At 46.8% G+C, this 71,897-nt stretch overlaps 3 protein-coding genes and 1 long non-coding RNA gene across 6 annotated transcripts; 3 read left to right on the forward strand and 1 right to left on the reverse strand.

The window, feature by feature from the left end:
• Positions 1-24,374: 24,374 nt before the first annotated feature.
• Positions 24,375-26,582, reverse strand: LOC135905273 (uncharacterized). Its single transcript, XM_065436288.2, has one exon. It carries the CDS (start codon positions 26,549-26,551, stop codon positions 25,352-25,354), a length of 1,200 nt encoding a protein of 399 aa, XP_065292360.2. The 5' UTR covers positions 26,552-26,582; the 3' UTR covers positions 24,375-25,351.
• Positions 26,583-29,065: 2,483 nt separating this feature from the next.
• LOC139055441 (uncharacterized) lies at positions 29,066-33,095 on the forward strand. Its single transcript, XR_011511758.1, has 3 exons — positions 29,066-29,417; positions 30,176-30,289; positions 32,663-33,095. It is a non-coding gene; the product is annotated as an uncharacterized lncRNA (long non-coding RNA).
• Positions 33,096-43,585: 10,490 nt separating this feature from the next.
• Positions 43,586-44,446, forward strand: LOC139055717 (uncharacterized). Its single transcript, XM_070533251.1, has one exon. It carries the CDS (start codon positions 43,586-43,588, stop codon positions 44,444-44,446), a length of 861 nt encoding a protein of 286 aa, XP_070389352.1.
• Positions 44,447-45,321: 875 nt separating this feature from the next.
• LOC139055442 (uncharacterized) lies at positions 45,322-53,166 on the forward strand. 3 transcript variants are annotated; one of them, XR_011511759.1, is made up of 8 exons: positions 45,322-45,444; positions 45,578-45,656; positions 46,193-46,256; positions 46,325-46,384; positions 46,446-46,550; positions 46,606-46,719; positions 51,406-51,603; positions 51,672-53,166. XR_011511759.1 is itself a non-coding variant. In XM_070532930.1 (7 exons), the coding sequence occupies exons 1-7, from the start codon at positions 45,329-45,331 to the stop codon at positions 51,537-51,539; spliced, it is 672 nt and encodes a 223-aa protein (XP_070389031.1). In that variant the 5' UTR covers positions 45,322-45,328; the 3' UTR covers positions 51,540-53,166. The 3 variants fall into 3 exon arrangements, 2 of the variants coding, with proteins under 2 accessions (XP_070389031.1, XP_070389030.1); XM_070532930.1 differs by having other exon boundaries at positions 51,406-53,166; XM_070532929.1 differs by lacking the exons at positions 51,406-51,603; positions 51,672-53,166 and adding an exon at positions 47,545-48,248.
• The last annotated feature ends 18,731 nt before the right edge of the window (positions 53,167-71,897 follow it).

A 71,897-nucleotide genomic window follows, 5' to 3' on the forward strand; every position in this document is an offset into this window, starting at 1 on the left:
AAGACTAATTTGGTCTTGCCTTTTTAGTACTTCTCTATACAGGACGCAGTCATCTGCAAATAACCTAATCATGGAATCAATCTGGTTAATTATGTTATTTATGAACAAAAGAAACAGGATGGGCGCCAAAACGGAACCCCGGGGGAACCCAGAAAGTTAGTTAGTGCCAGGCCCATATGGTGTTACGAATAAAACACTAAGAAATCTAGATGACCTCTCGGTGCAACAACTCACCGAATACATCAACAACTGCTGGCGCCAGAGATCCATTCCCCGGACATGGAACACGGCCAAAGTAACTCTCATACCCAAACCCGGTAAGCCATATAGCCTCGCCAATCTCCGGCCCATATCGCTAACTTCATGTGTAGGCAAGGTGATGGAGCGCGCACTCCTAACCCGTGTAAACACTCACCTTGAAGACTCATGTGCTTACCCCCACTCGATAACTGGCTTTAGACAGCATCTTTCCACCCAAGACGCTATGCTCCAACTTCAGCATCAAATCCTAGATGGCGAATCCCGTCACACGAAGGCGATCTTGGGCCGCGACCTCGAGCGGGCCTTCGATAACATAAGGCACTCCACCATCCTCGAACGCATCTCCTTGCTCAACCTTGGAGAACGCACTTACAACTACGTAAGAGACTTTCTATCCAATCGGAAGGCCTTCCTGTCGGTCGGAGACATTCGATCGGAGGAACTCTCCCTCGGCAGCACGCGCACACCGCAAGGCTCTGTCATTTCCTCAATACTGTTTAATCTGGTTGTGCTCGGATTAGCACAAGAACTACAAAAACACGACGGCATTGAACACACCACATCCGCCGACGACATTACAATCTGGGCTGTAAAGGGAGTGACGGCCAAATCGAAACTGCCCTGCAAGACGCCATTGACGCCGTAGAAAATTATCTTGAAGGCACGGGACTCCGCTGTTCCCCTGAACATTCGGAGCTTCTCCTATACCGCCCCACACGCCGTGGACGCCCCCCGCGGGGCTCCACGGATAAACGCCAATACGAGGAAATAGAGCTCAACTTGAGGGATGGCAGACCTATAACCGTGGTCCCTAGCATCCGCGTTCTTGGTATGACCATAGAAGCCAACGGAGCTAACTCTACGGCCATCTCCAAGATCCTTCGACAGACCGCTAATACATCCAGACTGCTGAAACGAGTGACCAACCGGCGAGGGGGTATGAAGGAAGAAAGCCTCATCCGCCTTCTCCAATCTTTCATCGTCTGTCACATCACTTACGTTGCGCCCTTTCTCAACTGGTACAAAGCTGAAAAGCCTAAATTGGACATCATGATCAGATGAGCCTATAAGTAGGCCTTAGGACTACCCAACCACACCAGCACGAAACTTCTACTACAATTAGGTATCCACAACACGCTAGACGAATTAAGCGAAGCCCAACGTCGATCCCAACTAGAGCGGCTTATCCTAACGGAAACGGGCCGCAGAATTCTAAACAAGCCTAATATCACCTATCACCGTCAACATGGAGACAAACACCCAATACCACGCGACATTCAGCAGTGGATACACGCCGACCTTATTCCGAAAAACATGCACCCAGACTACAACAAAGAACGCAGGAAGGCACGAGCTACCTTCGTCATCAAAGCTTATGCCAACGCCGCGGGCGTCACCTTCGTCGACGCAGCTGAGTGCCAAGATGGACGGCACTTTGCGGCAGTTACCACGGCAGGCGGCTTGCTCCGACATGCTGGCAGTATCGTTACCAAAAATGCCGAGACGGCCGAGGAAGTGGCCATCGCCCTGGCCACTCTAGACCAAGCCTGTCACACCATACTGAGCGATTCTCGTGCAGCAATAAACAACTACATCAAAGGTCGTATTTCTCAGCAATCACTCCGTATCTTACGACAAGCCCCGCATTCGCCTGAAAATCAAATCACCCTCGTCTGGATCCCAGCACACGCCGGCGTTGTCCACCCGCACCTCACCAACCTCAACGAGGTTACACACTCCGTAGCACAAGGACTAGTCAACCGTGCTGGAGACGGTGCAGGTGCACCCGGAGGACGCGACCGCCTTACAACGTACAACGACCTCGTGAAGTCATTTTACCTCGCAAGAACGTTCTCCACCCCTCACCGCAAGTTAAACAGGGCACAGGCAACCACCCTTCGCCTGTTACAGACGAATACATACCCCTCCCTCACGCGCTATCACACAATATACCCCGACATCTACCCGAGCCAGACGTGCAAGGTCTGTAAAACTGAATCAGCAACACTCCCCCACATGCTATGGGAAAGCAAACGTCAATACCCACACCTTAATCCCGTGACCCTGTCGTCGAGATGGAACGCCGCCCTGCGCAGCTCCCATCTCGACGACCCAGCAGGCCTACGAAACGGCGAAGAGGCATGACCTCGACGTCCCATCGTGGGAGGCCTAGGCCCAGCCGACTGAACTGCTGGTGCTCCGTCAATTCCGCATAACGAACTGGGACGCTTTCCGGCAGGCCAGAACCCTCACCTCTTTCTCGGGTACCCAACCCCCTTTCGAAGATTGGGTCGCATCCTTGCTGCAAACGCGTGCGAAGCCACTGAATTGGTGCCTGAGGAAGTCAATCTGCAGGAGGCAGATAGCAAGTTACTGTGTATGTGGGAAGCCCTCGCCAGTCTGCTCCGCAGATGCAAACAGAACAAGCTTAACCGAACGCTCAGGAAACGTATTAGTACTCTCACCTTTCACATCGAAGACTATGCAAAACAACTTACTTGTCAAAATTGGCACAGCACGTGCGATAGCATGGAGCCGCAACCAAACCTGCCCAAAACGCGGAATATCCTCCGTTACCTCCTCGATCCGGCCAACAGCAAGAACACACAGCAGCACAACTTGAAAAAAATTATTCACACCCTCCCGGCACGGACGCACAAGTTCTTCAAGAGCTGATAGACCGATACATAGGCATTCGATGACGTCACGCATGAGGCCATACTGAACCATCTGGCACAACTCCAGGTTGGACATCGAACATATCACTTCGTGAAGAATTTTCTTACAGGTCGCACGGCCACCATTACCATCGGAGGGTTGCAGTAGCCAATTATTCACTTCGGCAGCAAAGGCACGCCGCAAGGATCGGTTCTATCCCGTTTTCTGTTTAACGTTGCCTTGCTCGGACTACCGCCTGCATTAGCTAGCATCCCCAACCTCAAGCATAGCCTCTACGCAGACGATATCACCCTGTGGGTCACCGGGGGCAGCGACGGGGACATTCAAGACACGCTGCAGCAAGCCATCAACGAGGTCGTTGCATACGTAGAACCGCGCGGCCTGGCGTGCTCCCCACAGAAATCGGAGCTCCTTCTGTACAAGCCTAATTGGGGAGGTCGACATCCAGACCCTCACCCGCCCGAGATATAACTCCACGTGCACCAGCAACGCATACCTACTGTACCTGTACATTCGTATCCTTGGCTTATGCATCCCACAAAACGGCAGAAACACGGAGATACTCAAGCAATTAGATAATCATGTACACCAAACCACTCGCCTCATTGCACGCATCGGAAATCGACATAACAGCATGAAAGAAAGCAACCTTATACGCCTGGTAACCGCCTACGCCCTGAGCCGGATCACCTATGTCGCCCCGTACCTTAGCCTCAATGCAACTGACAAGCTGAAACTCAACACCATGATCAAGAGGGCCTATAAAGAAGCCCTACATCTTCCCATCACCACCTCTAACGAGAACCTGCACGCCCTCGGCATTCATAACACCATAGACGAGCTTATTGAATCGCAGCGTATTAGCCAATACGAACAACTCGACCATTCCACCACGGGCAGGCACATTCTAGGCAACCTAGGCATAACCTACACCACCCAATTCGGACCAAGAGTACGCATCCCTCTAAACATTCGTGCTGAACTAGTTATCCCACCCATACCTCGCAATATGCATCCTGAACACAATCCGGAGTGACGTGCAGAACGAGCTAAAACTACAAAAGCGCTACGACCAAGCCGCTGACGTAACCTACGTGGACGCAGCAGAATACCTCAACCAAAACGCCATGGTGGTTGTCGCAGTCGCGGGTTCGCAGTACCGCCTCGCCGCGGCCGCATCAACATTCACCACGCAACCCGATGTAGGAGAAGAAACGGCCATCGCTTTGGCCTACGCGGCTACCAATGCACACTGCATCATCAGCGATTCAAAAACGGCCATTCGTAACTACACAAGAGGACTGATAGCACCCCAAGCGCAGATGATTCTCTCTGGCACTCCTCCCTCAAGGCAACGCTGCGTGTAGATCATCTGGGCCCCTGGTCACTCCGGTCTGGCTGGAAACGAAGCCACCCACGATGCCGCCCGAGCCCTCGCCCACCGGGCGCATCATCTTTCTCCTGCGTCTTCCGATCCCGACCAGCCCTCTGTTCTGCATCGCGATCACGCGCGGGACCGAATGATCAAGTTCAGAGAAATTCTCCTGCACTACCGCAGAGAGCGGTTACGCTACCCCCAGCACACAAAACACTGAATAAGTCTCAATCTACCACTTGGCGACTCCTTCAGACACGAACTTTTCCGAACCACGTGCTTTAGAACCGCATGTACCCCGATGCATACTCCCCATTCAGCAAAGCGTGCGAGGCCCGCGCTGACCACGATCATATTATCTGGCAATGCCCCAAAGCCTCACCCACCAACACCTCCCGCACTAACACACGCATCATAACTACGGTCGAGCAGTGGAACACATTGCTGCTCAGCTTGGACCCAGAGGAGCAGCTCTGGGCCGTCCGGATGGCCGAAGACGCCGCCAGAAAGCAAGGACTGGCCGCCGTCTGAGGAAGGGGGGGATTGGGGGTTAGTCTCCCGATCCCCGCCACCCCTGAACCCCATCAAGGACATAACGAAGTTCTATCTCTTTCTCTCATTAAAGTTCACTCTCTCTCTCTTGGCTTACCAAAAGATAAAGACGGTTGAAACATTCCTTCAGTTGCGGTTTTAGCAGACATCTTTGCACTAAAAACCACACTAAGGGTGCTACAACTGAGTTCAGATCACCCAGCAAGGAAGCTGGCTTGCTACTTCTTGGGGTTCAAGGTCGCCTGTTTTCTCAGGCCCAGGAAACTGGTCCTAAAGCACTAAACCCATCAGCGTTTTATTGGCACCTCATAGGTATATACAAGAGAATTTCCTCCCTACAATTATAAACACCCTTCTTCGAGGTGAGCCACATAGAATTAGCACAAGAACCCCTACTAACTTCTGTAAACGATACAAGGAAAAACGCTATTCCCCTGGGTCTTGTTAACCCCAAGCTGGTTACCGGGTGACATTCAGGATGTCGTCTGGCGCTTTGGGTGGTCCGTCTTACCCACAACGACCGCATGTACAAATGGCACTACACCAAAAGCGAACAATGTGTTAACTGTAAATCACATGAAGACAACACGCCTTGCTCTCCTGTCAGGTAGCAAATACGTTTTGGGCGTTGTTGGGTAAGGCGTATGCCTCTTTAAAGATCCGAAGGTTTGTTAACCGAGGACCGTGCCCACATAAACCCATGTGGCCCGGCGCTTCATTGCAGTAGGGTTCTTCGTCCTGTAGCAGAACACGGGCCTGGCTGTTAACCAGGGTAAGCCCCGAAAGAACCAGTGGATGCTGCTCTCAAAAATGTATAACGTAGTCATAAACCATTTGGAGGTAGGGTTCTTCTTCTTAGGGGAAGAATTCTTCAAGAAGTGGTCGTGCCCGTTCATTGAGCTCGCATATGCTGGAGTGAGATTTAAGTGCACCCCGATTGATGGGTTGCGTAGGGCATGATGTGTACTTTGTTCCCACAGGCACTGCTATAGTACCTGCCAGAATCTCGTATACACCTGTGATATACCATGTGAATTAGCTTGTTTCAACCTGTCTGGAACCTGTCGGTAAATCCGATTATTGTAACCTGACTGCAACCTGATTGATGTGCCTGAGTTACGAATAAAATTCCTTATTCGCATTTTATTAAAGATTACCGGGGGATGGGGGGGGGACACTCCATTGAGCCAATAGGCCAATTTTTGACATGCTTTGCCCGTTTGGGCAGGGCCTACTATTGAAATCAAAAGAAGGACTTATGTTGTTCATTGACGCAGATATCGATGAGCAAGCGTATCTGGCGTTACCGCAGTGGCCGACCGAGCGTAGTTACCACTCCTCTGCATCATTGCGCAAAAATAGTGTTCTTCTCAATAAAATGTTACGTGCTCCTGCGCGCGCCGTTGTCGGCGCACAGATCCGTAACAGCGTGGTGTGGAAGTGTAAGCGTTCAAAAGAGCATTAATAATTTCGGAGAAAAGTTTGTAAACAGAAGCAACGCGCACCCCAATACCTCAACTGCTCAGTAGATCACATCCTCTGTCATATTACTTAAGGTGCGCAAGCTGGTCCTTGCGGCGAGTTGATTGCAGACCATTCATGCATTATTGTTCCTATTGAAAAACGCTGCATTCGGTACAGAGTAAAATACTGAGTAAGATAGACTACGTCCCGCTGCGTGAAATATTAGAACGAACACATTTCATTACGGCATATGATAAACACGTTGATACCGCGTACATGATATTTCTAGATATACTTAAAAATGCCGTTGAACGGTACTCTGTGCCCACCCGTAAGAAATACAGCTACCCAAAGTGTCCTTGCATGAATACTGAAATATTAACTTCGTAAAAATATAAGGATAAACGGTAACAGTTCAGATCAAACGAATATTACATAAGTCAATTTAAACGCTATCTAAACCTATCTATGTTTCCTATGAGGAAAAGGAAAAAAAATAATGTGACTCATTACTCGTGAAGCAGGCGCACGGAAATAGAAACAAATATTGGGACACGGTAAGTTGAGTAATCGGCTCAGGATCCGACATGTCTACTTTCCCTGAAACTGTTGACGAAGGTACAGCTGAATAATTTAGCACCGATTGTGCCTCCGTAGGGCCTAAGGTAGCTGCACAAGTACATGCTGATGTTCCTTCAGTGGAAATGTTAGAGCGGGACAACACTTTTGCATTGCCTCACATAGATATTGAAGAATAAGTTACAACAGTAAACAACCTTTCAGTCGCTAAGGCGGCAGAACCAGATGCATTACCTGTTAGGCGAATAAAAATCAACCTTGATATACTGGGAATCCATCTACTACATAGCTTAAACCATACGTTGGAAAATGGAGTGCATCCTGACGAACTGCCGGTGAAGAAGTTCATCCCTATCTTTAAAAGCGGTGAGAAATCCGACATAGAAAAGTACAGGCAGATATCGCTGCTAAATGCAATCAATACAGTTTTTGTAAAGGCACTTTGTAAGCGTATACAGAATTTTTTAAACAAATATGAGATCATCTGTCTTAATCAGCATGGCTTCAGCGACTAAAGATCAACGTCTTCCGCAGTTCTTGTTCTTAGACAACTCATAAATACTGCACTGCATAATAACAAACTAGCCCTAGTACTTTACTTAGATGTATCCAAAGCTTTCGATGCGGTAGATCAGACAATACTGCAACAGAAATTGGAAACTTAGGGTCTGAAAGGAAAGACTTATAATCTAATTAAAAGTTATTTTTAATATAGGAAACAATATGCTGCTGTAAACAATGTAACCTCTCTACCGCAAAGGACCATTTTCTCTGTTCTGCAAGGTTCCTTGCTGGGCCTCTGTTTCCTTTTATAATAACGATCTTCCGTCAGGCATTAAGGATTCTGAAGCTATCATGCATGCCGATGACACAGCATTACTTTCCACAGGCGATAAGTTAGAGGAACTGAAATGTAAATTTAGTGAAGAACTTAGCGAAGTATCACAATGGTACATAAGTAATCAGCTGACTCTTTATAACCAGAAAATAAAGTACACCGTGTTTCACTCGCGAATAATATAAATTATCACCCCGTTGCATCAATTATTAACAACAAGAATGTGCTCAGCGTGTCGCAATGCAAGTAATATCTTCGTGCTGTGTTTGAGTCTGATATGCACTGGAACCAACAAATGATTATTGTCTGCCCCAAATTAAGTCATGGCTGTGATGTATTACTAAAAGCTAGAGAGTGCTTTTTCGATTTCACGCGTTCTGTATTTCTCATTTGCGCTCAGCGATTTATGCTATTGCCTGCAAACGAGGGGCAAGACATACAAAACATATTTAGACCATGTTTGTCGCCTTCAAGAACGTGCTATTCGTATAATAAATTATTCAATAAGTACTCAGCCCAGTATGCCACTTTTTGAGCAGCTATGCAGATTACCCGTATCAAATGGATATAAATTGAAGTTAGCTGTAGTAGTAAATACAATAAATAAGGTCCAATAACGAGCTGCCCCTTACTATATTCAGATTATCAATGAAACAAACAAGAGCTGTACAAACAGTCTATTTACCTTCCCGCCTTCTCATACCTACAGCCATAGACCTGTAGAATATAAAGGATCCTACGTTGTAATGAAGCTCCAAACGAAGTAATGGAAAGGATTGGCATTTTGGCATCGTTAAAACATCTTTTCCTGATTTCTATGGAACTATTGGAATGAAGAAGCGTGTAAATAACTTTACAAAAAAATAAACAGCTTGTTTTTATTTTTGATGCCCTGTCGGTGCTTTGGACATTCTTTGGACTCTCTCTCTGCTTCGGTCGAATATACCACAATGTTATATACTTAAGCTTGCCAATTTTCTTGCGTGTTGTTACTGAAGTGTGTTGTGATTGAGTCCATTCACCAAAAAGTCTTCCAATGTTATTGTACTTGTTTAGCGTGCGGACCCATCACTAGCCTTGAAGGGTATGGGTGGGACCGACTGCGTGTGTACTGGCTTTTAGAATAATAAAAAGTATCCGGTAAAAAAAAAGTCCTGCGTATGCATTTAAAACTTCGATGTTCAACACCAGATGGCGACTGGCACGCATGAAAATGGCAGTCGTGCAGTGCAACCAATCCTGGCTAGCTTGTAAACATGAATACGGCAACTTGTAAAATTTCGCTATTAACAAGTACATGTAGAAAAGCCCAGTAAGGTATACACTTGCTAAAGAATAACCAGAATTGAGGTTTAAGGATGCAAATTTGAGAATAGCTTGAAGTTTCGCTTCGCCAAGTAAGTGACCCCATTTAGGAGACCAGCGTCGGAAAGCATAGGTAATTTCATCGCTCAGGCCTCTCCTGAAATCCTCGAACTACTCTTTCGCCGTTTTTTTTGCCGCCAGAACCTAGTGTTATCGTGCCCGCGGGAGGGCGGCACCCGGGGTCACCATAGCTATGCCCCGCCAATTCATCATTTCTTTAAGGTGAGGTCGCCGCCAGGCACGTCGTTGGCAAATTACAGCGTCCAGCGCCTTGGAACGTTCCACTTTCAAATTGTCATTAATTCAGCACCTGCAGTCCAAAAGCTTCTCCAAGTGGGCGGCCATCGCCTTGGGAACCAAGTAGTAGCCCTAGTCCCTGTGGCACGGCAAGTCACCAGTGTCACTTGTGTGTATCTCCCGAGCTAAAGTTCGAACAATGAGGTGGCCGAGAGCGTGAAGATGTTCGGAAGCACTTTGAGAATCGAAGAAGCGCGGTAGAACGACATGCTCAGCATGGGCACAGGCACAAGGTACCTGAGAATGGACAGGAAGCATGAGAACGCCCTCCCGAACTTCTCTCGGGTGAGTGGACATCGTGCCACGTTCAAGTACCGCGGCGTTCGGCGGTTATGTCGTCGTTGTAGCCAGGAACGGCCCTACAAGGCATCGTGCCAGACACCGTTTTGTAGCAGGTGTGGTATTTACGGCCACCCGGAAGAGACCTACTCGCTGGCGTGTCGGCGCTGTGGTGGCTCGCACGCAAGCTTCAACTGCACCGCTAGGAATACGTACAGTATGACTGCCATGGAAGTGGACGACTTTCGGCCGCTCGGAAGGGTGACGGCGGCCGAGAAAAACCAACGGACGCTGACGCCGCTGAAGGCAGCACCTCAGTCCGAACAGAAGAGGCAAGACCCCGTACAGCGGGTGGAACCGCAGGGCTCGGAGGACAGTCCTCCGGAAAGCAAGGACAACGCCGGCACCAAGACGGCGAGCGAGCTTGGCGACGAACAGCTAGCGGGCGGCGCCGCAGCCGCACAACATGGTGGCCATAACGCTCAGGAGGGAGGAGCGCAAGATGGCGACAACGAAAGTACGCCGCAACAGCAAGGGCAGAGACGGCAGGGTTCCAAGCCGTCATCTGGCCCGAGCCGTGGGGAGTCGGGACTGCGGAACGACGCCGGCGTGAGCCAGAACCCGTGGTGGGACAAGAAAGGTGATAAAGACTGGCATGAAGTCAACCCTTGCTCACGTGCAAGCAATGCTATGAGGCAGCGGTTCGGCGGTGCGGTAGGACCATCAAAGAGGGTGCGAGCAAGACGCACCGGAACAGGACCGACTTCCTGGAGCACAGTTTATTGCAAAGCAGCAGCCATCAGACCTCCCAGCGCCACAAAGTAGCACCCAGGGACGGCCAGAACGGGGGGACGCGCGGGGCGCCCGACGGGGTTCGGAGGCGAGAATAGACGGGAGGAACCACTGGGACGCCGAGGTGTCGTCATCGTCCGAAGAGCCCAGCGCGCTTGTAATAGACGAAGGAACGCCAGAGTTGCCGAGGAGCAAGAGCAGCGACCATCCACGCCGGCGTAGCAGACGCTCGGGACACAGCCGCGAAACGCACGGAGATGGACGCCAGCAGCTTGAGACACCCGGCCACGGCAACAGCGAGACGCTCTCAGACACAGGAGGAGGCGCAACCATGCGCACGCACGGGAGTGGGAAGCAATTAAGGCGCGACCACAGTGCTGAACGACAGATAGACTGGTCGGCCGGAACTGAATGGGCAGACTTAACGCCCAGGCAACATGGCAGTGCACCAGGAGCTATCGACCCTATGGACGCTGACAGTGACTATTACTAAGTATGTAAGCGACGATGTTTTCGCTTCTCATTGCTCGCGGTAGCCTGTCTGCCTTGTTGGTATTTGTGACTCGTATGGGCGCGTTCCCGCCGTTGTTGAGAGAAGGCGTACGACGTTGGCTACCTGCGGGCGCTTCTTTTTTTCTTCGAGCGAGTTGTTGCTGTCGCGCTGCGCTGTTCCATTGGTGCGGACGTGGCGGCTGATTGGACTGGCGCGGCGTTGCCCGCCAGTTCGCGCAGCCGTTTTCTTCGCGGCCGCTCACGTTGAGAGCGTTCCAATCGTGGAAGCAGACAGACAGTCGCAGGATCTCGTCTTGTTCCGTGTTGTTTGTTCAGCTTCTTTCCGGACAGTTAGTGACTTGCGCGGGCGTGTTTTAGCCGCCACTTAGAGAGGCGAACGATGTGTGCATGTTGCTACATGTGTATCAAATTATTTATCTGAGTTGTGTGTGTTGCCGTTGTTGTATAACGCAAACAACCCTGCAACAATGGGCACGAGCACTTCATCCACCGGAGTAGTGGTTCCTTTAAATGCAGCACACCCATTACCTGATAGCCGACTAGGCCAGATAATGGAGTGTAAACGTTAGAACGACCTACGTAGGTCCACAGGTAAAATCAGATCAGGTAAATAAGGTTACATAAAGCTATAAAGGTCCGCACAGTAATTTATTCTCCTCTTTTTACTAAGCTATGCCTCTAAAGATAGTCACATGGAACGTTAGGCGATTTAGCAACCAGGCTAAGCAAAGCACAGTGGCAAGTGTTGCCCGAAAACTACACTGTGGTATCTTATGTTAACAAGAAACGAGCATAGATTCTTAAGAGAAAGTTAAGGGGCTTGAAAGGCAATTCCGGACTAAAGGGTTTTTCTCGTTCCGCACGCACCAAGCATGTGGGGCAGGTATCATACTATTAAACTGGTCGCTCCTCAACGGATGCCACTTCAGCTTTGATCCGGAACGCCGAAATGTAGTGCTCGACTTTGAGTACAAAACGGAGAAATTTAGGCTTGTGAACATTTACGCACCAGTCAAAGGAGCAGCAATGGCTAGCTTTTATCAACAGTTTAACCACTCAATCTTAGAAAGAAAATATCCTACACATAATATTTCAACTGTGTTTTAAATAATCTAACAGACAGAACAAGTCCATCTAAGGGTAGACATATACATCTCTGAACATTAAAAAGAACAGTTCAATTTCACAGACGCGTATGTGTTACGACACAGCCAAACATTTCAACACACATGGTGTCCTAATAATGTGAAGGCTCATTTGGACCGCACGTATGTATCCCTTCGTTGTGATCCTCAATCGTGGACTACAAGACAGTGGAACTTCCTGTCTTCCAGTGGAGCTCGAACACAGGCATTCTAACTTAATGAGGGATACATTTCAACGCATCCGAATAATTTAGCGAGGCGAACCATCCTCAATCTTAATGAAAACTTACGTGAACTACCTCAACATGCGATTATCGCGGCAGAAGAACCCAACGACTTCAGTCACTTCATTTCCAGCTAGATAGTTGCCAAGCTCACACCCGGATGTTCTTAATTATGTAAGCAGCCGTAGATTATGTCAAATGAAGAACAAGAAGGACTTCAATGAACAGGACTAATTAAGGTTTTATGCGCACTTTGAGAGTCTCTTAACCCACGAGCTTCACCTCGAGTTAGACAGTGTCCTCGGCCACCCTTCCTTAGTGGACTTGCCACAACTCGCTCCAGAAGAGTACTGTCACTTGGTTAACCCAATAACATTAGAGGAGCTCTCACGTGCATTGCATCATATGCATAAAGGCTCAGCACCAGGTTGTGACGGCCTTACAACAGAATTTTGCAGCACCCTCTGGGACCTTATAGGTCCGAAGATGTGTGAAGTGATCAACAGATTTATTAGTACGCACACTCTCCCACAGTCGTTTTAACAAGGACAGATAGTTTTATTTAAAAAAAAAACAGATGACGGCCTCGAAGACCCACGTAACTGGCGCGCCATCAGATTGTTAGGCAATGAGTACAAGCTGCTGACCACCGTATTGACAATGCGAGTACAGGAAGTCATGCCATCATTAATAAACTCCTGACAACCATGTTCTGTCTCTGGGCGCAACGTCCAAACCTTAAACATGCCCAATAGGGATATCATAGAGTAAACCACGGCAAGGCAAGCTAAAGGATGGCTAACTTCTCTTGACGAAGCACAGGCATTCTATAGGGTGGAGCACACGTACATATTTCCAGTATTGCTAGCCTTTGGGTTCCCTAGGCAGTTCGTGCACCTAATAATGAAACATTACAACGACATCGGCAGCGAGCTGACTATAAATCAAGAGATAGTCGCGTCTTTTCAGCCTTCACGAGGCGTGCGGCAAGGTTGTCCGCTTTCCCCCTTGCTTTTCGATTTCACCTTAGAACTTTCGTGTTCTAAGTAGAAAAACGTAAAATTGTATTGGTGTTACAACTCCCAGGTAACTGCTCGGTCAAAGTCACGGCATACGCAGAGACGATGGGACAATTGATCACAGACGTGAAGATAGTCTAGGGATAGCCCTAAGAGTGTTCGCAGAATATGCATCTAATTCAGGCGGTAAACTTTACATACACAAAAGTAAGTCGCTCTCTTTGCATTCTTCAGCATTAACAACGCTGCAGGAGTTACAGTGGTAGACAGGATGCGTATAGTAGGCATCCAATACAGCGCTAAGGGAGCATCAGTCGAAAGCTCGAAGACGGAACTCCACTCTTTCAAAGAGGAGGTGTCTCACGCCCTCAAGTTTAGCTTCCCTTATAGCGTACGAAGGTACCACGTAGTCAGCGTCCCGACGGGCCAGGCCGCCTGTGGTTTTTCGCGAACTCTGCAGTTATACCGTACCAGACATCAAGACACTTTAAGACACAAATAATGCGTTTCGTCTGGAACACCATGACAGTCTTAGTAAAGTATGAAAATCTTGGCTCGCCAAGAGAGAAAGGCGGTTGGAACATTCCCTCAGTAGTTGTTTTAGCAGGCATCTTGGCACTTAAAACCACACTGAGGGTGCTATAAACGAGTCCAAACCACCCAGCAAGGAAGCTGGCTTGCTACTGTTTGGTGGTTCAAGGTCGCCTTCTTTCACAGTCCCAGGCAAATGGCCCTAAAGCAGTAAACCCGCCAGCATTTTATAGGCACGTCATATATATCTACAAGAGAATCTCCCCCTTACAATTAGAAACGCCCCTCTTAGAGGTGAGCAACACAGAATGAGCAAAAGAACTCCTGCTAGTTTCTATAAACCACACAAGGAAAACGCAATTCCCTTGGGTCTTGTTAACCGCCAGCTGGCTACCGGGCGACATTCCGGATGTCGTCTCGCGCTTCGGCTGGTCTGTCTTGCCCACAGCGGACCGTATGTGCGAATGGCATAACACTAAAAGCGAACAATGTGTCAACTGTCGAGCACATCAAGACAACAAACATGCATTGCTATCCTGTCGAGTAGCCAAACATTTTCGACGTTGATGGATAATGCGTATTCCTCTTTAAACAAGTAAAGGTTTATTAACCAAGGACCGTGCCCGCACAATCGCATGGCCCGGCTCTTGATTGCAGTTGGGTTCTTCGTCTTGTGGGAAAGCAGGGGGCTGGCTGTTAACCAGGGTATGTCCCGAAAAAACGAGTGGAGGCTGCTCTCAAGAATGCATAACATAGTCATAAACCATTTGGAGGTAGAATTCTTCTGCGGCGAAGAAGTGTTCCTCAAGAAGTGGTCGTGCCCACTCATTGAACTCGCATATGGTAGAGTGAGATTTCAGTGCGCCCCGATTGAAGGATTGCGGAAGACATGATGTGTAGTTTGTTTGTGCCCACAGGCAGGGCTATAGAACCTGCCACACTCTTGTATACACTAGTGATATACCATGTGACTTAGTTTGTTTCAACCTGTCTCTAATCTGTCGGTGAATCCTATGATTGTAACCTGCCTGGAACCTGATTGATGTACCTCAGTTAAGAATAAAATTCCTTATTCGCTTTTTACTAAAAATTACCGCGGGGAGGGAACACCCCAATGAGCCTACAGGCCAATTTTTGAGAGGCCTTGCCCGTTTGACCAGGGCCTAATATTGGAAACAAAGGATAGAGTTATGCTGCGCACTGACGTAGATTTCGATGAAGGGGCGTAGCTCCCGTTACCGCATTTCCGCGCCGGCTGAATGTGTAGGTGGCCAACGGAGCGCAGTTACCACTCCGCCGAATCTTCGCGCTAAAATGGCGTTACCGTCAATAGAATGTAAGTGCTGCTGCCCGCGCCGTTGCCTGTATGCAGTTCATTAAGGGTGTGGTGTTGATATGTAAGCTTTTGAAGGGAGCATAAAAATTTCCGAGAAAACTTTTTAAACAGAACCATCTCGCACCCCAATAGCCCAAGTACTCAGTAGATCACATCTTGCCATATTGCTCCAGCTGCGCAGACTGGTCCTTGCGCTGAGTTGATTGTAGACCATTCATCTATTTTTGTTTCTATTCAAAAACACTGCATTCGACACAGAGTAAAATACGGACTAAGAGAGACTATATCCTGCTGCGTGAAATGTTAGAACGAACAGATTTCATTACGGCATATGATAAACATTGATACCGAGTATATGAAATTTCTAGATACACTTAAAAATGCCGCTGAACGGAGCTCTGTGCCGACCCTTAAAAATACAGCTACCCAAAGTGTCCATGGTTGAAATATTACCTTATTAAAAGATAAGGATAAAAGGTACCACAAGTGGTAACAGTTGAGATCAAACGAATATTACCTAAGCCAATTTAAACACTATGGAAACCTATCTATGTCGCCTGCGAGGAAATAAAAAAAAATTCTGACACGGTAAATTACGCAATCGGCTTAGGATCCGATATCTACTTTCCGTCAAACTGTTGACGAAGGTACATCTGAATCATTTAGCTCCTATTTTGCCTCCGTAGGGTTTAAGGTAGCTGCGCAAGTACATGCTGATGTCCCTTCAGTGAAAATGCCAGAGCTTGACAATAACGCTTTTGCATTGCCTCACATAGAAATTGAAGAATTTGTTACAACAATTAGCAACCTATCAGTCGGTAACACGACAGAAACAAATGCATTACCTGTTAGGCTGATAAAAAATTTCAATATACTGGGTACGCATCTACTGCATATCTCTAAGCATTCGTTGGAAAATGGAGTGTATCCTGATGAATAGGAGGTGAAGGTCATACCTATCTTTAAAAGCAGTGAGCGGTCCGACATAAAGAAATTACAAACCGATATCGGTGCTAAATCTAATCAATACAGTTTTTGTAAAGGTACTTCGTAAGGGTATACAGAATTTTTTTTAAAGAAGTATACCATCATCTGTCCTAATCAGCATGGCTTCAAAACCATAAGATCGTCTTCTGCAGTTCTTGTTCTTACACAACTCATAAATGCGGCACTGCATAACAACAAACTTGCCATAGTAGTTTACGTGTATGCCGATGGCACTGCATTACTTTCCACAAGTGACAACTTAGAGGAACTAATATGTAAAAATAATGAAGAACTTAACGAAGTATCACAATGGCACATAAGTAATCAGCTGACTCTTTATACCCCGCAAATAAAGTGCACCGTGTTTGACTCGCGAATAACATTATTTGTGATCACGTTGCATCAACTATTAACAACACGAATGTGCTCAGCGTGTCGCAATGCAAGTGTTATCTTGGTTTTCTGCTTGAGCCTGATATGCACTGGAAATGACAAATTATTTGTGGCTGCACCAAATTAAGCCACCGCTGTCATGTATTACTAAGGGCTAGAGAGTGCTGTGGACTTTCGATTTCACGCATTCTGTATTTCTCATTTGTGCTCAGGGTGTTATGCTATTGCCTGGAAACGAGGGGCAGGATATACAAAAGGTATTGTGACCATGTCTCTCGCCTTCAACAGTGTGCTATACGTATGATAATTTATTCAAGAAGTACTCACCCCAGTATGCCATTCTGTCAGCGGCTACGCATATTACCCGTGTCAAGTGCAAATAACTTGAGAGTTGAAGTAGTCAATACAATAGTAAAGTGCGATAACGCCCTGCGCCTTAATATATTCAGGTTACCAATGAAACAAAGAGCGCCTACTAACAATCTATTTAACTTACCACCTTTTATAATACATAGAGCCATATACTCGTAGAATAAAAAGGAGCCTACGTGCGGCATGAAGTTCCAAACGAAGTATAGGAAAAGAATAATATTTTGGCATTGTTAAAACATGTTTTGCTTATTTCTATGGAATTATGGGATGAAGAAGCGTGTAACTAAATTTAGCAAAAAAAAAAAAGAAGTAACAGCTTGTTCTTATTTTTGATACCCTGATGGTGTTATGAATTCTGCTCAATCGCTTTACAAAATAATAATTATACACCCAAATTTGGCGTGTTTCTTATGCATAAAAACAGAATTTATCCAAGACACCTTCCGTGCTTTTTGTTTTTCATTCGTACTGCCATCAACACCTATCACCATTCGTCCATCAAAAAGAAATGAACGACACCAGCGGCGTGCCAGCAGGAAGGTGTCGTGAACGTCTGCTGCGGATGTGTTCTTGTGTTTGAGAAAGGTGAGTCACGTTTTTATGCGAAGCTTGCAGTAACTGACTTGTGAGAGCGACGAGGTTCGCTAAGAAAAAACTGTTTGCGGCTCTATATGAGGCGGCTAGACGCGAACAATGCAAAAAGCACGCCCCCTCAAGAAACACGTAGGAAGAGGGCTGTACTATTTGTACTTTCTTGCTATTCCCACCGAGAACGGAATAATCTTTGTTGGTTGTGCTCCGTGAAAACAATCAAACGACGCGAAGCTGCCATTAACTTGCACCGGTTCACGGCTGTGCACTGCACTGCGACTCGCAGCTTGTCAGACGCCATCGAGATGCTGCGTCTCGGTTTGCGAGGGTAAATAGTTCTTGCTCGCGATAACCGTGGTATGGGCGTTCCATTTCGGCGATGGTGGTGGTGATAACTTTATTGCACACAGGGGAGTTGCGGACACGCAATTCCTTGAGCCCCCGCACGGCCCCACTGCACTCAAACGTTCATGTCCTGGAGACTCATGACGCTGGCAGCCCGGCCTGTGCCGATGGCTTGCTTGGCCGGGTCATCGGAGCGCAGTAGGGTCTCTCAAGCCTCCCAAGTAGTAAGGTGCTCCAGGCCCCGCGGGGGAGGATCCGCCGGGCAGAGGAAAAGAATGTGACCGAGAGTGGCTTTGGGGTGGTGGCAGAGGGTACAGGAGGGGTCGGTGTGGACGTGGTGATAGCGCGAGCGTATATAAGGGGAGGATAAGGTGCGTGTTTGGAGCCGCCTCCAAAGTGTCTGGTGATAATTGTCAAGGGAGGGATGGGCTGGGGGGTAGAGCCGACGCTCGGCTTTGCAGGCTGGCGTCAGTTCAGTAAATGAATGCATGCGCTCCCGTGAGAACCCTGGATCGGAGGCCGCCGGTGCCCGGTTGAGAAAACCTCGGGCTAAAGCGTTGGCAGCCTCGTTTCCAAGATTCCCAGAGTGGGCAGGCACCCATATGAGCTCCATGTGGCGGGGCGGGTGTGCAGCGAGAGTTCAGTATGCGAAATGCAGGGACGTGAACTCTCCCGCGAGCAAAATTTAGTATCGCAGTTTTAGAGTCCGATAATATATACCGGGCCTCCGTGCGCGTAATGGCTAGGGCAATGGCAGCCTCTTCAGCCTCCTCCGAAGTGGCAGTTTGGGATATGTGAAGGGTGGTAATTGGTTTTAGGAAGGCGTTCGTGATGGCAACAACCACGTCCTCACCTGTGCATGCGGCATCCACCCGCACAGCATCCGGTTCCGTGCCATAGTGTTTGTGGAGCGCCCGTGCGCGAGCTCTGCGGCGGGGTTCGTGGTAGGTGGGGTGCATGTTTTTAGGGAGAGGTTTATTAAGAAGTTCGCGGTGAATGTGGTGGGGGACCTGGAGCTGTGTGGGATCCGTGGCTGGTATCCTGATGCCGAGGGTGTGTAAGATGTGTCTGCCGGTGGTGGTTCTCGCGAGACGTATGTATTTTGTCTGTCTGTGGGCCTCAATAAGCTCACCTATCGTGTTATGTAGGTCTAGCTGGAGGAGTTTTTCGGTGGGCGTATTTAGGGGTAGGTGTAGTGCTGTCTTAAATGCTGTTCGGATCATGGCATCCAGGGTGGAGATTTCCCTGCCCTGGAGTTTAAGGTAGGGGAGCATAAAGAGAAAGCGGCTGAGAACGAAGGCATGAATGAGACGACATAAGTCATGCTCCTTCATACCCCGGTGGTGTGCAGAAACTCGGCGGATTAGGTGGGATATCGACACCGCCGTCCGCGTGAGTTTGTGGATGGTGAGAGTGTTTTTCCCGTCATTTTGGATGTGGAGGCACAGTACCCGGAGAGTGTGTACCTCAGGGATGTGCCGGTTTTCCAGTGTCACGGTTATAGGGGTGGTGGGGCTGTTTCGGGTTGTGGGGCGGAGTATGAGGAGCTCCGACTTCTCCGGAGAGCATGAGAGTCCGATACTCCGCGCATGTGTTTGGGTGAGGGTAGCTGCCGACTGCAGAGTATTCTCTATGTCTCCATCACTGCCATGGGTGGTCCACAGAGGGATATCATCAGCATAGAGTGTATGCCAAAGGTGAGGGATGTTTTGTAGTTTGCGGGCAAGGGGAATGAGAGTGACATTGAAGAGAAAAGGTGAGAGGACAGATCCCGGGGGGTGCCAATACCACTAAGGGTGTATGGGCGGGATGTGTGGGGACCGAAGTGAATTTCGGCTGTGCGGTTAGTAAGGAATGCTTGAATATAGGTGTACATACGTTCACCTATTTTCAAGGGGGAGAGCGCCGCCATTATCGCTCGATGGTCTAGGCGATCAAAGGCCTTGGAGAGATCCAAGGCGAGGACGGCTTTTGTGTGGCCCGGTATGAGGGGGTCGAAAATATCCTGTGTGAGCTGGAGCATGGTGTCCTGTGCCGACAGGTGGGGACGGAAGCCGACCATGCTGTGCGGGTAGAGGTCTTGCTCCGCCATGTGTTGTGCGAGTCGGGCGAGTGCGACATGCTCCAAAAGCTTGCCCAGGCATGAGGTTAGGGAGATGGGGCGAAGATTTGCAGGTGTAAGGGGTTTGTGGGGCTTGGGTATGAATAAGATTTTGGCGTGACGCCAGGATTGCGGAAGGGTGCCCTCCTGCCAGGATGTGTTGACGTACTCCGTGAGGTGGGCAATCGACTGATCGTCTAAATTGCGGAGCATGCTATTGGAGATACGGTCAACTTCTGGAGTGGAATTAGAGCGGAGAGTCAGGAGGGCTGCTCTGACTTCTGCTTCCGTAATCTCCGCGTCGAGATTGGCATTCGGGGTGCCTGCATAGGGGAGCAGGGGGTTTGAGGTATCGGGAGTTGTGTGTGTGTTCTTATGTATGTCGATGAGTGCTTCGGGAGAAAGGTTGGTCCCCTTATGAAAATGGATTTAGAGTTCCTTTAGAACTCCTAATGAGTTCCTATGGAGTCAAAAGGGACTCTATAGGAACTCGCGATCTATAGAGTTGTCTGCATAGAATCTCTATAAGAAGTCTATAGAAACCTTTCTATAGAAACAAGTCATTTCACACACAATAGATGTGCTATAGAGGGTGTATTGACGTCCTATGTACTGAATTCTATAAAGTAATTTTTATAGAATGTCTTTAAAACTTCTAATGCGACCTGTCTATAGAATGGCTCTCCATTCGTTCTCTATAGATGTTCTATAGAGATTGTATTGATATCATATGTACTAAATTCTATAAAATAATGTCTCTAGAAAGTTTTTAACACTTCTAATGCGGCTTGTCTATAGACTGACTCTCCATTCACACTCTATAAGCAGTCTATAGAGGGTTTATTGTCATCGTATGTACAATATTCTATAAAATAATGTCTATAGAAAGTTTTTAACAATTCTAATGCGGCTTGTCTATAGACTGACTCTCCATTCACCCTCCATAAATGCTCTATAGAGGTCGTATTGACATTTTATGTACCAAATTCTATAGAAAAAATTTTATAGAACATTCTCGGAAACGTTCTATAGAGTTCGTATTAACATCTTATGTGCCAAATTCTACAGAAAAATATTAATAGAACCTTTTCAGAACTTCTAATGCGGCCTGTCTATAGAATGGCTCTACATCCTCCATAAAAGTTCTATAGAGGTCGTGTTGACATCTTATGTACCAAATTCTATAGAAAAATTTATAGAACGTTTTCAGAACTTCTAATGCGGCCTGTCTCTAGACTGGCTCTCCATTCCCGTTTTAAAAATGTGCCATCATATGGCCTACGTACTGAGTTCTGTAAAGGAACGTTTATAGGACATTAAAGAAGCTAAAGTGCGGCCTGTCTAAGAACGGCTCTATATTATCACTCTATAAACAGTACCCAGTATCCAGTGCATCGCCGGATTATGGGTCCAGTGCCGCGCGCTGGATGCATGGGCCGCTGGGCAAGCGCGGCGTACTGGGAGGCGCTGGTTACTGGTGCGAAAAACAGCTCTAGCGCGTTAAATACGTGGTGCCTGGACACCGTATGTATTTTTTTTAATACAGAAAGCAACAGATAGCGTTTTAGCGCAATATAAATCGAAAAAATGTACATGTAAAAACAGAAGTGCACTGACCAGGATTCGATCGTCGTACCTGCAGATCCCCAGCCCGGCTCATTACCGCTACGCCACGCCAACTTTTTTTTTAATTACCGGCTTGGCAAAAGAAGGTACAATGTGAGTATTACATGGTCATATAAACAACTAGTCAATGCCGGATCAGTGTGGTGTGATAAGAACGATGTAGGCTAGTCACTTTGTCCAAAGCACTTAGCCAATCAGGAGGGTCACTCTGTGCACAAAAAAATTCGCGTATATATAACACACTTTCAATGAAATATTCATGTGCAGGGGCCTGAACAATGCGCTCATGTCTGATATCCATACGCGTTCGCCACACACTGTGCATGCACAAAAGCATTAACAGATCGACAGGCACTCCCTCTGGTTCCGCGCATGGCAGGAAGCGTATTCCGAAAGCACTTAAGGGCAACTCCTTTTTAAGGCTACGTTTTAGAATATCCCACAAAAACACTGCGTCATGACAGTCCAAAAAGATATGCTCAATCGTCTCCGGTTTATTGCATATAAAGCAATTCACAGACCAAGGTACAAAAATGCCTTTGCTTTGCAGCCACGGTTTCACTGGGAGAGTGCCTGTATGTAGTTGAAAAAAGAAAGATTTAACAGAAGCTCTTACCGGCATTCGTTTAACTCTCTAAAGAACATCTCGTTCTGAACCTAAAACAAATACTGTACGATACAACGGTACAGGCAAGAATACATCAACAAGATCTTTGTACAACTTCTTACTAGTAACAACGGCCAAATATTCACTGGAAAATCTTGCTTTTAGTATTCGGAAAGATGCGACCACTTCACGCAAAAAAGCACTTAAAGGCATTGGCCCCGTATGCATGGACGACACTACATAATCAGGCAATGAATCACGCAGTCTAGCTTGAATCATTGTTCTCAGAAAAGCATCCTTTTGATCACGCAAAAAAAGAAACCTGCTTACAATCTGTTTGAGGAACAAATGTGACAACCCCAGCCCCCCATTCAACACTCTATGGAACAGATTACTACGACTTGTACGTTCCCATGTTGAAGCCCAAATGAACATCGCAAATACTCTATGTAGCTTTTGCACAGACATCCTCGTCAGACATAACGCTTGCATCATATAAAAGATTTTCGCGACTAAAAACAAATTACACACTGTGGCTCTTGCAAACATTGAAAATTTATGCCCTCCCCATTTGCCGGTCTGGGTTTTCATTCGCACTACTTCATTGTCCCAATATTCTTTGCTATCTCGATAATGTGCGAGGGGGACACCTAGGTAGGTGCCTGGAGTTACTGCCCATTGCATGTTACAAAAAGTCTCGGGCTTGTATTGCCAATTCCCATGCCAAAAACCAAGACACTTGTTCTAGTTAATAGCACTTCCACTTGCAGTACAAAATTTTACAGCCTCTTGTACAACTGCTTTAACACTGTCATGGTCCGTACAAAACACTGCTACATCATCAGCATATGCTAAAACTCGAACTTCAGTTTTATGAAAAGTGTAACCCCGAATGTTTGGGCTCTTCAGCAGCCGCAAACAAAAGGGCTCGAGGTAGAGAGCGAAAAGCAGGGGGGATAAAGGGCAGCCTTGTCTCACAGACGACAGCACAGGAATACCATCACTTAACTGCCTATTAATTATCAGCTTCGCTATACAACCATTGTACATCATTTTAACACCTTCTGTAATAACAGTTCCAACATTGATATGGTCTAGGATCAAGTACAGAACTTCATGTACGACTTTATCGAACGCCTTGTGGAGATCTAATTGCAACATGGCCACACGCCCATACGTTCCGTCACAGCATTCAAGGACAGTTCTAGCTGTGTGAACATTGGTAAAGATTGACCTGCCTTTTATGCCGCATGTCTGATGTGGCCCTACAAGTGACTTAATAACACTTTGAAGGCGACGAGCTAAAATCTTCATGAATATCTTATAGTCCACGTTTGTTAGACTGATGGGACGGTATGATTCAACAGAATGTAACTTAATCGGATCAGTCGTTTTAGGAATTAGTACTACGTGGGACGCTCGGAAGGATGGAGGACTTGTTTTCGTTTCAAAGAATTCACTAATTAGTCTTTCAAGTGCGACTGCCATTTCTGTTCTAAAGGCTTTATATAGAGATGCACCGAGACCGTCTGGCCCAGGTGACTTGTTTGAACTAAGCTCCAGAATCACTGATTCAATTTCCTCAGCCGTAATATTGGCTTCTAGAGCGTGCACAAGGTCATCCTCTAATCTCGGCATCAGCGATAGGAATTCTGTTCTGAAGTAGTCGTCAGTGTCCGGAGTATTAAGGCTGAAAATATCTGTGTAATGTTCGACGAATGCCTGTTTGATTATTTATCTTCGATTTGTGATTTCGTTTTGATAGCATATTTCCGTTATCTCTTTCGACAAAGCGTGCCTTTTTTCATCACTGAGCGCGCGTTTGGTAGGCGTCTCTCCGGACCACAGTTTCTCGTTACGCGCCCTTATCACTGCGCCACGGTACATTTCTTCGTCTATTGCCTCGAGCTTAGTTTTAGTCTCTTTAATTTCCCTTGTGAACAATCCCGGCTCGTAGCACTCCGTACTTAGCATAAAATCTAGAGCACTCTGCAGCTCTTTAACTCGTTGTTTTTCTTTTCGCCGGAGCGCACATGACCTATCAATAGCGGCTATTTTAATATCGCATTTAAACTGTTCCTATACTTGCATAAAACTTCCGGAGTTACTTCGCAGCATGTTCGCTATATAATCCTTGACTTTAGTCACGTACTCTTCATCTTCCAGTAATTTATCATTAAACTTCCACAAGTCCCAATTAAATTTCGCAGCTATTCTCTTCGTACCGATTGTAACCATGACTAGGCAGTGATCACTAAAAGAGACATAGATCGTCTGGTAGTCAGAACATAACAGCGAACATTCGACAGGAACATATATACGGTCCAATCTAGCATGACTGCCTCCCTGAAAGTGAGTGTACATTGCCCGGCCTTCATGCGTCGATATCAAGCCTACATCTTCAAGGTCGTGCTCACCTACAATTTCGGACAGTAACTCGGCGCTCCGATCTCGAAAGGAACGGCTTGTTGTCCTATCCTCTGGTCTACAGACGCAATTGAAATCGCCAAGCAAGATCACCCGCCTTTCAGTAAGCAGGACAGGCTTCACCTGTCGGAAGAAACTCTCCCTTTCAGCAATTGCATTCGGAGCGTATACACACACAGCTCTCCAAGCCACTCCATCCGATTCAAAATCACACATTACAAGGCGCCCACTTTCACACGAGAACACAGTATCAACAGCCCCAATACCATTTCTTAAAAAAATAACGCATCCACCCGCTCTTCCAACAGCATGACATACGCAAACGCTGTATCTGCTACGATAGACCGCTACCATTCTGTCTGTTTGTTTTTCGTCTTCAATTTTAGTTTCCTGAACCGCGAGCAAATCTATTTCGTTTTCTAGCAGAAGGCGGTTCAGTTGCAGTTGCCTTCTACGCGCCGACAGGCCCCTTACATTAAGCGTAGCAACACGTAGGCTGGACGTGAGGTTGGTAGCCATCTAAGGAAAAGGGAGACGCCGATCAGACTACTCACACATCAAACAGAGTGAAACCATATCCATTAAGGCGTTTGAGCTTAGTACTGACCCGATCAAAGACCGGGCTTCAACCGTTGTGGCAAAGGTAGCCTCCGCTAAGGCGGAGGGAGAGCAGACGCAGTACTGCGTTCCGGTGGCAATTTCGGTTTGGGCTTGAACGGTCCGCGGCGCGTTGAAGGTGCCTTCGGCGGAGGCTCCTCGCCGCGTTCACCGACCAATCTCGGTTCCTGAATATCCGAATCCTCGTGAGCCCGCTTCACTGCTACACTTGACGCGGCGGGCATCTCGGTATCGGCGTCTTCCTGGTTGTCGCCCTGCTGCCCAGTCGTAACCAGGCTTACAGCTGTCACGCTATCCGCTTTTTCCGGAAGGAACGCTGGCTTTGATGCGACGGCCGGCTGGGTTTGGTCCTTACCGGCTTGGCTGGTATCTGCAAGGGGTGCGGGTGCGGTTTCCTTGGATGTTGACTCCTTGGTGGCATCATCTCCCTCACTTCCGTGGGTTGCTTCAACCGCGTCTGCTTCATCCATGATGTGTTCGGCTACTTCATCATTTCGTGCCTGGCCCGTAACATTAGCGTAGCTACGCACGCACTGGCTCTCATCGTGGCCGAAACGCCGGCATAGCCCGCAGCGTGGCACCCGACACTCACGGCGTATATGTCCTTTTCCACGGCACCGAAGGCAGAGCGGAGCCCTGCCAGGAACATGGACGAGAGCAACGTCCTCACCAACACGCAACTGATGGGGCAAGTCCTCGATGGTAACACCCACCTTCAGTTTCAGTGTAACCGACCGTGTTGTTGAAGCCTTGTCAACGCAACCTTTAACCCTCCATTTATCGCGGGTTATTTCAGTCACTTTTCCGAACGCTGCTAATGCCACTCGCACGTCGTCGTCTTGCACACCGTGGAGCAGCCAAAACAGCTTCAGCCTGACACCTCGGTTGGTCGGGTCAATAACCACGCAGCGGTGGTCTTTTACATTGAAAGCTTCGGCCTGCAGAATCTTTGCCTTCGCTCCTTCGCTGTTGAAAGTAACGACCCACAGGTGGTTCATCTGATATGCCCCAAGGGCAACCACATCCGGCAGCAATGACAGACGTGCTAGGGCGTCGCGAAAATGCTCAACGCGATATGGCCTGGCGGTGACATCACCATGCAAAAATACTGTGTTCAAAACACTCGAACCTGATGGCAGATGGGGAACAACCATTTCATAATCCTGGGCAGGCATTTCAGTGCTCCTGATACCGCGACCCGGCTGGGCCGCTAAAGCCGCTCCTTGGGAGCCCATGAAGCACACGTCCGTCACGCTCGGTGGCCGGAAGTCGTCTGCTACGCCACGCCAACATACGGACATGGGCGGATAATTTAGCATATCAAAATCGAGAAGCAGTTTTAGTTTCACAGAGAGAAGTCTTGCACAGACGTGGTAGATGCGCTATCACCCACCAACTAAAACTCACGCCTGTACCACAAAGAAAAATTTGCTCTCTTCCGTATTCAATAGTGTGCTCGGAAGTGCCATAACATCGACTTTCACTTGCGATTGGTATTTTAACTTCGAAAAAAGTCCTAAATAAACCACCGACCCGGGACGCTGCATGAATGGGCTGCTACTGCCGATTTCGATAGCCGTTTCTTATTCTTTACGCGAGGGGTATGCTATGTTTTCTTAGTTCAGTGATGCCTTTCAGTCTACACGTCTGTCTAGTCAGTCTACACGTCTGTCTAGTCATTCGTCAGAGAAACGCAGGCTAGTGCTGGGAGCCTTCGGCGACAACACATATACCTGCGTTTATGATGCGTCATATCGGCGCTCCTCACTTCTTGTGCTGGCGCTGTAGACATGAAAAAATTGTTTATTTAAGCACCACATTTAAAAGCACCGATGCGAAATCTGAAATATAAAGTAATTTATCCTTTTTAGACTTCTTGATTCTTGAGGTTAGACGCGCCGATAGCGTGCAGACGGACTCGGCGGATACGCTATGCCTAAGCTTCGATGGGGACTGATCTCGGCGCGGGTAGCTGGCGAAAGCTAAAATGTGTGTATTTGAGCCTCAGAACTCTTTTTAGTACAATAGCGAAAGTGGAAGCGCACGAATCGCCTCAGCCTTGTTATCGGTGCGATAATATCAAGCAGCGGTAGGCTTCGAACTCGGGGTCCGTTCGAGCGCGTCTGAACGACTTGTGGATTTCATGTCCACTCCACAACTCTGCGACAATGGCGATAACTCCCAGTCATACGTTACGTGCGAAATACTAAAAAAGCGGCGTCCTCTGCGTTTGCGTGGTTTCGTTCAATAATTTAGCTGTCCGCCCTGTCAAAAGGCAAAATGCAAAAAACGAAAGTGATTTTCAGTGTCACATGTGCAGGAATAAACAAGGCAGCTCACGCACCTTTATTCCATGCTGCGACACGAAATAGTTCTATGACTCTAAGATATAGCGTTATTTAGGACAAGAGACTAGTATCAAGCCATGAAATTGTATAAAGCATTTAATATTCAGCAGCGCTCGTCCTTGCGTACTGGAGCCAGCGCGGCACAAACACAACCAGCGCCGTTTCCAATGCGAGCGTCTCTTCCAATGTGACCCACCTCTTATCCAGCGTTCTCACTGGTCTCGAGTGAGTCCCAGCGAGCGCCAGCGTACCCAGTGCGATCCAGTGCTTAAAAAAAAAAGAAAGAAAAAGAAAAACGCGCTGGTTTCACACTGGAAGACGCTGGTTCTTGCAATCGGCATTTCAGAGGTTTTTTACTATCAAGTAAGAGCATCGTTAAAAAGACACTCATTGACCAAGGCAAACATCACACTAATCTAAATTAGGAAAACCAAAGAAATATAACGGAAGCGCGCATTGCGGTTTATATCGCATATGCAGGTAAATCACAAAGATGTATACCAAGAAACACTAAGCAAAACTGCGCCTTAGCAATCGCGTCATATCTATTTGCTGGCATGCAGTGACTGCAGCACTTGGGGCGGAAACAGATAGAACGCCGCCGCACATTTCTGGCACATACCACTCAAATGCGACAAATGCACGCTGCAGAAACGATTCTTTGTTTTCAAGGAATCTTGAAAAGTCACAGACCACATGAGCGCGATCCGCGCATGATAAACGCATCGCCACGAAAGCAAGATAGGGAACACATAAGCGTAACCTGTGCCTCACGGGTAAAATTAAAAATCATCGTATATACGTTGCTGTGCGACGGACACAAGCGCACGGAAACATCACACACTGCACATGTGTACCTCCGAGGTTGTGTCGACAATTTCTAGGCTACATTTAAACGACAGCAGGAAGTTACTTCAATGAGAAACGAAGTGAGGGCGCAGGCACTGCAGGTAACGGCTGCGCATAAAGTCAGTTAGGGTTTTAAGGCCAGTGACCGAGGTTGAAATCGTTAAAATCACACCGCAGAGATAGCTTACACAGGGTAAATTGTCGAGATCTTGAAGGCCATGCTTTTTGCTGACTACATGTGGCATAAGCGATTCAAAAGCAAGAATACTGCATGTAATTTATTTCTGCCCTAAACTATAGCACACAATATGAACATGTCAATGTTTCTTCTTGTCTAGCAACATATGTATGTAGTTTGGCTCAAAGGCCGGCTCAAAACGGCACAAAACCTGCTGTAGTGTGGGTATTATTGTAGGAATCACGGAGGCCACAGCAGCCGCACTATTATACAGACGGCGCTGGCGGCGCCGGTATTTTCGTATTCAACACGACAGGTAGAATACGAAGATACGGCGTGTTGTTATTGCTCCGTCTTCAACGGTGGTTGTGCGAGCTGCATCGATGTGTTTGTTTGATCGTGTGTTATTAGGTTTGCTGTAATGAAATGAGACGTAGTTCGCGAGCACGAAAGTGCCAGAAGATGGCTTGAGTCTCGCTGTAAGCACGCCGTATGCGTGGCGCGCCAGCTAAATGTGGACCAACGATTTTCAAGCCGTGGAGTGCGTTCCCTTTGTCTCCGCTTGTGTTCGTGGAAAGTTTGGTGGACGGCGCAAAGAAGTAATGCGTATTATTAGCGTGCCTCAGCTCGTCCACTACCCAGTGGCTTGTTTGCTGCAAGTAACATCGCAGACGCATCACTGGAAACTTGGAGAGTGCCTTTCGACCTCGTCGTACTGTTGAAACGGTAAGCAATCGTGCTCGCCAACTACACGTGCGTTCATCCGTGTTGTGTGTGCTTTCCGTGTGTGTATAGAGTGCCTTGCGAACGTAGCAAGTGGAACACGCGCGTCAACAGTGAACCCTGTGCTGATACTTGCTACGCGCTGGTTGTAAAAATTGTGTACGCAACTCTATTGCCACAGTGCGGAATTGATAATCCTGATAAGCGTTTGCTTCCGCTGAGAAAAGTTTTGGAAATCGTGTTCACCTTGTGCAGCTGTGCGTGAGCTCCCGCTTGTCTGCTAAAGTTGCATAGTAATGACCTGTCTACCTCTTCATCGATTCTTTCATCAATTACGTTTCCTCACTTATATATGCTTCGACGTTGTGCACAATATCTGCATACGAGGTTTTTGGCTAACGTACAGTTCTAGGGGAAAAAATGTAAGCCAATCACAGCTTGCTACTAGTACAGCTTTATTTCCAAGGCAAGATGTGTTGACATAACTGACCTAACTAAACATGACAGGGGAACGTTGCCTATACTAAGTAATGGAAAAAACATAAGATTAGATTGTAATCTGCTGCTGCGGCGCGTCCAAAAGTTTATTTGATGTAGAGGTCCCTATTGTCATGACATTCGATGATTTCAAGCATTTGGTCTCTTTCCACATTAGTGCAGACATTGTTTTCATGACTGTTTTAGGAGCTGATTGCATGTTTTCACGATATCACAGCTTTATTGTGCCACTGCTATAAGCTAACATAGAACTCATTTTGTAGTGGCGAGGCCGTGACCCACAACATAAACTACAAGATCAAGGAGCCCCCAGAAATGCAGACCCTGTGGATATATGGCTGCAGCAGCATGCCGTGTGATCTGGATGGTCATGTCAGGTGTGTATGAAATGTATGTGTTCCAAAAAGGGGGCTTGGTGTCATTCATGCTGAAGTTTGTCAAGACATTACTTAATGCAGCTTACTAAAGAGACTAAATATTTATGCAACCTTACTGAACTTGCTACCTATTTGTGTGCATAGCCATTATGCCCACATTATTGTGTTCTGTATAAAACTATACCTAACCTTTCCTGATGTTTAGTATTTCTTTTGTGTAAGTTGCTTACCTGCAAGTGAAATATAATTCTTGCTTTGTACGTAGTGTATTTATGACTTTTTATTGTGGTTTTATTCTTTGAAAACTATTTCCTATGCTGTACCCCTTATTTGCATAATTTTTTTCTGTTTGTGCTACAATCTCATGCAGTTTGCTGTGCATGTAGGAATTCGAAGTGTAGTGGACTAAATATGTCACAGGTCTAAGCATGTAGTGTGCACACCTTTGTTTATCATTGATATCTTTACAGTTACTTCTCTGTTCCCATAGTAACAGCCACTGCAAAATACACATTTGGTGAGCTTTAATTTCTTGAAAATTAATATGACGGTCAGTATTTACTATGCTGCATTTACTTCAGTAGTACATAGGCACAGACTGATATGGATACCTTGTGACCTGCACGGGATGCCTTTTTTGTTCGTTGCATTAAAAATGGGGGGTCACCCACATGTCTTACTATATATGTGGTATGCCTCATCGATTTCACTTGTCAATTTTTACGGTGGATGAAAACAGATGAACGATTGTAATCCAACATGAAGCCCCGTTGTGGAAATGTACGGCCAAGTTGGATGACCGTACTGGTCTTTTGAATTACGTATGGTGATCTCTTATACACATACGATACCGGCCAGTTTGCCCTATGTATGCTTGACCACATGTGAAAGGGATACAGTACACTGCCTGTGACACACACGACAAATTTGGTGGTATCTTTCCCCGAGCAAGCCTCCCTTGCCTGCTTGCCTTTCTCAATTCTCTTGCACACTGCTGTGCATATAGGCACCCCGACAAGAAAGGCTTGCTTAGATACCACTAAATTTGTCTTGTGTCTGTCAGGGGTAGTGTAGTCTATTCTTGTGATCATGTGTATATATGGTCAAATGTACATGCAGCAGATTGGCCGGTGCTTCAACACGTGCCTAAGACAGCACCATAATTCACTCCCCGGATCAGTGTTTGTCCCACTTGACCATGCACCAATGGGACTGGGGCTGCACGCCAGATTTAGACTGTTCATCTGTTTTGTTCAGCTGCGGCAACCAATTGACCAACAAGTTCGCTGAGGAATGCCACATAAAAAGACTGGGTCACAATCTGTTTACTGAATTGTCTGCAACCTTCGTAGTAACAAATTTGTTTGTTGCAACTAGTTTTAGGCACGTTATTTCTTGTTAAATTTTCTGCTTGACCTACAGAGCAGTTATGCAATCAATTTTCAAAGTTACATGATTAGTACAATTTTTGTTTTCTGTTTTTCACATGCCATGTTGCAAGAAGGACCCTTTTTAATTAAAACTGAATTAACTTTTCAATTGCAATTGGGAAGTCTTATCATTGCGTTTAGGATACATATCAGTGCACATACCTGTACTAGATTAGAAACTAATTGTTTCAATAACTCAAAAAGCACGAATATACTGTGTTCATTGTATCTAACAGTGACACTGCGACTGTGTTCCAAATACCACAAATTGGCAGTTATCCATCATAATTTGCGAAAACAACTTAAAACATTATTGTTCCCCATACAATGGATACTTGCATGCATCATCATGGTTGCTCAAGCTCCATGTGAGAAATTTATTGTTGGCATATTAAGCATAGTACATACCAACTATGGCTAACAGCGGCTGGAATATTAATTTTGTCTACCGCTCAGCAATAGAAGCCAGTAGGTCATTCCCTTCTTTTCAAAAAATTTGTTTCCTATGCACAGTGTGACGTCTGTATAGGACTCTTAGCTCATGGGTGTTCCTGCTTGCTTATGTTATAAATGGGGAATGTGTTGTCATTGCAAGATGAGATTAATGTGTGACTAGGCTGTTGTCGTTTGGAGATGCTTTTTGTCATCAGCAATGATATTCTACTGCCAGGCACATTCGCCCAGTGCTGATGTCACAGAATCTTGGGAAAGTAAAGATATTGTCAAAAGTGATTCTCAAAAGAACTGCCGCTGTTTGGCAGAGTGGTGGGGAGGTGGAGTGTTCTGCCACTTTTCTGTTACAATTTTTTTCTGAAATACGGAAATGAAACTTAGCATAATGCTACAAATATATAGATATTTGTAGCGTGTTTGTGCCTGCTAATACATTATGGCTGAATGTTCATTACACCTTTTGAAAATTAATTTCAATTGTATTTTCCAGGCTCCAGCGTCGCCGTTACTAGACGGACCAAATGAGGCCAAAAACTATCCTTTCCTCTCTCCTTTCCTGGGAAGTGAAATAGCAGGTGATCATGTAAGAATGAACTTGAAACATGTGAGCAGTAGCCAAAGCTCCATACAGGTCATGCTGGTGGTGGAATGATAAGACAAACCGCAATATTTATTTGTTTACTTATTCACTTAATATTTATTTATTCATATCTCGTGAATACTGTGCAGTTTCTCAGCAAGGAATCAGGTAAAATAAAGAAATATCATTGCATCAAAGTAAACATGTTATTTGGAAAAGCATAATTCACGTAGCACAGTAGCATGATAAAACAACTTCAGACAACTAGTCTGCTTTTGATACGAATTCATGAAAACTGCAAATTTTGAAGAAACAGAGCAGTAAGGTTAACGAATCTTACAACTAAAAAATGAGATCACATTTCTGTTGGACCTAATACCATAATTTAATCTGGCAAATTAGAGATACCATATGCTGCTCTAATATACAATCACTAATTTATGAGTTGATGCGCGAAACTCTCAAACATTGCAACAATTTCATGTAAGCTGTATATTCATATATAAAGTTTGTTGACTTTAGACATAGCAGATGGAGTCTGCAGAACTGTTATATCTCTTTCTGGCACAGAGATGGGGATTAGTAAGCTTCGTAGTGTTATCTTTCTTAAACCTGCCAAATAGTTCTTCCTGCAACAAGTTGAATTCTCAAATGCCACAAACTTAATTCAAATTAGTGCTGTGGTTGTCTCAAAAGTATTTCTGTATTTTGGACGTATTTGAGTAGGAAAATTTACAGAATTACCGACCTTGTGCTAGTTTTTTATTTATTTACAGGTGCAAACTAAGTCCTTTTCCTTCAAATTTTGCTATTTTCAGCAAATTTTAATAAAAATTGATGGTGTTAATGTAAAAACTATGATGTAAACATGTTTAAATGTATCAAACCTCATCAAATTTGGTTCCATAGTTGCCAAGAAAAACTATTTTACTGTTCATGTGCATTACATAGGAGCTCCTGAGCTAAATCTCTTTTTTAGTCATTGCGTGTGTTGGTCTGGTTTGTATTTCTCACCCTAATTAGAATATTGGCTCTGATCTCAAAATTGTTTCCCTTACAACGAAATACAAGCTTTTAAACTTCGTACGATATATGCTGTACTGCTCTATGAAAACCACTGTTTGCCACATTTTTGCAGGGCCTGCCAGTGCTAATTTCACACATAAACATAGACTAAAATGCTGTGTGGTTTCGGCATATGGTGTACTTATCTGTGAAAGCCATTATTTGCCACATTTTTGCAGCGGCTGCCAGTGTTATGTTTGCACTTAAACAGACTAAAATGCTGTGTCGTTTCGTCAGGCTGACACAACATTGCAGTGCACATTCATATCAGTCTATTTTCAGGCTTTAGTATCCAACCATTCAATGTGCACTGCTGGAACAGGCACTCCTTTTCCAGTTTTAATGGTATGGTTTCTTGTCCTAGTGAAGCCTGTTATTGCCAGGTGTCAACTGTAATCACGTCTGCCACTGATTTTTTACCTCATGTTTCGTGTGTTAGCACCACCAGCTTGACCTGAGAAGCATGTTGGCAGCTGCAGTTTGTGTGTTGCAAGTTCTAGTCTGAAGCGTGTATGTCACATATATGAATCATGTATCTAGTCTGAAGGGCAATAAACATTTCAAACTGAATACTTTGTGGTTGTAGCACCAATTATTTTGCCACTGCATTTACTGTAGTCCTTATTGCCTACAGTAGAACTTTGGTAAATTGCAAGTACTTTACACATATCGGCCTAGCTTTTATAGGCATTTGCTTGTAGGGACTCGAAAGCAACTGCATAGAAATATTCTATAGAATTTTGTCTTTAGCATCTCTACAGCAACTCGATAGAAATATTCTATAAAAATTTGCCTTTAGCATCTCTATAGAAACTCGATAGAAACCCAGTTGAAAATGACAACAAAGGTTGTGTTCAGTACTACAGAAATTTCTGTTGTACAACAGGATTTTTCTGTAGTAACTACAGATTCCTGATGGAGCGACAGACTTTTCTGATGTACAACAGACATTTGTTGTTGCTACTACACAAGTACAGTCTGTTGTATGTCTGTTGTTACAACAGAAAGCTGAAGCTCTACAACAGATTTTTGTAGTACTACAGAAAAATTTGTCATCACTACAGGCACCCTGTTGTCCCAACAGAAATGTTCCTGAAGTAACCCGAAAAACTTCTGTAGTGCTACAGAGAGCTGTTGAAATACTACAGAAACCTATTGTGGCAACAGGCCCCCAATTGTCACAACAGAAGTGTGCCTGAAGTAATGCGACCAACTTCTGTTGTACTACAGAAAAATGTTGTTGTACGACAGAAACCTATCATTGCAACAGGCACCCAGTTGTCATAACAGAAGTATTCCTGAAGTAATGGACAAACTTCTGTTGTACTACAGAGAACTGTTCCACCACGGAAACCTATCGCCGCAGCATGTACCCAATGATGACAACAGAAGTGCACTGAAATTGTGTGATGCGACAAGCTTCTGTAGTGCCCGGTTGAAAAAGACAAAAGGAATTCCTGTCGCAACTACAGAAATTCTGTTGTACGACAGAAGTTGTTGACATTTCTTAATTGGGAGACATTTCTGATGTTACGACAGAAATTCTGATTTCGCAACAGAAGTATTCTGTCGCGACAACAAGAGTTTTGAAGTCGGAACAACAGCTTTATATTCTGACAGCGACTCCGACGTTACGACACCAATTCCGACGTCGCAGCAGAAACATTCGGTCGCGACGGCCAAGAGTTCCGAAGTCGCAACAGAAGCGCTTTCCGTCGCGGTCCTTTAAAATTGTATGTTTTCGCATCGGTGGTGTACACTGTACTTTTCTCTTGCGCGGTATTCAATCGCGCTTCTCTGAAGCCGGCAATGTTGATGGCACCGACACTGGTATTAAAGTCGACGTGGCGAATAGTTATAATCGTGCCGTGACGACGCGGCACCAGCAGCGCCCTACCGGCCTCCTCAAAATCGGCCGCTGAACAAAATCATACCATCTGCGGGAATGGCTGCGTCCCCGTTTTATTTTTTTTGGTAAGATGTGGCACACAGGCCTGTGGACTTACATGTGCTGTTACACTGACACATTAGTTAATTTCCCAGGAATATTTCACAAGCTTATGCGAAGCGGAAAAGAAGATTTGGGTTGTTCCACAAAGTTGCGTGAAAAGCTGTCTCGCTCGGGTCTCATTAATCTGGTACAGTGCTGCCGTGAGAAGCCAGTATGCTGTCATCCACGAATGTTTATCTAGCTATTTTGCATTGAACACACGAAATATATGCGCGCTCAAAAGTGTAAAGAACGAGAGACAACTGTCGAAACTAGCAGTAATAACCCTAAAAGTCAACGTTGTCTATTTCTGAATTCCTTATTTAATATGGATATCGTACATCAAATCGATGTTCTAGCACTGAACGATGTACCTGTCAATGGTACGAACACTCTTGCTCTTCTAGAGATGCGGCACTTGACGCGGTGGAGTGATAGCGGATCTTGCCTCTCAAAATGCAAATGTCCACACCAGCGTATCAGCACGTCGTACTATTCACATGGCCAAAACGAACACTCGAGTAGCATGTCAGGGGTGGATGTTGGATGGGTGGATCTAGAGGATGTTGGTGATTGTCTCGGATGTGGTTCTGGCGTTCGGTTTACCCATTACCAAGGAACGAGTCACGCGCGTCTGGATCGGGCGTATGTATCTGTTGAACTGATACCGTACTGCGGCGAATACAGCGTACAACCAGTGCCGTTCAGTGACCATTGTCTTGTTGTCTTCCATGTAGGTAAAAGAAAAGGAACGAAAAGCAAATTCGTGTGGGAAAACTGGAAACTTAATGAGAAGCTTCTAAACGATGGTATCTTCGTGGATCGCGTTACGTCGGCGATACACGAACTGCCAATGGCGGACAACGAACTTCTGGGAGCGAAGTGGGAAAGATTTAAGCAGGCAATGAAAATGATGGCAATTGAACGATCGTGCGCTATAAAGCAAAAGCAAAGGCTGCAGGAAAACACGCTGAGAGATGACCTAAAGTTTTTGATAATGCAAGAAGGAAAGCAGCCAGGCACTTGCACCGAAGAAATGCGCACCGTCAAGCAGAAACTAGAGGCAATAGATACGGAGCAATATCGAGGAGCGATCGTGAGGGCGAGGGCACAGCGGCTGATAGCGGGCGAAATGCCCACAAAACGTGCTCTCGGCTTGGAAAAAAGGCACGCCCGCAAGAATGACATACCAAAAATAGAGTGGAACGGTGTAATCTACGTAGACAAAGGAAATATAGAAAGGGCCTTTTATGAATACTACAGCGGGCTCTTTGGTTACACCAAAGTAAGAACCGAAGACTTCAAGACCCGTTTCCTCTCTTTAATGCCGCGGCTTAGTGATGATACGAAAGAGCGGCTAGAACTGCCCATTTCAACAGAAGAAGTGCGGAAAGCCATAGAAGACCTCAACCCGGGAAAGTCCCCAGGACCAGACGGGCTAGTAGCACCGCTTTATAAGGCATTCAAAGATGATTTAGCACCGGTTTTGGCTACACTGTTTAATGAGGCTTATGACAAGGATATGCTTCCTCCTTCATTTTTAACATCCCATACAATTTTAATACCAAAAAGCGAAGATGAAGCTAGACTGCGACAGGTTACCGCTTACCGACCCATATCCCTGACTAATGTAGACTATAAGATCTTCATGAAAATTCTGGCTAAAAGACTCCAAGCCGTGATGCAAGAATTAGTGGGACCACATCAGACCTGTGGTATCAAAGGTCGCACCATATATACCAACATACACACAGCCCGGTCCGTGCTCGAGTGTTGCGATGCTTTGCATGAAAGCATCGCAATGCTCCAGCTCGATTTAGAGAAAGCCTTCGACAGGGTGCCGCATGACCTCTTGTTCTCTGTTTTAGAGCACGTTAATGTTGGATCAGTCATCTGCCAAGGCGTAACCATGGCGTACAGAGGATGCACGACGCGGTTGTTAGTAAATAAAGGGGTGGGAGCGCGCATCCAAGTGCAACGCTCTGTGCGTCAGGGTTGCCCCCTGTCACCATTGCTTTTTTGTTTGTATATTGAACCTTTTTGTTTGAGCGTTATTGAAAGCAACAGCGTTCATGGTTTTCGTTTGCATGCGGCGGAGGTCCGCATTCTCGCGTATGCTGATGACATTGCCGTATTCTGTGCTGACTACGAAAGCGTTCGTGTTGTGGTTCAAATTGTGAAAGACTTTTGTTCTGTGAGCGGGAGTGCTGTGAACTGGGCTAAGTGTTTGGGGTTCTGGCACGGCGACTGGCCCTCAACCCCAACGAATTTCGCAAACATGACTTGGACAGCAACCCCAGTAAAATATTTAGGAGTGCCGCTGGAGAATTATCGCGACAGTGAGCCATATTGGAAATGCCAAGTTGCTGAAATGCGTGAGAAGGCCGACAGGCTCAAAGGCTTCAGCTGGTCTATTTTCGCGCGTGCCACAATTTGTAACCTTTTTTTTGTAACCAAGCTGTGGTATGTCTTGCAAGCAATTCATTGTTCTTGCGTCAATGTGCAGAAGCTGCACCGTGTATTTGCGGTTTTTGTGTGGGGAAGCACTTGGGAGCGGACACGACGCACCAATCTGTTTCACCGCGTCCGCTCTGGAGGACTAGGTTTGGCCCATCTATATCTGCGCCAGTTGGTTAACCGATTTATGTTTTTTCGTGACACGAACGACCCCTTTTTGCGAACTGTGTGTCAGGTTAGGTTGGGCAGGGTTTTGCCAAATTTGGTTGTTAGTTCGGAGAGTATGCAAGGGAGCATTTTTGGCTTCCTTAAAGAGGTGTACATGGCATGTCGCGTCTTGCAAGTGCGATTTTCGTTTGAATATTTGTCAGTGGTGTCGCGAAAGAAACTTTATAAGGACCTGTGTGAGGTCTTTCTTCCGGTACCGTTGTACAGGTCGTTGTACTGTGCAGGTCCATGGCAGTCAGTTCTAAAACGTGTGAAAAGAATGACTGTACCAGGCGGAGTTAAAAGTTTCTTCTTTAAGCTCCATACGAACACTCTTGAAGTCAAGACGTATTTGGAAGCGAAGGGTTTCTTTGTGCCTTGGGGAAATCATTGTTTCATATGCCGGAAGCCGGAAACTATCGAACATGTTTTCTTAGATTGTTGGGAAGCCTTTTTCTTTTGGGACATTCTCCAACGCACGATTAAAAAAGACTTACCGGTTGATGCTTTCGGAATTAGATTTCTGCCCGTCGAGAGTGAAGACGGGATTCCTTTTGACATGATTATGATATTGGGCCTGCACAGTATTTGGCGATCCAGGATGGCGGTCAGCCACGCAGACATTGATGCCAGGCCCATAAGACAGTATTTTTGTGAATCTGTTAGCAGAGCTATTGAAGGATACAAGATACAAGACCCAGTGCCTGAGTGGCTTCCAAGAATGGAAGCTTTGCTACACATGCGTGAATTTTAATCTCATCACGTAACCCCAAGTGAGGGTGACGTATTTTTAACATACGTGTTGTGTTCTTCGCGCGGACTGATTTTGTAAACTGACGTGTTGAAGTCGGCAATAAAGAAAAAAAAAGTCAGGGGTGGTGCAGTGGTAAGATGCCGGGCTGGGAATCGTGAGGTAGCATGTTCGAATTCTAGACGAAGACGTTTTTTTTTTAAAAAAAATTTTTACTTTTATGTTTTTCTTTTTTGTACTAACAAATTTACATAACCTTACGGACGTCTCTGTCAATTTTCAATTAAATATTGATCAAGAACTACAGAACTTTCTACTACAGGACGTCACACTACAGACAACAGAGCTACAGACAACAGAACTACAGACAACAGAACTACAGACAACAGAACTACAGACAACAGAACTACAGGCAACAGAACTACAGGCAACAGAACTACAGGCAACAGAACTACAGAAACAACGTCCCAAAATACGACAGACTGTGAAAATTTCCTGTTGTGTTTTTCAACTGGGAATATACTATAGAAATTTGTCTTTAGCATCTCTAAAGAAACTCGATAGAAATATTCTATAGAAATTTGTCTTTAGCATCTCTAAAGGAACTCGATAGAAATATTCTATAGAAATTTGTCTTTAGCATCTCTAAAGAAACTCGATAGAAATATTCTATATAAATTTGTCTTTAGCATCGCTAAAGCAACTCGATAGAAATGTTCTATAGAAATGCGTCTTTAGAGTTCCTATAAGAATGCGGTGGCCAAATAACTTTTGGAACTCTATAGGAAAATTCTATAGGCAATCAAAATAAACACAATAGAGTTGTATAGAGAAAATTCAAAAGACTTTCTAAAAGAACACATTAAAAATTTTTGTAAGGGTCTTGTGTATAAGGCATGTGACGTGGTGTTGGGTAGCTGTTTTAGATTGTGTGCGGTCAATTAAGTGACGGAGGAGTTGCCAACTGCGCTTGGAGGACAGATTGCCAGCCATACTATCGCAAATCTGTCCCCAGTTGGATCGGCAGAGCTCCTCAGAGTGCTCTGTAATTTTTGTTTGCAGTGCGGCTAGCGGCTTTTTAAGGGTCCGGTTGCGCTTTTGCCCTTTCCAGCGCTCTAGGATGCTATGATGGCCTCCCATAGGTGCGCCAGGTGGGTCTCGAGGGTGGGCGTATCTGGTGTGGTGTCAAGGGTTCGAGTGTGTGCGGAGACATCGTTCATGAATGATGCCACCCAGTGGTCGATGTCTGTAATGGGAGCGTCAGGAAGGGCCGCCCGTGCGGCGCGGACTGCATCCCAGTTGGTAAGTTTGTGTGTTAGGTGAGGCGTCGTTCTTTGTTTGTAGGGTACTGTAACGTAGATGATGTAATGATCGTTCCCTAATGTGTGATGTGTTGTGTTCCACGTAATACCCGCAAGGTTGCGGCTCAGTGTCAAGTCCGGGCTGGTGTCCGCGCTGACACTGTTGCCAATTCTCGTGGGGTTGTTAAAGTTGTTGTGTATTGTGAGGCGGAGCTGTTGTACCAAGGACCAGAGTCGTCGTCCTCTTCCCGTGGTGGTACGGTAGCCCCAGTCAGTATGCTGACTGTTGAAGTCCCTTCCCGATTATCAATGGATGCCTGCCTGCAATACGATGGAGATCTCGCAGTAGCGTTTCCAATGAAGCCATCGGATGAGACGGTGGGTGGTATGTTTGCAATAAAAATAGATGGTGTGGAGTGTGTGTGTTGTATGATTTCTGTGATCACACAGGGCGTCTCGGAGGTGATCTGATGCGTTTGGTGTGTAATGGATCGATGTATGAGTGTGGAACCCCTGGGTGTATTCGTTGCATCCGAGTGAGCGGATGTGTAACTGGGAAGTGTGGCAGGGGCATGTGTGTCCTGAAGGAGGAGGATGTGGGGCGTGGGAAGTGTGGGGAGGAGGAGTTGGAGGGGTGCGCGCTTGCCCCGGAAGCGGCGGCAGTTCCATTGCAGAATTGATAAGGAATTAGGTGGTAGCCCCGCCATACTGTAGCTTGGGTGGTGTGAGTATAGGTGGGTTGGGTGGGGAATTCTGTGGGGTAGGTGGGCGGGATTGATAGGGGTGATTGGGGAGCTGCAGCGAGGGAAGGGCCTGCTCGATTGTTTGGAGGCGGGTGTCGTACCGTGCAAGGCTCATCTCAAGGGTGTGTACCATGCGCGTAAATGCCGCTTCAATTTGTTGTTCAAAGCGTTGAGACAGGTGGTCGATAAGCTGAGTGAATTTTGCCTCTAGACGCGCGTCCATTTCGGCGAGTTTAGTGTCCATGCGGGCCTCTAGAGATTGAAGGTCAATCTGGGTGACGGGTGGGTGCTCTGTTGTGCGTTTTTTCTTGGGTGAGGGTGAGGTGGCGGTTTGGGAGTCGGATTGTTCCATGTTTTCAGTGGGTGCTTGGGATAGCGGCGTGGGTTGGGTGGGAGGGACGATTGGCGGAAGCGGTAGAGGGGTACAGGTGGGAGTCTTGATGAGAGAGCTAAGACGACTCACCTCATCTCGCAGGGCCTGGAGCTCCCGCTCACGGGGGTCCTTCTGTGTGGGCGGGGGGATTGAAGCCTTGCTGGGAACGTTCAGTCTGTTGCCTGCTACTCTGTCCGCCTAGGAAAGTTGTGGAGACTGTTGGTCCTGGCGGCAAAGAGACCGTGAGCGAGACGTGCTGGAGCGGTCCGCGTCTCGTTCCGGTGTACGGGAGATGTGCTGTTGTCGTGACGCGGGCGGTGAGCGGCGTCCCCTCGTTTTGCAGCCTTTAGTAGCGGTCATGTGGGCGCCTCCACAAAGCATGCAGGCTGGGGTGCATGTCGAGGTGTCCTCTCGGGGGTGCGGGATACCGCATCTTGAACAGTTGTGCGTACGCTGAAGGGTACACACATCCGCGCGATGCCCTGGTTTTCTAGTTTGTGCAAGCGTCCAGGTGTCCGCTGTATAAACTGCAGCTGTGGAGCCCGCCTCCGTAGGAGATGGTTCGGGGCACCGGACCCGTCCGGAAGGTGATAAGGATCGAACGGGTCTGTCCCATGCGGCGTGCATCCATGATGGGGACGCTAGGGTTGCCCGTGATGAGGTCGTCAAGGATCTGTGCTGGGGTTTCTTCCCAGTAGGCGTGGGTGATTACCCCTCTTAATGCACCATCCCGGGGGGCGATGTAGGCGGTGACGGCGTAGACTTGGGTTCGGATGGAGAGTTGTTGAATGGCGACCAGGCGTAGCGCGTCGGCTTTATGCGGGGTACTCATCGTGCAGGTATTGTTGAGGGGTGGATAATCAAGCTGGTGGCGTCTGGTGCTTGGAGCTCCTTGGCTGCAGTTAGCAGGGCCAGGCGAAGCTGGCGCGGTTGAAGGTCGGTTAAGGCAAGTCCCCCGGTTGAACGAAACACTATCTTGTAGGTATCCTCAGGCAAACGCGGCTGGCGTTGCGACCTTTGCGCCGCGAGACGCGGCGCGCGCAGCTGGGCTGCTTGGTGTACGGAATCTGCAGGTCGTGAGCCGGTGGTGGTGTTCGCCTGGTCCTGGATTTTCGATGTTCCTTTCTGACGGGAGGGTAGGCTCAGGATATGATTCCAGTCCCTGGAATCATAGTCCTTAGGGTCGATGGTCTGTACGATCACATGGGCCTCCATACTGTCGACGTCAGGGAGGTCGAAGCGGCTTAGGCTTAGCGAACGGTGGCACGAGGCCTAGTGCGGCAGCTGATCGGCAAAGGGCGGTTTTCGGCCCGTGGGCCCGCTTAGGGGGGACCGACGGCCACCAAATTTGAACAGATGGTAGCGCTCACCTTGACGAACGGTGTAGTGAAGAGATGGGCACTGCGTGGGTGGAAATTCGAACGAAATCGCCGTGTTTGTACAGAGCCGATGCGAAGCGCGTTCGCACTCGCTGGCCCCCTGCCGGCCACGGCGCATAGTTCGTGTTGGCGGACTAAAACGATCTGCTGGGCAACGCTCAAGGTCCGCAAGCCGCTAAATACGCAAGCCGCTAAAGAAACTCTATATTATGATCGGAAATTGAGTGTCGTGCTCTTTTAAAGAGTGTACATATGTTAAATCGTGCTCGAGCTCGTGGCAAACGAGATTGGTGTAGGCGCGTGGGCCTCATTCTAGGCCTCCTCGTGATGCAACACGTGCCAGCCCGGCACCATGCCATGGCCGTCAATGCAGCTTTACAGCAACAGCAGCAGCACCACCACGGTTCTCCTGCTATCGGTCCTGCAAGCGGCTCTAACCGCAATGCTTGCAACGGTGGTATCGGCGGCGGCGGCAACAACGGCGGCGGTCACATCAAGGGGCCTGAGAATGCGTGCACACTGTGGTCGCGCGCGCATCGGCGCGAGATCGAGCAGTAAAATCCCGGCATGGTCTACAAGGAGGTATCCAAGCTTCTGAGCGCCGAATGGAAGAAGCTAAACGAGGACGACAAGCGACCGTTCATCGACGAGGCCAAGCGGCTACGCGAGCAGCACAAGCGGGACTACCCGCACTACAAAAAGCCTCGAAGCAAGCCCAAGCCTCCGACGTCCAAGAAGTCGGACCAGCCTTACGGCATGCCGGCCGGCGCGTACTACGTCACGGACTCGCACAGCGACTATTTGCACCACCATAAGGGGATGGCCTTCTTTCGCGGCGCGTTCAACACAGCTGAGACAGCCGACTCTGCCCCGTGGGAGAACGTCTGTAGCGTGATGCCTGATCAGAAGCCGCAGCAGAGTTCGCCACATTGTTTTTCGAGCAGCCCGGCGCCGCCTGGCACCTACTCGCCTTGCCTTCTGGAAATGAAGCCGTACGAGGCGGAACCCTGCGAGGAACTGTGGGATCTCTTGCAGGCCTTCTTTCACAACGCGTTCAACACAGCTGAGACAGCCGACGCTGCCCCGTGGGAGAACCTCTGGAGCGTGATGCCTGATCAGCAGCCGCAGCAGAGTTCGCCACATTGTTTCCCGAGCAGCCCGGCGCCGCCTGGTACCTACTCGCCTTGCCTTCCGGAAGTGAAGCCGTACGAGGCGGAACCCTACGAGGAACTGTGGGATCCCGTGCACAGCGGATCGGCATCACGGTTCTCCGAAGTTTACGGAGTGTACCAAACCTCGGTACTCACCTCTACCGTTGTGTCAACCGGATACCCAGACGCGGCTGCCGCCACTGCCACCGCGTACACGTATGGCGGAGGAATCGCGCATTTCAGGAAAATTCCGGTTTCGAGAAAATTGAGTTCCTAACCCGCGTTTACATGACCGCGTGACGGTTGACGGTCCATTCGTTGGCTCGTTATAGAGGCTGACGAACGCTGGAAAGAACATAAATAGAATGACGCCACGCCGATTCACACCGAAAACGGCGTTCTGGGGACGGGCGCTACCTAAATAAAGAAAAGCAGGACGTTAGGGACGCTGTAGCCAAGCTTCGCTTGCTCGTTTCCCTTATAGATTAAGGGCTCCAGAATATTTTAGTAATATTGCTTGAAAACAATTGCATGTGACATAAACAGCGAGCGTAGCTTATTGCGTTTTGTACTGCAGTGAGGTGTGTATCTACGGCGCACGGACGGATGGTGGTGTATACGTCCGTGCGGATTGTAAATTCCCCAATGACTACTTCATGTATTTATTGCGGCGGCCGTGTTGGGAAGTACTGCGCATTCATGTAACTTTCGGTTCCTTATCATTTTTTCGTGGCAGAATACATTGCACAACGTATTGTCGCGTAGGCGTGGTGTGACGTGCATTTGAACAAAGGCCTCATACTTGGACGTTTTGAATTTTATCTTTACCACGCTTATGTGAACTGCTATTTTGCTTCCCAATGTACTCCTTATACTGAGTACGTACAAGGGTGTTCAAAAGTTCACAAGCCGCGATGCCATGGCATTACATAGGATGACGTCCTGGGAAATTTTGAACACCTCTGTACGTGGTCTTAACATGTATTCTTGTAAGTCTGACTTTTATGGGTCAGAGGTCAGAATGTGTTGGTGGTTTCATATTGTGCATCGGTTCGCTATTCATTCAAAGCGATTCACTGGTGCAGTTATGACTTGTGCATATGTTTTTGTTAATTAACGAAGTGTGCACTTATTGACATTTTCAGAGCGTGCCGATGCCATGCCGTCCGGCGGTCCAAGCTACGGCAGCTACTGCTGTGTGACGTGGTGCTTCAACAACGGCAGAACCCAGGAGAAGCCAGGAACGAATTTCTTCCGCATACCATGGGACGGCAGGTGCGTTAAAGCTCCTGTATGGTTTGCATGTCTTCACGCTGACTGTCCGTGCTTACTCAGTAAGGGTCGCAATTAAATAAAGATCACTATTCAGGTAGTTCCGCTTTCCGCTGATAGTTCATTGCCAATGCAGGATGACAGCATGGATGCAGTACGCTGGAAGATACGATCTTCTGAGTAAGCCGGGCAGCCTATTGTACGCAACACTCAAGGTTTGCAGCAACCATTTCACTGCTGAAAGTTTCATGGACCCTGGGCACACAATGCTTACAAAAATGGCTGTGCCCAGTGTGCACCCAGTTGCCCCTTGTAAGTCGTTAACAAAAACTCGATTCTATGCAATAGCAGCAGTGGCGACAAATAATTTCGAAGGTATTTGTAGCCGGTGGACGAACCTCGCTGTAGGAGCAGTATCTCTTCTAAACTCCTAAATTCTCTGAATTGTAGGCTATTACCTTCCTTGCAGTTAGACATTTGCCATTTTTTAACGCTGTTGGCCTGTTTAACTTGTTTTGAAAGACCTCTAAGGGCTATTGCACGTTTACTTGGAGTCTGCGTGTACATGTACATATACCTCACACCAATGTAACGTTGCGCTATTGATAATTCCCCAGATCATAATTGCTTGCTTCTCAGTTGGTGGCTTTTCTACTCTTTTTTTTTTCACCTGCCAAGCAATACGCTTGGAAGTGCTGTTTAATTTTTCCTATGCTACATGCTTTGCAACTTGTACCAACTACACATATAGGCAGGTTCTTTGAGCGTCGCTTCTACTAGTGATTGTCACATGACTGCAGAAGCTGCACTACAAGGTGAGGATGAGGTTCAGTTTCTTTTTTAAACATTTTATTGACAAATCGTTGGTGTTTCGTTTCCTCAGGATCTGCGGAAGAGCCTTCCAACAGTGACCTCCACACATTGAGGTGCCCTGATGAGCAGGGTGAGTTCAGCGCTGAGGTTTTTTTTTTGCGCGTAATTGAAAGCTTACCAAACCTCTGCAGGTGGCAACTCCCTTGTAGCTGGCAAAGGGGCATCTGCTGACCTCGGCTTGCTGAAGAAAACCTTGACCAATCGCTCAGTTGTGACAGAAGGAACTTCTGTGATCGGTGAGTTTGATGTTTACTTCTGCGATAGATTGTATAGATACAGAGATTTCCGCAGGCACCTTGCAACAGTCTTCCGATAGCAGTGTCCGAGGCGCTGAACAAGCTTCACAGGACTCCCTAGAAGATGTGTCTGCCAACAGCTCCATGAATGAGTGCCCTACTGCAAATGGTAACTATGCCTTTATTGTAGCTGTTTTTCACGTGCTATTTTACGTTTAGAACATTCTAAGCATACTATCCTCAAAAGGACACTGTGTGTGCAACAACAAATTGTTAGGGTGAGCCCTCAATGATGCTTTTAATTTTTTTGTTGTCATTCTGTCACAACAGGTACGATGGAAGATTTTTTTCCAGTTGTTGTTGCGTGACTCCACAAGGAAGAGAATATGTGTGCCACAATTTAGTGGTAACTTAAGTAATAAGATCTTGGAAATACAAAGAAAAATTCGTCGTTTAGTCGACCACCAAACTGCCACCGCCAGCTGAGGGAAGCTTACGCGCACCTGCATTCTCATCGTTATGAAATTATCGCACATGGCTCTCCAATTGTACATCTGACACAGTCTGCAAGCACACAGCACGGTTCTGTCTACTGATCTAAATGCCGCGCTCGTCCGTGTCTCTTCTTGTGTCGTCTGTTTGGCGCTTTAGTATATCAGTAACATGCACCAACTAGCCCAACAAAAAGTTCTGCTGGAAGCAGGATGGAAGTTCATTTGGAACCTGCAACATAAATGGGCTCCTTTGGAAGCAGTGCATACTATTAAGGAGCTTTTAAATTATTCTTTGTATTGCCTGTATGCCTTGAAATTAGGATGGGTATAATTTGGGTTTCTATTTTCCCATGACTACATGATAAATATCGGTTTATGAAGTTTTGTGGAATGGTGTGTTGGAAAAAAGTTGGGCATCTGGTGTTTGAAAAATCGAGGAAAATGCTTGCGCTGAATTATTTGCTGTTCGCTTTTACATTGATTTGTTTTGTTCATCGCAGAGCTTTCCTGCGTGCCAACGACAAGTTGTGCATCAAAAATGTACAAGCAAAACATTAAACGTCTCCAAGCCAAAGTAGCAGCACAGCGGAAAACTATCAAAGAACTGCTGAGACAACCTCACAAATCAGCGTCATCGACTACAAAGGCTCTTGGCATTATCCGACCATACGTCACCGAGGAGGTTTTTAAACTTCTTTCGGCACAAGTTCGCTTGAGGCCAAAAGGCAAGGGCAAGCGATTTCTCATTTGGTTGCAGAAATTCGCTCTTCACCTAAACTTCCGTGGCCCGCGAGCATACCGATTTCTGGCTACATATTTTCTTTGCCCTCCCGGCGTTCATTAAGAAGGTGGCTAGCCAATGTAAAGATGACTCCAGGCATAATCCTAGAATCATTTCTTCCATTGCAACAAATACTCAAGCTTGGAATGAACGTGACCGAGTGTGTGCTTTAGTTTTTGATGAGATAGCACTGAAAAAAAATTGTATTATGATGGTGCACGGGACGTTGTCCATGGTTTCACAGATGATGGCGCTTACCGCACTTCAACCATTGCTGAGCGAGCAATGGTTCTTCTTCTTGGTGTTTCGAAGAAGTGGGTTCAACCGGTTGCTTTTACTATAGGCCACACATCAACACCAATATCTGTTATGCATAACCTGCTGTTGTCGCTCATTGTGGAGCTTAGAAGCATTCATATTAGAGTAAAAGCAGTAATATGTGACCAGGGTACTTCTAATGTCAGTCTCGCTAACCAACTAAGAGTGACTGTAGCAAAGCCTTTTTTTATTTGATGGTGAGCGGGTATATTTCATCTTTGATGTACCACATTTAATTAAAACAACACGCAATAATGCCTAAGCGCACAAGTTGTACATTGGGGATGAAATTGTTGACTGGTCACACATTGTAAGCCTTTACCAATCCTCGCATGAGTTGCGGTTGCGATTGGCTCCAAAGTTGACTGAACGGCACGTTCATCAGAAACCTTTTGCTAATGTGAAGGTCAGCAGAGCAACGCAGGTCCTCAGTGCATTGGTATCCATTGCTATCACGGCACTGGTGTATGCAAACGTGCTGCCTGCCTCAGCCATTGCTGCAGCACAATTTTGTGATCGTATGGACAGGATTTTCGATTCCCTGAACAGCTCGAGTAAAAAAAAAAAACTTCGAAAAGCTCCGGCATGCAATCATGAAACAGGAAACAGAACTGATTGACTTCCTTAAGGCCAGCTTCTCTGGATTGCATCATGGAAGTTTGACGGCAGACGTCAACCACAAACCATCGTTGGTTGGCAGATTGCAATTCAGGCCATTTGTCAACTGTGGGACGACCTCTGGAAAAATTGCAATTTTCAATACCTTCTAACACGCAGACTTCAACAGGATTCTCTGGAGAACGTATTCAGCCACATTAGGCAAAAACAAGGTTGCAACACCAACCCCAATGTAGCACAATTTATTTGTGGCCTAAACCACATCTGCATATGAAAACTGTTCAAACTGTCAGAATACGGAAATGTCGAGGATGATGAATCTGACCTCCTTCAGGAGCTCTCGCCATTCTCCCTCACCAGTGAGTCTCTTATGGGTAATGAGGAGTGTGCATAGTCATATCCTGACGACTTTCCCGCTCTAGACGATCTTTCCGAACTTGCCACTAACATTCACTCCCATGGTATTGACTTCGCTGCATATTATGTAGCTGGCTTTCTGATCAAATACTTTCTTCGGAACGGAGGTGAAACTTGCAGTTGCCCACAGTTATTGAAAGACGACAGTGGGACAATAAAGGGTCCCCACCAGTATTTCACGATGCTCAAAGCATACCATGTCCCCAGCAACCTTTTTGGGAATCTGACTGTGCCATCGGAAGCAGCTTTCGCATACGTACAACTTGAATCTCACTTTCTTGCCATAATTGAGGCCACCGCACATCACTCGAAAGTGTGCGACGTTCTGTATCGCCATCTGTCGAGCGTTGGCAATTTTAATTTCTGCTCTGCTGGGTGTCACAAGGAGTTTCTCAAAATGTTTTGCCGGGTTCGTTTATGCTGGCATGTGCGTTTCGCGAACCGAAACTTGGAGAAGGTTAGGTTCCAGTCTTCAATCTCTGGCATACAACTAGATAAGTTCAAAGGTTAGCAGTTAGCGGCAGCTTTACGCAAAGGTATTGGAGTTAAACCCAGTGCCGCAATTACTTTGCTGAAGTCATCACTCGTTATAGCAGACTTCATTATGGCCTTCTATGGAGTTCAAGGGAACTAGGCGCTCGTTTGTTTTATCCATTGTTTTGTTTACCCACTATGAGGAGTAGGGACACTACCTGTATCTGCTCGAAGGGATTTGCATGACCTTGAAAAGAAATCTGTCTGTATATTTGTAGCATCTGCTGGCAAACTCTACATGCTATTGTGGGTCGGTTGGTCACTCTGTGCGCTTTATCTCTCTAGCTCAAGTAATATACTGATAACAAAAGCACCTGTTGAAATGTGTTAAAGCGGGTGGTACATTTAGTGGTAAGGAACACAATTTGAAGTGGGCATGGTTCAACACTGTCACACCTTTCCTATTTTGGCTTCTCGTCAACCTCCTCGTCTCACCCATCAACAAACATTACATAGGAATTTCCAAACTTGCAGCCAGTGATGGGGCTGTGGACGCTGCTCTGTTAGTGTTATTGCTGGAGTGCTAACGCACTACGTAGAGCCTTTGTGGAAATAATGAGCCGAAGAGGTTTTCTTGTAGCACCAGTTAAGGTGCAGAATTTTGGAGAAGTGAAGACTGCAGTGTATTTCACCTTCACCTTGAATACATAACAGCAACACTCAGTAGCAAATCACTTAGACAAAGTTTTTCATGAAGGCGACACATAAGAGGAAAAATGCCTGCCAGTGTTGTAGCAGAACGTTTGTTTTCATGTAGTGGGCAGCCTGCAAAGCATCACCTTTTCGAGGGCATCCAGCCAGTGTTCAAGCAGCAAGTTTTTTTTTATATTTTGGGCTAGCTGCTTTTAAGGACAGCCTACGCACTCTATCTTTGCTTTTCTGATATCTTGCGTCATGTGGTTTTTGTACCATCTTTCTTTCGCTGTGCATTATTTCGGTTAACCACAGTCGTGACTAGCGGCATAAGTGCTGTGTGTATGTTGTGCCTTCCTTCATCAGTTTTCCGCGCCGCGTTTGTTCCATGGATTCTTACCCACTGGGCGCTGATAGCGCTCCATAATTCACCAGCTTGCCGGCTTCTGCCAACACTTGTGTTTTCTGTGTATTTGTTGCAATATTTGTTAACTTTCTTTGGAAGCAAAGATGCAGGTATATTTTTACACCTCGCATTTCTGTACGATGCTCTTCTCATTTTGTGCTTTTTCTATGCTCAGCCTCTATGTTGCCTGGAATAAGAACATTGCGGGAACTCTGTCTTTTTGATACATATGACCGCTTGCACCAAAATAAAGAAGGCAAGCGCGATGGAAAAGCCGTAGTGAATTATGATTACCTCTATCTCCATCTCTTATAACTTAATAGAAATCAAAATTGCGTCACGACCTCACTTCACACCAATTGAACTAGACAAAATAGGGAATCGCTAAACCAAAACGACAAATAAAATCGTTGCCATTTGGGTGACGAAAAGTGGTCTGAAATAAAAAGCTTCCGCTACAGCCTAACGTCGGTTACACGCGGTAATCCAAATTTCGCGCCTGCGAAACAGAAACAGGAAGTGCAGGCCAATTGTTCTCACCAACCGCCAGGAGCGCTAGGGTCGATTGGGCCGCTCGGGTGTAAGGGAGTGTCCGCTCTTAATTTTTTTTTTCTTTCTCTATGAGTAAACATTGTTTTGGTTTCCGCCTTGCAGGTAGACGCCTCGTCCCTCGGCTCCAGTGTAGAACACATGTCATGGCGGCCAGAGCACCCAGCAGGGAGCACAAAATGGCGAAATTCGGAACACGCCCCACCGGTAAGGCAAGAGGCAGCAAGTTTCCGAGCTGACGCCTGGCCCGAGTCGAGGGAAGGGAAGTCTGCGGAACGACGCCGGCGAAAGCCCGAGCCAATGGTGGGTCAAGAAAGATGATGAAGACGGGCAAGAAGTCAACACTGGCTCACGCGTAAACATCGATACAGGGCGAAGCAGCGGTTCGGCGGTGCAGTCGGACCATGGAACAGGGGGCGAGGAAGACGCTCAGGGTCAGGACTAACTTCCTGGAACAGAGTATGTTGCACAGCAGCAGTTATCAGTTCTTCTAGCGACACGCAGTAGCCTTCAAAGGGCGACCAGAACGGGGGGACAGACGGGGCGCCCGACAAGGTTCGGAGGCGAGCATTGACGGGAAGAACCATAGGGAGGCCGAAACGTCGTCGTCGTCCGACGATCCCAGCGCGCTCGTTATAGACGGAGGAAGGAGCAAGAGCAGCGACGACCCGCGCCGGCGCAACACACGCTCCGTACACAGCCGCGTACGCACAAAGATGGACATCAGCAGCTCGAGACACGGAGGCTCGCGGAACGGAGCGTGAGCACGGGAGCAACGCGAGTGCGAAGAAACCAAGGCGCGACCAGTGTTGAAGGACAGTTAGACTGGTTGGCCGGAACGGTACGGACAGACTTATCGCCCCGGGCAACATGACAGTGCACCAGGTTCTGTCGACCCGATGGACGCTGACGACAGTGACTTTTATTAGGCATGTGAACGAGAACGATGTTTTCGCTTTTCATTGTTCGCGGCAGCCTGTCTGCCTTGTCGGTGGTTAGGCCTATGGAAACAGTTCCGTTCTCGGTTGCGATGCCAGCTTGCAGCGGCGCCGGACGTGCTGAGCGTTCAACGGTTTTTCTTCTTAGGGTTTCTCGACAAGTAACGTGTGTGGCCGTGTCGCCGCCGCCGCTTAGAAAGGGCAGACGACGAGGCGTGCCTGTGAGCACGCTTTTTTCAATCTCTCGCTTATCGGAGCGGGTTTATCTGCCGCGCAACGCTGCTCTCTTGGGGCCGGAGTGCCAGCCTGGCTGGCCGAACGAGCACGGCGTACGGCTGCCAGGACGGGCGCAGCGTGGCCTGCCCGTTCACGAAGCTGCTTCGTTCGCGGCCGCTCACGCGGAGGGTGTTCCAAGCGCAGAAGCACAAAGATAGACGCAGGGCCGCGTCAGAATGCTCGTCTCATAGAGAAATTCAACGAGAGGGGACACTCAGCGAAAACTGAGAACAGGAAGCTCGCCACGCATAGTTTCAACTCCATCCGTTATTTGACGCTAGCATAGCGAAAAAAAGAATGTGAAATGAACTTACAACGTTTCATCTTTCTATTCTTGCCCACTGAAACAAAAAAAGTTTTGGGCGTAAATGAACTTACACTTTGCGACTAAATTACGTTGCCTAGCAGCAAGCTAGCGGCACCACAGAGAAAGAAAAAGACTAAGAGCGGACACTCCGAGAAATCTGGCCTCGGGAACTACGTCACGGCTACGTAACGAACTAGTGCTCTCACCAAACGCCAGAGGACGCAGGTGCAAAAAAAGAAAATGTAATGAATGCTGCTCAGTCGTTTTACAATATAATAATTATACGCCCAAATTTGGCGTGTTTCTTATACATAAAACAGAATTTATCCAAGACACCTCCTGTGCGTCTTGTTTTTCATTCGTACTGCCATCAACACCAATCACCTTTCGTCCATCGAGAAGGTCGAGAAGAAAACGATTCGTGTACCAGCGGCGTGCCAGCGGGAAGGTTTCGTGAACGTCGGCTGCGGCGGTGTTTTCGTGTGAGACAGGTGAGTCACATGTTCAAGCGAAACTTGGAGTAACTGACTTGTGAGGGCGACGAGATTCGTTAAAAAAAACAGTTTGCGGCTCTATATGAGGCGGCTAGACGCGAACAATGCGAAAAGCATGCCCCCTCAAGAAACGCGCTGCGCGAGGGCTGTGCAGATAAACCAATTCGGGCAATCTTTAACAATGTTTTTAGCTTTTAAACGTGAATACGGCAACATGCAAAATTTCTCTATTAAAAAGTACATGTAAAAAAGCCGAGTAAGATATATACTTGCTAAAAAAATAACAAGAGTTTAGGTTTAAGGATGCAAATTTTAGAATAGCTTGAAGGTTCGCTCTGCGAAGTGACCCCATTTGGGAGACAAGCCTCGGAAAGCACAGCTGATATCGCAGTGATGCCAACCCTAGGGATTTATCCCTAGATCTAGATATTTTTTCTTTGCTTTAGGGATCTAGCGTCTTTTTTTGAAATCTAGGGATTTTAAGAGGCTGTATAATTGTTACTTTAAGCGGCCTCAGGGCAGGCATATCTGATTATATTGCCTTCCAAACAGAAAATACTATGAAAAATGCTAGTTACTGCTAATCTATTTTTGGTGTTCTGCCAAGCCGATAGATGGCGACAGCAGTTCTGCAACGCGAAATAATCGGCTGCTGCAAAGTGAGGAAAAACGAAACAATGACTTTCAAACTGTTTAATGGTGCGTGTGATCTCCGGCGCTACGAGTGACTGCTGCTCTACGAAATAAAAAGTTGAATTTTGACCTTTAGTGTCAGCATCAACGCGCTACGTTTACGCTCACCGCGTATCTTCACCGTTCAAACGTGCTGCATGTCAGATGGCAACTTCAGGACCAGGAGACTTTGATGATGGTGAGCCAAGCAAAAAGAAAGCGAAAGCGTACGACCAAAAATATTTGACCAAATGGGAAGCGGATCCGAAGTACAGAGGGTGGTTGTCAGCCACTAAAAAAGGGCCCTTGTACTTTTCCTGCAAAGCATGCAGATAAAATTGTAAAGGTGGAAAATCAGAAATCGACCGCCACCTTGCAAGCTCCATGCACAAGAAAAGCGCTGCAAGCTTGCAATCGACCCGCGCGCTGACATCCATGCCTTCAATAAGTGCGCAAACTCAAGAAGACAAATCGGTCAAAGAGGCTGAAATCAGACTTGCCGCGTTTGTCACGGAACACAATCTACATTTTGATGCCATGAGGCATTTAGTTGATGTTGTCAAGGCGTCGTGTGACGACTCGCAGATTGCGAAGAACTTCAGTTGCCGCCGGACAAAGTGCGCTGCAATCATAAAGAATGTGCTTGGAGAGGAGAGTCGCGAAGAGCTCTGCGAGCTTTTGCGCGCACAGAAGTTCTCCCTTCTGGTGGACGAATCCACTGACAAGGCTACGGTGAAGCATCTGAGATGCAATAACTCAATTCTCATTCTTGCTACGGTGAAGCAAGAATGAGAAGTTTGAGCACTTCAAGACTAACGTAGAGGCTTTCCGCAAAGAAATACATGCGGTAAAAGCTGACAGTGAGCAGTGCCGCAATGAAAATCTAGAACTGCGGAGGGACCTGAGGGAAGCTAGGCGGGAGATTGTTGAGCTGAAGCAATACAGTAGAAATATGAATATCGAACTACAAGGTCTTCCACAAACCAAGAATGAAGACTAACGGAAAACTGTTGCAAACATTGCTAACTGCTTAGCAACTGATGTCACAGAAAAAGACATTGACATAGCGCATCGTGTATTGTCGAAAGGTAAAAAGAAATCTAATGTGATCGTCCGATTCCTCACTAGAACTGCGCGAGACAAGCTGCTGTCTGCTGCAAAAAAGGCTAAACTAGACAGCAGTTCTATTGGTTTTGACAAGAATAACCCAATTTACATAAATGAGCACCTCTGCATGGAATTGAAGATCCTGCTCAGTAAAGCACGGCAAGTAAGGCGTGAAAGGGAATGGAAATATGTATGGGTATCACAGGGCGAGATTTTCATGAGGAAGGCAGACGGGACCCCCCTTTTACATGTAACTACTGATGCCGATCTGACTAAAGTGGTCTAGCCTAGTGCCATCATTAGTATAATTTTTGTGGGGAACAATGGCGAAGCATTTCAGTGCCTCTGAATTGAACTCGTAAGTGACCACCATATGCAGTTGCTGACGTTTCTTCATATTAATATGCAATCAGCTCGTTCAAGAGAAGAAAATTTTCTATTATTTCTTGATGAGTTCAACTTCTTATTCTCCGTTATTATGATGACTGAAACTTGGTACCGTAGTGATACAGACGTGTTTCGCATTGATGGATATAATGTTGTGTACCAAAATAGAAAAACAAAAATTGGCGGCGGTGTATGCATGCATGTAAAGGCTGCATTTGTGTACGAATGTGTTGAAGATTTGTCTGTGTGTACAGAGGACATCGAGGCGTTAACCTTAAAGTATCAAAGCTATATGTTTGTAGTGATGTACATGCCACCTGATGGCAATATTGATTCATTTATACAATATTTAGAAAATCTGTTTTCCATTGTCAATGAGCTTAATTATACATTGGTTCTGGGAGGAGACATAAACATAGATATGTTGAGCAATACATCTAAGCAGATGAGGTGTTCAGACTTTCCTACATCCTTTTTCTTAAGAAACGTAATCACTATGCCAACGCGTATTACCGATAGCAGTTCTACTCTGTTAGACTTGTTCATTACGAATAGTACAAATAGTACAACACAGGCAGGCGTCCTTGATGCCCCAATAAGCGATCATTTGCCCATATATTTAGTCCTTAACAACATAACTAATAAGAGGAGTCAAACGTTTCCTGCCACTTATTTTTAACAAATAAATCCACGAACCTTATAGGCTTTCAGAGACGAAATTAGCACAATAAATTGGAGTAACGTTCTATCTTGCTGCTCTTCTGATCTCGCATATGATGGTTTTATTGATGCCCTTTGTTCTGTGTATAAAAAAAACATTTTACTTACAAAGCTTTTACGAGAACGAGGCGGGCTCGCAAACCATGGATTTCTTCAGCAATACTTAATATGGTAAAAGAAAAAAATAGGTTATATCGAACGTTTCTGATAAAGCGAGACCCGGATAAATTCAAAGATTTCAAGGCATACAGAAACAAACTCACTAACATACAGAAACAAGCTAAACGTAATTATTACTTCATGATCTTTGATGGTGTCACTTATTCCAAACAAATGTGGAAGAAACTAAATTCTATCATATCTGCTAGACAAGTTACTAACGATATTTGTGAGCTCTCTATCAACAATGAATTATATAAAGGAGCCGTTCTAGCAAACAAGTTCAATGAGTATTTCACCTCATTGGTTGACAGTACTCCAAATAGTGATTCATTAGATTATTTGCCTCCCCCACTGACGGATTCTTTCTTTGCGAATCCCACAGACGCGCAGGAAGTCATCAGTGTTTTTCGCAACTTCAAAATGAGTAAAAGCGAGGACATACATGGCTTAAAATTGGAACCTATAATATTTGTCTTTGATCTTATATGTGCCTGCTTAGCTCACATTTATAATCTCGTGCTTACCACAGGAATGTTTCCGCAGAGAATGAAAACTGCTAAGGTAACGGTTATATACAAAGGCGGAGACAAGGGCATTTAAGGTAATTATAGACCCATATCAAGTTTGCCGGTTTTTTCTAGGGCCTGCGAAAAACTTATTCTCATTCGACTGTCTAAGTTTTTTAATAGACATAAGGTTATTACGTCGTCACAGTTCGGCTTTCAGTCGGGCCTGTCTACCGAAAGTGCCTTACTTTACGAAAAGGAATTGATTCTCAGGAATATGGAAGCAAAGAAACACCATAAAAATATTCCTAGATTTCTCCAAGGCATTTGACAGGATAAATCATTATACTATGTTAGAAAAACTGAAATGTTACGGAGTCCGTGGTGTCATTTTACCTTAAACAAAAGCTATTTATCTAATCGGCAACAGTGCGTCTCAGTCAACCGAGAGCTATCATCACTCATGAAAGTTAAAAATGGGGTATCTCAAGGAAGCACATTAGGACCCCTGTTATTTAATATTTTATTAACGATATTGTACAAATTGCTGCGGATATGCAGCGTGGTAACAGAGACCATATGCATGAAGCAGAAGGTGGACAAGGCAGCGGTGCTCGCATGTATACGAAGGTGGCTTGCACGTTCAGCTCACAGATGTGGCGGCGAAAGAAGCATTGAGGAATAGGCTTTGGGAATTAGCAACCGTAGAGCCCTGTAAGGCGCTGCACCTGCTTCAATGTTCCGTGCAGACAGACCCTCCCACGCAAATTTATAAAATTCTCTTCCACTGTGATCTAGTCCCAGCTGAATGTGTTCTAGGATGTGGTGTTCCTAAAGTGAGGCATTCCTGGAATGGGGTGCTCCTAGGATGTGGTGTTCCAAGGCCTGTGTGGCTACGTGCAATCAAAGTGCATGGTTTTATGATATACCAGTCTATTTTTTTTCTGGTGAAATGGCTGATGACTTCATCGTGTCAGCAAATGCAGTGCTAAATAAAATATATGCATGGACTATAGCAAATTCACTACATATTAACTGCTCTAAAACGAAGGCTGTACTATTCCGTGCGAAATCCAAATTATGCGAAACGACTCTCAAGCTAACCCTTAATAATAACGAAATTGAATTTTCCCAACCTGTTAAAACTCTTGGCATGGAATCACCATACGGAACACATTAGCCATAAACTTTGCAGAGATTTAGGCGTGTTGCGTCGGTGTCACAGTATATTACCTGTAAAGCAAGAACTATTATACAACGCCCTTTTTTTTCGCATTTACTTTATTGTCATCTGGTTTTGTCCACAGGCTCTAAAGCATCATTGAATAATCTGGTCGTGCTGCAAAAAAATGCCCTGAGGTGTATTGAAGGTGTATCGTATAACGCACACACCGCTTCATTATTTGTAAAGTATAGAATTTTTAGAGTGAACAGTTAATCCGAATACAGGCTCTTGACAACTTTTAAATCAGAAATACGCAGAGGAGGTACCCTCTTACATACGTTGGCCGATTTGCAACCAAATCCGGCCAGTCGCCTCACCCGACATACAGAAAATTCGTATGTACCATGTCCTCGTACTAATAATGGACTGCAAACATTACATTTCTGCCTTCCGAGTTTACTGAACAAATGGAAATTAACAATTGAAAGTTTACTTAATTTATCCAATACTGATATACTACATAGAATGTCCTGAATATCCTATTCATGTAATACCAGGTCACTTTTGTGATGGTTAATTAATGCCATGTAATTATCTCTTGCGTTGTTGTTTAATGTTTTTTTATATATATTTCAGAGTTTTATTTAGCTTTTGCTATGACGTGCCACATGTGTGTTCCTTTTGTATTGTGGCTCTCCGCTGCCTGTAATGAAATGTTTTCCGGGTGATGGGGCCAGTCAAGCTGTTAAATGCAGCTTTTTTCCCATCACACCTAACCACGTGCATGTGCACTTTCATGTACCTGCCATGAAGTTGAATAAACTCAAACTATCTGTCACTTGTCGCCCGAGTAATGAACGCCGACGGCGGCATAATGGAGGCGTTTTTGGACTTAGTACCAGTCAGTGATGCGACTGCCAGCTCTCTCTACACTTCCTTAAAGGCGGTGTTCAGTGCTGCGGAAATCCCGTACGACAAAAATTTGATTGGTTTTGCGGCCGACGGAGCGAACGTAATGATGGGTGCACATCATTCCGTCGCGTCGCTGCTACAAGCAGAAATTCCAGGCCTCTTCATTATGAAGTGCGTTTGCCATTCGTTCCATCTGTGCGCCTCGTACACTTCCAAGAGGAGTTGCAGATCTGGCACGCGATGTTTTCAATTACTTTTTGTCGCCGAAGCAGACATCTGCCTTCCAAGAATTCTAGAAGCTGGCAGAGGTGAAACCGCACAAGCTCTTGCACCCAAGCCAAACAAGGTGGCTGTCTCTCCAAGTTGTTGTTGTGACACGCTTGCTTGAGCAGATGCCTGCCCTGATTTCGTTTTTCAAAAAAGCAGCCACTGACGACCGCCTGCTTGCTGCAGAAGCCATTCTGGAAAAACTGACTGACCCGTCAACGAAACTACCTCGAGTTTCTTGAGTACGTCCTGCCTTTTTTCACTAACCTAAATAAAGAAATGCAGTCGGAAGAAACCAGAATTCACTTGCTCCATGAAAAGGTTTCGGCCATGCTGAAGTGCATACTTGAATACTACATCAAGCGAGACTACGTGGAGGCCGCGCCGTTGTCCGATGTGCGGTACAAAGACCCAGCCAAGTTCCTGCCATTTGAAGAAAGTTACCTAGGAGCAAAGCCAACTGCCGTACTTGCCGGTAACACGCACGGCTTAAACGATAATCAGGTTCACAACTTTCGGCTGCGGTGTTGAGTTTTTTATTGAAGCAGCTCACCAGATCTACCTGCGGTTCCCCCTAAAAAGTGAACAGATGAAAAACCTTCGAGTCATAGACCCGAAAGTTGTCCTGGGAAAGACAGTACCATCAATCGCATCGCTTGCGGTCTCCTTTCCCCTGATCGTGAAAGAAAATGAAGTGAACGAACTGGACAGGGAATGGCGACTTCTTCGCAACATAGAACTGCGCGACCACGTTTACGTGACTGCGAGCCAGTTCTGGCACAAAGTGTCTCAAATGAAAAAAAAGGAGACGGATCACAAGAGTACCCCCTGCTGTCAAGTTTTATGAAGAACCTTTTGTGCCTACCACAGTCCAGCGCTGCTGTCGAACGCGTATTTTCGCAAGTCAACCTGCTGAAAACAAAGCAAAGAAACAGATTGCCGACAGATGCGTTGTGCGGTTTGCTGCACGCAAAAAGAACCTTGATGGACAGCTGCTGCTACAGCTTCAAAATCACTCCTCATTTGAAGAGGACGAACAAAGATATGTACGATGCTTAAGAGTTCAAGATTGTGTGCGCGTCTTAATTTCTTGTTTGTGTGCCGTATAATATTTCTAGAGTGTTAAGAAACCTATGTTAACGCGTCAACATCGACACTGCACGCGCGTTTACGTTGTCTTTTCATACAGTATCATTTGCGTCGTACGTGTTTTAATGTTATTGAAGAAAGTGCTACTGTGCAGCGTTTTATTTTTAAAGAAAAGCATTTTCCACGTATGCTAGACCACTTCGTTGCAACGTGCTGCGCAACCAAAACAACATACATATTCTCAGTTTTAAGGAACCATTTTCTGATTTTCACATCACTGCTAATATGTCATCGCTCGGGTTTTCCTCAAATTCACCCACCAAGCCGTTTTTCTCCGCCGGAACCAAGTCTGATTGTGCCGGCGCGAGGGCGGCATGCGGGGTCATAATCGCCCTGCCACCGCCAAAGCATCATTTCTTCAACGTCAGATAGCCGCCGGGTACGTCGGTGGACAAAGTCATCGATGCCGTTGAGGCCCTTGTCACGGCCAATGAAATCTACAGTGTCCAGCACCTTGGAGCTGGACTTGGGCTTTCAAGTCGGCAGCTGCAGTCCACAAGATTTTCGAAGTCGGCGGCATCCGCCTTAGGAACGAAGTAATAGCCCTAGTCCCCGTGGCACGTCAAGTCGCCAGCGCCACTTGTATATATCTCCCGAGCTACATTTCGGACAACGAAGGAGCCGAGAGCTTGAAGATATTCACAACCACCTTGAGAACTGAAGAAGCGCGGTATAAAGACAGGCCCAGCATACGTACAGGTACAAGGTACCTGAAAATGACCATGAAGCACGGCAACCCCCTCCCGATATTCGCCCGGGTGTGTGGTCATCGTGACACGTTCGAGTACCGTGGTGTTCGCCGGCTATGTCGCGGTTGTAGCCATGAAGGGCACTATAAGTCTCAGTGCAAGACGCCGTTTTGTCGACGGTGCGGCATCTTCGGCCAACCGGAAGGGACCTGTTCGCTTGCGTGTCGTTTAGGAGCCTGTCACCAAGTATGAATGCTGCTCAAAAAAAAGCACTCTGCGAGGACGTCGCCGCGGCGCTGAACGTGATGGGTCCGGCAGTCAACGCAGCCGGACGCTGGCGCCTGCATTGGGCCCGGCTGTGCTACGACTGCCGGAGGATCGCGGCGCAGGTGCGCGCCGAGAAGAGGTGAGCCCGCGGCTAGCAACATCTTCGGAACGGATAAGCTCACGGTGTTAATGCATTCAGGAAAATGGCAGGCGGAAAGCTGGGCGGCCTGGAGGGCCGCGTGCTTGATGTGTTTGGGCGAACTGGCCCGGCCCAGCTTCCGCTCCTGTGGACTTTTTCGCCGACGACGCCGAGGTGCGTAGCAATTTTCGTTGCTATTTGTACCGATTTCGGGCAGCTACACCGTTCGGTGGTGGTGAATATTATGCCGTTGTGTGCTTCTGTGTGTTTTCTCACAATTCAGCACACATGCCAGCACATGATATCCGTACTTTGAAAGAATGGAGATGCTTCCCGACTGCTGTTAAAGCAATGCTGTTAAGAAACACCTTGTGATGGATTGGATGGCTCGTTAATCCGTAAAGCATTAGCAACGAGTTGTCAAAGCTCTATGTCACTAGTATGTCACATGCTGCATTAAGAATTTTCTGATTGAAAAACTAGAAGTGAAATAGACATTGCAACCAGTTGACGGAACTTCACCACATTATGTCTACTGTACTTTATTGTTCCATCAGGACACCTCCAGTGAGGAGGAGCGTCCTGATGCTCCAGTGCCCCCTGCCCCACCAGCAGCTGCCCACGTGTACATTGGCACCGCGCCGGGCACAAGTGGCACTGCACGTAAGGCACTTCAGGAGCTATTGCAATACGAACACATCACTCAGAGCAACAAAGCAGTATCTGTTAAGACCTTTTAAACAGAAATTATGTATTTATATTATATACATGGCAAAGAAAAGTGCCTGCCTAAATGTCACTGCAAAAAAGAACAATAATCTGTTTGACTATTAACACCATTTGTAACGCAGCTTGTGTTGCCTACAAGCTGATAGTACTATCACTGTAGTATTTTATAAGGGTGTAGTGCCTTTTTGTTTATGCAAATTTACTGTTCATTCTGTGAACGGTTTGCTGCTGGAATTGTTTTTCTGGGCATTCACCTGATAATGAACCAGTGAAGTCTCTACGCAGGACGGAGCAAACATTTTTTATCCTGTTTACTGAACTTACTTTTAAGGACCATCAACTCTGCACCAGCCCGGCAGGCCACCCCGCCAACAGCCGCTGGAGGATGCGGCCTGCAGAGCAGCCGCCGAGTATGCGCGGCAGTGGCAGCTGGCTGAGGCAGCAAATGCGGAGGCCGCCAACTTCCACCAGCTGTTGCTGCAGTAAAATAGGCAGGTGCGTACAACTTGGCCAGGTCATTTTTTGAAGAGGTGATTAATGCACATGGTAATTACATTACAACCATACTACACGTGAAAGGCATCTGTAGTCATTTGGCTCATTGGCTCATACACGTTTACACATCTCCTTTGAGGTGCTCTTTAACACATAGCAACTTACAAAACATTTAAATGGTTGCATGTATTAATACCGCATGATCATGTTTTGTATAACAATTCAACTAGTCACCAATGCTGTCTTCTGACAGGCAGAGGCAGTTTGGTAGCATTTGCTACGTTTCACATGTTCTTAACATAAGTCTATATCAGTTTGCACGGCCATTTCTCGTGTCATATGTGTATGATCACGCTGCCTTCAAGAGTAGCCTTGCTGAAACTATAACTTGCAAACAGTACGTATCAAACATTTACATTACATAACCTGTAGCTGAAGTAAGTGAATTCGTTTCGCAGCATCATCGGCAGCTGGCAGCAGGGATGCGTGGTTTGCGAGAGGCCACTGGCCTTATCACGACCACGCGGCGCCAGCTCCTGGCTGCCCTGGCTCCTGGCCTCCACGAGCCGCCTCAGCCATGAGGGACAGGTTTTTTTCCCACCCCCACCCCATCCTTTAGTGCTAGCAGGTAGAAGTGTCACCTATCTTTCCGTTCAAATCACCGCTGCAGCATTTGGTGGTGGTGCCCATACGTCCTCACAAGCTGTTGTGACGAGTTGTAGCCTGCCTTATGAAATGATATGCAGGTCATGCGCGACCATGGCAGCAAAAACTGATGGTCCTGTGATGTCACTTAAAACACGAATGCATGTTTTTTTTGTGTGTGTGCGTAGCACTAAAGGATGATATGACTGTTTTCCGTACATTTCTTTCCCTAATCATATTTTTTTGCAAGGTAATTTCTATTCATGTGTATTTTCACTTGCAGTGCAAGTTTAACCAAGTGAGGCGTTATAAATTATATATATAATTTTTGCGATATTTTCGTTAGGTGTTCATTTTTGTTGTTTCTGATATTTCAATGTTCACCGTTTTTCCAAGGAAGATATACACTATTCAATCACCTTCACTGCAACTTCGACGCTTCCTCGCAAACATACAGGTGTACTTAACTAGAATGCTGTGATTACTGGAATTGAATGTTCATGCCATATGTATGTCATGTTTGCAATGTCAAACCTTTCGCGCCTACGGAAGACAAAGTGGCCGAATAGGAATTTCTTTAACGCCAGGCGCCTGTTACTTGTGACAGCTATTGTGATATTTCAGGTGTCCTTACCTATGTTAGCAATACAATGTAGTCCCCATTGTAGTTGAGCACAGTTTGTTGCATATGTAACGTAGCTATCTATGTGGCCACTATTTTGACATTCACTGCCAGGCTGCTCTTGCAGCCGTTATATGAAATACCGTTCAAGTGCCAAGCATTTCCTCACTTGTTCCTTAATAGCATGTGACAGCTGTCTTATGTTGTGATCTTATTACAGCACTAGTCATTGAAAAGAAACTATTTTGTGCTACAGAACAGACAAGACATCTTTCTTGTTGTGAAGTTGCTGGATGAAGATGAATAGTTGTGCACGAGTTCAAAGAGAAATATCATTACGCTCGTGTCATATTTAGGCGATTTAACATCTGCCAACGGCCCATTGGTAGTGTACTGGGTCCCATGTAGTGAATATCACACTGCTATGTTGTCGCCATGAAGTCATGCTCTGTGTACATATCCGTCATGTGCTTTGATGAAAGATGGCATTAGTGTTCCTTCAATTTCGGAACTATTTACATATGTACGCTCTCCCAAGGGAGAACAATGCGCTTGACATGCCAGGCAATCGTTTTCGTCATAACTTGGCCTTTTGTCAAGGAACTGTGCAGTGGCTGTGTGGCAAAACAGCGCAGTGCCTACAAAGTGCATGAGAAACAGTACACATGGTGGAGCGAGAAGTGTTGTGCTTTGCTGCAGCCCATATAGGAAGCGAGGAGACGAAGAACGACATCCTCCCATGCACCGTGTAGATGGCGGTGACAGTGTCGATGATGCCAGCAGCGAAATGCATCAAGATGACAGAAGCAGCAGCAGCAAATCATTTTGCAAACCCCAGCTGCCCAGAGAAGTGGCTACAACATTCTGCTAATGAACACAAAGTGTTCTATCCACAGGTACTAAATGAAAGGCTCTCATGTGGTGTCACAGTGGGAATGATGCAATCATCTCTAGTAGTGACAGCTCACTGGCATAGGACACGTGAAAACGCTGGTTATGATTGAGCAGATTCGATAAAAAAACAGCACGCTATCCAATCCACTAATTGCACACATTTCTTCACATTGGTTCCAGCTCTCTATTAGGTGTGTAGACAGCAGTAATAAACATCTACCTGCAGTGTCAGGCATGTGTTTATTGCTGCTGTCAGTGCTGCCGTCGACGCAGCCGCCTTCGCACCCTTTGCAAGTAGTGCTGGTGCTGCTGCAGAGTCGTGCCGAACGAGCTAATAACATCATCCCGGGCAGCACAGCCTTTCAAATACATCATGCGTGCTGCCCGCACTCAGGAAACTCTCTGTGGGGAGGGGTTGCCATTTTCATCGTCACTGCTGCTGTCATCACTGACATCATCCAACACGTCACCTTCGTCAAGACACAAGTTGTGCAGCACTGCACATGCTGCAACGATGTTGGCAGCACGGTCTGGTTCGTAGCGGAAGGCGCGGTACCGCTGAAGGCAGCGGAAGCGGCTCTTCAGAAGCCCAATGCACCGTTCCACTACGGACCGCATGGCAGCATGTGCAGTGTTGTACCTGTCTTCTGCAGCGTGCATGGGAGGGTGGCCTGTGACTGGGGTCAGGAGACATGGTTCCAGGGGGTAGCCGCTGCCACATGCAGGATCATAAAAAATGCTATGAAACCTGCACAAAGTTTAGTAGGCGAAGCATTGGTCATGTAACATACCCTTACTACTACAGAAAGGCTGCAATAAATGAATATACACGCTGAGCACCTTACGCAGCTGTGATGACAGATAACAATAGCTGGGACATAGTAGCACCCCTATTTGCAGTAAGAGAGCTCTTTGTGCGAGTTGTGTAGTCTTCATTCATAAATGACTATCAGTGTAAAAAAGAATGTGACGGCACGTGCACTGTACACTCATATTAAAAATTTGTTTAAAGTACAGCGCAGGTGTGTTGTCACTTTGTTTCATGTAGATACCGTTGAACGATTTCTACATCTCGCCTATACTTAATAACCTACTATAACATAAGGGGTTCGGGCTTCAATATTCAGTAGAAGGGACACTCAGCAAAAACTAGCAACAGAAAACACGTCACGCCTAGTTTCCACTCCATCCGTTATTTGATGCGAGCATCGGGAAATAAAGAATGTGAAATGAACTTACCTTTCATTTTTTTATTCTTTCCCACCAAAACTAAAAAAGTTTTGGCTGTAAATAAACTCATACTTTGCGACTAACTTTTCTTGCGTTGCCTAGCAGCAAGCTAGCGGCACGCCAGACGCGCGTGCATACTTCATGCGCCAGACATGCCACAGGAGCGAGGCGGGCTGTGCATGTCAAACTCGTGTGCTCGGCAACCCGTCTAGTTTTGGATGTAGCCCGTTTTTTGGACTCCCGGCGTTCTCTTGTTCCGTATGCATTTCTACACGGCACCGCTGCACTACTGGACTACAGCAAGGCGAGGAATTTTGCTTGGCAGTCGGCGACGCACTTCAAGCCCGTTTAGGCTTACTGCATAAACTGAACCTATATAGTGACGTAGTTATCGAAAAACAGCTCCGCTGTTCAGGCCTAGGTTAACTACTCGTTCTGGGAGATGTTTGCGACGATTTCTGTGAGCACAAGCATAATTATTTCAGTAGATTTTGGGCACGCTCGCCGCACCTGCCTTTGTGACGGAAAGCACCTTGGCTGTGTGACGCAGTTTCGCGTCTACTGAATCTGGCCGGCCGTGATGAGTTGGTTTTACGTGTACTGAATTTTAGTGGGAGAAGTTTGTGACGCTTTTTATGGCCCTGCAACAACGTATCCCTTATTTTGGTACTCACGGTTGTCTATAACGCGACGAACGATTGCCGAGAGTGATAACACGGGAGTGTGTTGCTTGCGCTGGCAGGACACGTAAAAGATAACGCCGAGTAGCTCAAGAACTTCACATTTCTGTCTTCTGAGTGACTGCAAACAAGCTTTGCACACACGAATCTGTCTTGATTGCGACTAGAAGCCATTCTGCGAGCATGTAGCATGGTCTGGCTGAGAGCCTGTGTTGTACTTGGCGTACCGTCGCCAAGTACAACACAAGTACACTAAGTACACCTGTATATTTGGCGTACCGTCGCGTCGCCTGAGGCCAAGTTGTTTCGGAAGCACGCAGTCACCCGCGTGTATTTGCGCTCTGAAAGTGGAGGAAATAATGCCCGGGAAGGGCGGGATGCATGAAAGTCAGATGTTTTCTTCAGATTTTATGGCAATGTTTGGGAGGAGTGTATTTGCTACGAAATGTATGTAAAAGTGAATTTATCTGTAATGCCGCTCATTCAGCACTTACGCACGTTTCGCCTCTACACGCAGTATTCCTGCTAGGTCAATATTGTCAGGTGGTGGTGACGTTGAAGGACACAGTAGCAACACTGTGAACGACAAAACTAAATTTTATTGGGCGAACCTGTGCCCACAAAACAGGCTACACTTATAGCACAACGATAGCGGCGAACACAGTCGGCGATCGTCGAAAATCTGATCAGCGGGTCAAGCGCGTCGGCTTTTATACAGCAATCATCGAATGTTCCAGATTAAACTTGGGACCCGCATGCCTTCTAAAATGTTCTACACCATTCGTGTCAAGCGATGAAATCAGATAACACAACGTTCGGCGGCAACAGACAGCGGATAGAAGCATCGATAACTTTCCAGAAACTTCGGATACATGCAGGCGCGTCCCGCGCTGTGCGATAACATTTGTTAGGCGACAAAACTTGTCGCCCGATAAAGACAAGTACACGTGTCAATATACCAAAATTATACATGCTTGCTTTTCAATGTTTTTCAGCTGCTTTCATCCGGTGGAGCTTCGTACGGCAACGACTGCTGCTTACCTGGTGCCACAACTTTGGATGAATGCACAGGCCCGGAACGAGCATTTATATAGAGCAAAATAAACATTTCGTCACTTCAGAAGACGTCTTGCGTTTTCTTTAAGAAATTGCACGTGACGCAGATTCGCTGGAGCCTTGTAAAGATCATTCGCACTCATTTTAGTTAAATAAAAGATTCCGCGCCAAGGCCGCGCGTGATAAAGCAGTAGAAGCTAAAAAAAAGAAAACGCTGCGCCGATCAGCGGAGCCGGCGTGGCGTGTACCAACTGGTGTTCAAAACGCGCGCAGTCAGTTCGGCCGCTGGGCTCTATGGGAGTGTCCGCTCTTGTTGAAACTGCTTTCTCTATGCTCGTCGGTGTGTTTCTTCCTCTCGGGCAGTTGGTGTCTCGCGCCTGCGTGTTCCTGGCGTTACTGAGAGTAGCAGAGGATGCGTAATTGCCGCGGGCGTTTGTCTTCCAATGCTTCGTATGGGAGAGCATGGTACCGGCTGCTAGGCAGCGCTGTTTACTGGAGGCGCGCTTGGCGCCCCAGCTGGCTGAGAATGTCGAAGAGCGGCACAGATCAGCACGGCACCGCCTAACCTCGCGTTACTGCTTAGTTGGTGTGGAATGTGTTGCGGATGCGCAAGGATAGACGCAAGGTCGCGTCAAGAAGGTCAGCGTTGCTCGTTCGGCTTTTCAGCCGGTCAGTTTAACTTGTGCGGGCGCGTCCCCGCCGTCGTTCAGAGACTGCTGACGACGTATGCTGCCTGCGAGCCGTTCGCCCCTCCCCTCAGTTCAGTGTCTCCGGGCGGGTTTTCAGTTGTGCAATGCTGTTCTTTGGAAACAGGCGTAACGCTCCAAATGACCGAGCGTGGTGAGCTGCCGCACAGACCAGCGCGGCACCGTCTCACCTCTTGCATCTGCCCCGTTTGAATTTAGGAAGACAGACGTCAGATTAGCGCCAAGAATGCTTGTATTGCTCGTTTTTTTTTTTTTCAGCCGGGCAGTTTGCCACTTGCGCGGGCGCGTCCCCGCCGTCGTTGAGCGAATGCAGATGACGTGTACTGCCTGCGCGCAGTTTTCTTCCAAAGACTCTTATACCGGGGCGGTGTTTCGGCTGTTGCTATGTTCGCACTACGGTCGTAACGCGCGTAACAGCTCTTTTGGCGTATCGAACGTAACGGCTGTAAAAAACGTTACGGCAGTTAAGCCGGCACCGTTGTTCACATTTACTGCTGCTTAAATTACGGCTTTTACAACAGGCCAATCAAATTTGGAGCTGCAGAGTGGACGTCACCAGCGGTCCAATATGGCTCCTGCCAACATGCGAGCGCTGGCCGAGATCGAAGAAATTCACGCTCAAAACAAACTTATAGTCATGTATTCAATCGCCCAAAGACGACGAAGGCGACGCAGAAGGGTTTGGGTGCGGCAAGTATTTCTCGACAGGGCCACGGACGGCGATTTTCACAACCTTTTCGCCAAGCTCCGAGTTGGTGACGCTGCGATGTTTCATAACATCATGCGCATGTCGCCCCAGCAGTTCCGCTTCCTTGAAAACCTAATGAGACCACTCATCGAAGTTCGGAGCACGCATCTGCGGCCATCGATTTCCTCGGCGGATAAACCAGATGAACTGAAAACAGTCTCGCAAGGCGCACTGCAAAAATTTTCACGAACCCAGCCAATCGTGCGCACGGAATGGCGGAATGGCACTTCCCGCGCCCGGAGCTGTCTGCAGACGGGAGGACGGAAGTGTCGTCACCGGTTGTTGAAAGCCGAAAGCTTATCGGTCATTGGCTCTGTCGCAACGGTCGTAACATAACAGTCGTAAATGTTGCCCACCCTTCAACACTCTCACCCACGATTTTTGCGAGAATTGCGCACGTTGGTACCTTTACGTTCGCAGTCTGAACTAGACGCATACGCTTGTTGCGCTTCCGCTTACGTATGTTACGAAAAATCGGCGCCTTACGAACGTAGTCTGAACATAGCATGTCGCTGGGGGCACGCCATTCTTTGGAAACGAGTAAGGCACTCTGGACGCCCGAACGTGGCAGAAGGCCGCCCGGACCGGTGCGGCGTTCGTTCCCTGTCCACTGGCGTAGCTGCTTTGTTAGCGACCACTTGTGTGGTATGTGTTCCTAGCGTGGCTGCGGCCAGATAGACGCAGGTTTGGCGTCTGGAATGTATGTTTTTCTTTGTTGCTCTGGCGCGACAGTGCAACATTTGGCCGTGTAGGCACACGGGCCAAACGATGTTTGTCGTGGTATACACGCGCCCCGGGCTCTACTGACAGATTAGTGTTCTTTGCAAGTCAAGCGGTGCTTACGCCCCCTTCCTGCTATATTGCTTTCCGGCAATTTGTTACTGGTCACCCGCCCCTGCATGGGTTTAGCGTCATCTCATGAAGGCGGATACAGTACGCACCATATGCTTCCATTTCCACACAAATATTCATCAGATACCACTTGAGCAGTCCTCGGAGCGACCGAATGGAGTGGACAGCGCTTCATACCAGCTTTGGGTTCATTCGCGCCGCTCCGAGGAGTGGCTTGCGGACTGCTCACACAGCATATGTACCCCACATGGTTGTTGAAACCCGGATACGATCCTTCCCTACCAGGGCACGAACTGCATGCGGCAATACGAAAGGTAAAAAAATCTGCCTGTAGAAGTGCAACGCCCTTTTCAGTTTCGTCGAGTATCACTTGCGGTTCAATTACACCGGACTACCTACTGTGTTGACACTGTAGTTCCACCCGCGGGACCATTTGGTTTTTCTTTTTGGCGGCTGGACACCTTTCCCGGGCATCCGCCTGGCTTTTTTGCTCGGTGATGGGTGCGTTCAGCGGGGCAGGAGTCCCCTTTCACACACACACCGATAATTTTTTTTTTCGGCAAGCGCACAGTGTACACCACCCCTCCTGCAGCAAGTGCAACATTTCGAATGTTCGGTTCCGGTGCATAGTTGCTCACACCGGTGGGTCGGCGGCCGTAGCGTGCAACCAGCCCATCCTTTTTATTTTTCAACACTCCATTATCCTATAGTGTACATGGTTATGCCACCTATCAATGTATACCCAAGTTGTTGAATAGTGTATTACGTGGATGTGTGCTTCTGTAGGTAACAGGTATGTTGCTACATGTGTATTATTCTTATCACTGATTTGCATTTCAGTTTTGCTATAACGCACACAACTCTGCATCAGTGGGCACGAGGACTTCGTGTAGCAGGGAATGGTTCCCTTAAATGTATCACGCCCATTAACTGATAGTCGCTCAGGCTAGGTAATGGTATGTAAACCTTAGAACAACTCGGGAAGGCCCCGATGTTATTCCGTATCAAGTATACAACGTTACGTAAACACGTAAAGGTCTACATCGTAATTTAGTATCCTCTTCTTGGGTCCGGGGACTTACCAGCCAAGCTAATCAAAATACAGTGACAAGAGTCGCCAGGAAACTACATTGTGACATCTTATGTCTACAGGAAACAAATATAGACCCCTTAGAGAAATTAAGGGCCTTGAAAGGCAATTCCGGGATAAAAGGCTTTCTCTCGTTTCCCACACACCAAGCATGCGGGGCAGGTATCATAGTATTGAACTGGTCGCTTCTCAACGGATGCCACTTCAGTTTTGATCCCGAAGGTCGCATGGTAGTACTCGGCTTTCAGTACTAAGCAGAGAAATTCAGGCTTATAAAGATTTATGCACCACTCAGAAGAAGCCCGGCAATGGCCAGCTTTTATAAACAGCTGAACCCTTTATTCCTGGAACGGAAACATCTTTTTCTCACAGGAGACTTTTACTGGGTTCTAAATAATCTAACAGATAGAACAGGCCCATCTGAGAACGGGTTGATATATAAATTTCTGAACTTAAAAACCTGGTAGAACAGTTTGACAGACGCGTACGTGTTACCGCGCGGTGAAGCATTTCAACATACATGATGTTGTAATAATATACTGGCTCGTTTGGAGCGCACGTTTGTATCCCCTTTGGAATCCTCAATCGTGGACTGCGAGGCAGCGGAACTTCCTCCGTTTGCTTTAGGTATCTAAAGGTATCTTTAGGTATCTATCTTTAGGTATCAGTGGAGCTGGTCTGTGAAATTAAAG

The sequence above is a fragment of the Dermacentor albipictus genome, chromosome 2 (genome assembly GCF_038994185.2).
Source record: "Dermacentor albipictus isolate Rhodes 1998 colony chromosome 2, USDA_Dalb.pri_finalv2, whole genome shotgun sequence".
NCBI lineage: Eukaryota > Metazoa > Arthropoda > Arachnida > Ixodida > Ixodidae > Dermacentor > Dermacentor albipictus.

Coding starts and splice junctions, on each gene's coding strand:
- LOC135905273 (XM_065436288.2), bottom strand. CDS start 26,551: ATGGGCTCCCAAGGAGCGGCTTTAGCGGCCCAGCCGGGTCGCGGTATC.
- LOC139055717 (XM_070533251.1), top strand. CDS start 43,586: ATGGTCTACAAGGAGGTATCCAAGCTTCTGAGCGCCGAATGGAAGAAG.
- LOC139055442 (XM_070532929.1), top strand. CDS start 45,329: ATGCCGTCCGGCGGTCCAAGCTACGGCAGCTACTGCTGTGTGACGTGG. Junction 45,445..45,577: donor CGCATACCATGGGACGGCAG/GTGCGTTAAAGC, acceptor TTGCCAATGCAG/GATGACAGCATGGATGCAGT. Junction 46,385..46,445: donor GAGGTGCCCTGATGAGCAGG/GTGAGTTCAGCG, acceptor AAACCTCTGCAG/GTGGCAACTCCCTTGTAGCT.